General features: G+C 34.9%; 2 protein-coding genes across 2 annotated transcripts; one reads left to right on the top strand and one right to left on the bottom strand.

The window, feature by feature from the left end:
* Positions 1-29,037: 29,037 nt before the first annotated feature.
* LOC104905669 (uncharacterized) lies at positions 29,038-31,657 on the bottom strand. Its single transcript, XM_010694270.1, has 2 exons — positions 31,337-31,657; positions 29,038-29,127 (listed from the first exon to the last, which is right to left on the bottom strand). The coding sequence occupies exons 1-2, from the start codon at positions 31,655-31,657 to the stop codon at positions 29,038-29,040; spliced, it is 411 nt and encodes a 136-aa protein (XP_010692572.1).
* Positions 31,658-59,120: 27,463 nt separating this feature from the next.
* Positions 59,121-59,908, top strand: LOC125493660 (uncharacterized). The gene is made up of 2 exons (XM_048637141.1): positions 59,121-59,198; positions 59,282-59,908. Exons 1-2 carry the CDS (start codon positions 59,121-59,123, stop codon positions 59,906-59,908), a joined length of 705 nt encoding a protein of 234 aa, XP_048493098.1.
* Positions 59,909-72,089: the final 12,181 nt, after the last annotated feature.

Genomic DNA, 72,089 nt, shown 5'->3' with positions numbered 1-72,089 from the left:
TTTAAAGGAACCGCAACAATAGTCTTATGAAATGAATGGCGATATTAAAATAATATTTTTTTATAGTGAAAGTATTGTATCAGACGGTCTGACCGAAACTTTCGGTCGGACAACAACTACGAAACCAACAACAACAAGAGCGGAGGAGAGGGAAGCTCCGACAAAAGAGACAGCAAGAACATCAACAACAGCAGCGACGAACCAACAACAACAACATGGTGGCTTGCGAGCAGCACCACGCATCACACACAACAGCGAGGAAAAAAATGGAGCAACACTAGCTGCAAAGAGAAGCTCCCGCGAGAGTGAGACACTAGCGAGCTTAAAGGAACGACGGCGAGGCAGGAGCACATGCGAGAGAGAATTCGAGGGGTCTGGGTTGCGGGTTTTCACGAGAAAGGTAGATGCATATAAGTTTTAGTTTCATTTAGATGTATTTAAGTTTCAGTTAGTTTCTCTTTGAGTTTCATTTAGATGTATTTGAGTTTTAGTTAAAAATATATAAAAACCAACTGAAATCAAATTAAAACTAATTGAAACAAAAATAGAGCTTAATGAAACTAGAATAAAGCTAAATGAAACAAATAGAGCTAAATGAAACCAGAATAGAGCTAAATGAAACAAAAATAGAGCTAAATGAAACCAGAATAGAGCTAAATGAAACCAAAATAGAGCTAAATGAAAGAATTAATGTGTCAATTGAAAATTGCATGAAGCGATCTGACCATATATTATGGTCAGACGCGTCTGACATAATACATTCTCTTTTTTATATTATTTTAATATATTGCTGCGATTCTTGCCAGAAACCGCAGCAATATGTCTGGTCAAAAAGTAAAGATTTTTTTGATAAATTTTCCGTCGAAAGCATATTGTTGCGGTTTATTGCCGAAACCGCAACAATATGGTTATTTTATGTTTTTCCTTTTCTTTTTACGTGATATATTGTTGCGTATGGGTAAAACTGCAGCAATATCACCGCAATAATAAGCAATTATTCTTCTAGTGGGTCTAACCTGGTTCAGGCAGTTTTCATATTTCTACGTGTTTCTAAGTTTTTGGGGCTTATAACTCATTTTTGAGTAAAACCGGTAAAAGATCCAATTTGAAGCTTGCAAACTAGATTTTGAACTCATTTTATTAAAATATTTAGATCAGCTCAATCATGAGGATGTCAGCCAAAACTCACAAAAAATATCAATCACAATAAATTTTTTTATTTTTTTTTATCGAAAACAGAGCGGTATGACAATCCATTGTGATGCATGACTTCAAGGACGTTTGTCCTATTATGAATCGTTCATCACTGAATCCTAATAGAAATGAGGTGTCTACATGTGTAAATATTTGTTGGGTTAATCTGAATTTTTTGAGTAATGGTGTTATGCTCGATGCCCTTAATTATACTCATGTAGTGTTGCTCCCTAAGAAGAATAATCCTAACAATATGAAGGACCGAAGACTTATTAGTTTGTGTAACGTCTCATTTTTTTTAACGTCCTCGCTAATCGTTTGAAGGTTTTTTTTTTTTGATCCATATGAGCCACGAAGGCAGTACAAAGTACAAAGAAGGGGAGGGGGGATTCGAACCTGTGACCTATCGTTCACAGCACCTCAATCTTAACCACTAGGCCAAGACATCCTTGGTGCTAATCGTTTGAAGGTGATTCTACTTATAAGTATTAGTGACTCCTAAAGTGCTTTTGTGCATGGTGGATTGATTTCGTACAATATTTTGATGGCTTTCGAGATGTTTAATCATATGAATAGCCGGAGTGCAAAAAAGATAAGTACCATGATAGTAAAACTGGACATGAGCAAAGTGTATGATCGTATTGAATGGGAATGAGGGTTGTGATGGATCAATTGGGGTTTCCTACTCGTTGGACTGATCGTATCATGACTAGTGTTTCCACGTTGTCATATTCTTTCCTAATTAATGGGAAGCGTACGGATGTTCTCCACCCTCATCGTGGACTTTTTCAAGGGGATCTGCTTTCTTTGTACTTATTCCTTTTATGTGCTACAAGACTTGGTTCTATGATAGACAAAGCCCAGGACCTTTTACACTAAGTTTCTATTGCTAGGGGAGCTCCCGAGGTTACTTACTTATTTTTTTGATGATGATGGTATTTACCCATGCAAATGATCGAGAAGCGACTATAATTTCAAACATTCTGAAGGAGTACGAAGATCATTTGGGCCGATAAGTTGACCTTGAGAAATGGGAGGTTTCTTTCAACAAAAATTTGGGTGAGCAAATTTGGAGCTCTACCACGGCTATTCTAGGCATCAGGGAAGGTTGGTGGCATGATAACTACTTAGGATTACCTACTATCATTGGGTGGTCGAAAAGAGTAAGTTTTTTTTTATATTTAAGATAAAATTTAGAAGAAGTGCCGAGGACGGAAAAAGAAGCTCCCGTATTGGGCGGGTAGGAATCTCTTATTAAATCAGTGTCGCAATCAGTCCCTAACTATGTTATGAGCTGCTGTATACTTCCCATGACCTTTTGGCAAGAAATTGTGCTTATTCTAAACAGATTTGGGTGGGGATCTATGGAGAGTATTAGGGATCTACACTGGAAGTCGTGAGCACATTTGTGTAAATTGAAAGAAGATGGAGGCCTTGGGTCTTGTAACCATGAGTATTTAATGATGCTTTGTTAGTGAAACAATTATGGAGGTTCCATACTCATCTAGATGCCCTTCTAGCACGGTCATTGAAGGCCAAATATTACCCGAATCATTCAGTGTGAGAAGCTTCAGTTCCGCATTGTCCTAACTACGCATGGAGGAGTATTGTAGGGCCACTCTCTTTGTTGGAGAAGTGTACGAGGTGGAGGGTTGGACATAGGGTTTCAATTAAAATCTAGCAAGATAGATGGTTAGAAGGCGTGTTTTTATTTCGCCTGCATGTATTTGACTAAAGATTTTATTGAAAACGTTTTTGAAGTTGCCCATGAGATTTAAAGTAAGACTCATAAACCTACTTGGATATTGGGAAATCGTAAGGACAAATTAGGGACTTATCCAATCTAGATTTTTCCGCCCTAACTCCATAGATGGTCCATGAACCATATATTGAGTTCGGGGGTGAGCGTACAAAGACGGCCAGGAGCCACATTCGCTCATTGATGGCCTCTACTTAGTATCAATTCATGTCAATTTTTATGCAGAAGAATAACCCAATAACCACTATAAGAAATGTTATCAAAGAGGGTAATTTATTTGAATAAAATAGGGCAACTAGTTGATTGCCTTATTTAATAGTATCAAGGAAGACAAAAATATTTCCCCCTTTTTGATATTAACTAAGAAGACAATTATATTGTTTTGCCCTCTTTGCTATCACTTAAGAAAACAATTTCAAAATTGCCCTGTTTGATACCAACTAAGAAGACAATTTTTCAATTTTGCCCTCTTTGATATTAACCTAAAACAACAATTTAAAGTTTCGCCCTTTTTAATATTAACCTAAAACAACAATTTAAAGTTTAGCCCTCTTAAATACCTAAAACAACAATTTTAACTCTTTTGCCCTCTTTAATAATGAAGGAAAAAAAAACAAAAAAGGATTAAAATGACAAACTGTAGTCGATTTCCCGCAAACAACACAATGTTCTTTCGAAAAAAAGTGTTCTACAAAATCTTCAATCTCACTAACATGTTCTACAAAATCTTCAATCTCCGGTGATTTTGGCAGAAATCTTTGATCATAATCTTCAATGGAACATTGAAAGGGACCAGTTCTCCCTATCAATTCATCTTCACTACAAGTTTTAGGGATTAGACGTTTCTCGCCTTCGAATTCAGTTTTTCAAGCTTTCGAATTCGAATTTCGCAGATTTTCTTAGCAATTTCCCAATTCGATCGCATCTTCAGGTAAATCATTCAATTTCGCTTTTTGAATTAGATGTATGGATGATTGTTTCAGCATTTTTGTCAATTAGGGTTGCTTAACTTTTTCCACAAAATCAGACGAATTTAATTAGGTCTAGTGATTTGATAATGATTTTTATGAATTGAGTTCCTTGATTAAGCAACTGAGATGTTACAACAATCTTCTACAAACATAGTGTATCGTACTGCAGACATATATACTAAGTGATTTGATAATTAGGTCTAGTGATTTGTTCCCTGCAATGTGTTAGAAGCTTTGTTCACCTTTCAGATGCCATAGGAAAGAAATCATAAATATTCATCTTCAAAGAGCAAATGTCTGAACCTCCCTAGACCCTGCCTTAGCTGGATTATACTAAGTGGTTGCTGTTCCAAGTTGCAATTCTCTCTTTCTAGCTACATACTTCTTGTAAAACAACTTTTTGACAAATTATGGTGATTGTGGTTGAAAGTGTTTGACGAGATTCAGTCCAAATAGCGAGAAATAGGAGATTTAATTATGTTTGTTTTGATAAATGCTTGGTTTGTAGAATGTTGGAGTTTAGAAAAGTTAAACATTGGACTCTAGAATGCTTCCTGTTTGGCCTAAGGTGAAGTTGACTGAATGGACTGCCTGTATGGCTGTACGCAGTCGAGCAATTAGAATATGTGACTTTTTACTCTCATGGTCATCCCTTTGCCTCACTCCCTGTGCTGCCCCCCAAAGAAAAGAAAAAGGTAACACTTATGGTAATGTAAAAATGTGGCAGACGTAATAAGCATTGAATCTCTGCTTACTATGCTTTATACAGTATGTAATTATACCAAATATTTAATAGAGCAACTGTCTAAATGTTTTGACTATCTGCATTGTTCAGATAATGGAGGTGTTTCGGTTTATGATTGTTGGTGCTATTTGATTGGCTTTTGGATTTTTTATGCTATATGTTTTTAATATTTTTTTTGTTAAGTTATTTCAGTTATTTTTTAGGAATTATCATGGATAATGATAGAAGTTGGATGCACATCCAAGGGTTTAATGGAAGGAAACAAGGAGATTACAAGAAAGGTGTTAAAGAGTTTTTGGACTTTGCATTTAGGGACACCGCTCCTAATTCTGGGGTAAAGTTAAGGTGTCCTTGCTTGAATTGTCGAAATTATTTTGATCAAGATCGAGAAACTATGCGGGCTCATCTTTTTCGAGTCGGAATAGATCCTGATTACAATCCATGGATTTTTCATGGAGAGGAACAATCCTTTGAAGTCACGGATGAAGAGATGTCCGAAGAGGAAGGTGTTGACTTTGAGGATGAAGATCCCCTTGTGTCTGATGACTTAGCTTCTTTGGTGCGTGAGGCCACAAATGTAGTTGTAGAACCTCAAGTTTCAGATGATAGGGATAGGGGTGATGATGAACTCCCTGACAAGTTTCACAAATTGATGAAAGATGCACAAGAAGAGCTTTATCCAGGGTGTAAGACATTCTCAAGATTAGAGTTCATTGTAACTCTTTTGCAACTTAAGGTGAGTGGTCGTTGGAGTGATAAGTCATTTAATGGGTTGCTTAATGCATTGCGCAAGGCCTTTAACTATGATGTGAGCTTCCCTAAGAGTTCATATGAAGCAAAAAAGTACATAAAAGATCTTGGATTGAACTATGTGAAGATTCATGCTTGTGTGAACCATTGTATTCTTTATAGAAAAGACTATGCTAACATTGAAATTCTGATAGTGTGTGCCATTAGCTTCCAGGAAGCTGTTTTACAAAGATTGTAAACCTCTTCTAGCAAAAATCATAACAAGACTCAAAGCTTGGGATGCAAATAAACTTTCTTTTGAAGGTAGAGCTCAATAAGTTCCTTATATTCTTTAGGGGATCCAGTTATACTAGTGTCAGATCTTTGTTCTTCCTAAAGAGCTCCTAAGAGTAATCCAGTCTGCTTGTAGAATTTATTTGTGGATTGGCCTTGATTCTAATTCTAGGAAAAATCTTATTTTTTGGGATACTCTCTGTAATAAGAAGGTTTGTGGTGCTTTAAATTTTAAAGAGATTATAATCTAGAACAAAGCAGCTATAGCTAAACTCTTTTGGGCTTTAGCCAATAAATAATATAGATTGTGGATAAGGTGGATTCATGCTTATTACATTAAGCATGTTGATATTTGGACCATGAATATTCCTCAAAGAGTTTCATGGCCAATGCAGAAGATTTTGGAAGTAAGAAATCTGGTTACTAATGCTGCAACTTGTCAATAATATGTGCTTAATGATAAACTTTCAATTAAAAAGATTTGTTGGAGCTTAGAAGGAGATGTTCCTAAGGTTTCTTGGAGAAGAATTGTGTTTAAGAGTAAAGCTACACCAAAAGCCATCTTCCTTACATAGATATGCTGCATGGAAGGCTTGCTGCCAAGTCAAGATTAGTCCAATAGGGTACACGTGTAGATCATATATGTGTTATATGCTTAACGCTTGTTTTGAGAGTATTCATGTTTCTTCTTTCCCTCTTGCTTCACGGAACCTGATTTCACTTGTTGCTTGTAGTATAGAAGTGTCACTCATGTTTGGTCAGGGAATTTGTTTGGCTGCATCCTATTGTGTGTGACATTCATGCTTCTTTTCTGGGTCCCTCATTTTATCATCTTGCGATTGTTTAATCTTTTACTAATACATTAATGATATTTAATTATTTTCATTGGATCATCGAAGGCATAAATATGGTAGTTTTGATGATGAGGGTGAAGCAAAGTTCAACGAATTTAAAAAATTACACGAGAAAGAAATTCAAGAGAATGGCATTGATAATCTTTCCATAGACGAGGCTTACATGAAGGTGCTTGGACATTGTTCGGGGTATGCCCGGGGTCTTGGTAAAGGACATCCAGTGGTGGACAAGGGTGGGAAGAAAGGTAAAGCAGAATTGGAGGCTGAGATTCAACAACTAAGAGGTAATAACAATGCAATGCAAGCTGAAATAGATTTTCTAAAAGCTGAAAGTCAGAGAAAGGAAAATGAGGCTAAAGAAAGAGAGGAAAGACTGGAAAAGAAGATTGAGGTCATTATGACTTCACTTGGACTTTGATCAGGTAATGTCTTCTCCATTCTAATAACAGTAGAATAGAAGCACATAATCAGATGAAGTCATAATATTTTAAGAAAGGACTATTAAGTTATCTAAGTTGTAAAAAACTTTGGGGCAACGCTTTTTCAATTTTATCTTTGTTCTCTTCTATTTCTGTGTGTGTGTGTTCCTTCCATTAAATCAGTGATCAATTTCATGCCTCGTATGTTTTTTCTTTCTTTTTGCATAGAGAAAGAGAGAAAGACACATTCGAATGCGAATGTGAATGAAACTCTTCAACTGTTGTTGATTCATCATCGACAAATTCTAAGGACACTACTGAAATTAAGTGAAGTCTGCCATATATATTAAGGAACACACACACAGATGAAGTCTCATGATCTTGAGCTTTCTGTGGGTTTTATGGGGCTTTTCCCTACTATGGTTTGCTACCCCTTAATAACGTAGTACTACTTCATTTATTCTATTTTATTTTTAATTTATTTATTTAAATACAATATATTATTATATTATTGAGGTTATATATATTTTGATGAAACTTAGTGTTAGGGTCAAGTCCATCATCATATTATATGAAAAGGCCTAAGGGTAACCATGAATGTGGTAACAGTAAAGTATATTTACTGATCATGGTGAACATGGCAATTTATATGGTAACAGTAAAGTTATCTCTTTTTTTTTTTGTCGAAGAAAGGACTAATTAAGTTATTTTAAGATTTATCAAGTCAAGATTGTTTTTAAGGTTGCATTTGGTTGTAGTTGGTTTTTAGTTTCCTTAATGGTTAATTTGTTATACATTCAATTTTGATGTTCTTTGTTGATTGGATTGAGTCTTAATTGTGATTTTCCTTTTTTAGGGCATTTATGAAGATAATAAGTTATGGAGCAAGAAAGGACCCTCATTTCTATCAAATTCAAGCCACTTCTTCCATGTTCAGTACATAATTGTTATGGTTTTCACTTCAAGTGATCCTTATTGTGTTGCTTTTAACGGTGGGAGTGAGGAAACCTTTGAAGAGAGTGTTGAGCTAGGATCAAAATTTTTGTGGACATATCTCAAGTAAACATTATGTGAATATGATTTTGTTTAAACTTTTATAAGCCAGTCTAGTAGGAGGCTACTATATCTGTTGAGGATTTTGTTAAAATTTTAGTAAATCAATATAGTAATATCTTTTCCCTTATTATGTAGATTGTACAAGGTTTATCTCTCAATTTATATTAGATTGATCTTTGATGCATAATGGTTTTGATATGATGACTAGCAGGGCAATACTTCATGATTGCCTTGCTTGACAAAGTATAAAGAAGACAATATCTTATTTTTGCCCTGCTTGACAAAGAACAAAGAGGGCAATATCTTATTTTTGCCCTGCTTGTTGCAGACCAAATAAGACAATTGTGTTTGTCTTCCTTGATTTCGAGCAAAGAGGGCAAAAGTATTGCCCTTTCTGATGATCATAGAGGGCAACTTTATTCGCCTTGGTTGATGAAGCAAAGAGGGCAAATTTTTTTGCCCTTTTCGTATTGGATCAAAGAGGGCAAAAATATGAGATTTGCCCTTTAAACCTAATACAACGGGGCTACAAGGGCAACGGAAGGGCAATTTTAAAATTGCCCTCGTAACCTATGAAGGCAAATTTTGTATCAAAGAGGCCAATTTTAATTGCCCTCCTTGAAGCTATTTGTTGTAGTGAACATTTTCATGTACCCTAAAACTAATTTAGTCTAGGTTGGTTCAGCAAAAACATAAAAGACTAGTTTTCAGTGGTATCTTATTATGCGAACAAATTACAGGGAACCTATCAGGTTGTTGAAATTATCTGATTAGTATTAGAATAATTCTTAGGTCTTTGATTAGTCAAAATAAACATGTGGGTGATGAAAGCATTGAAATAGAACAATCATATTAATTATATATATATATATATATATATATATATGTATATATATATATATATATATAATATATATATATATATATATATATATATATATAAAGGAAAGAAAGGGTTAGAATGTACAAAAAGAACATTTCTATATTAAAGATCTACATCTTGAAAATATAGTTAGTCATTCGATGCAAAAATAAAGTATTTATTCAAGTATCCTTAGGATTATACCGTGGCTTGGTCTGAAAGATTGACAACCTTTGGGACGAGCAATCGTGAACCCCAAAGATCGAAACATGTATGTATGAAAGTATGTGGTTTGTGTTTGTTTTTGAAAAGTATAAAGTATGAGTTTTTAGAGAGGTTTAAGTATATTCGTAAGTGTTGAAGTTGTAAAGTTTAAGTACTGAAGTATGAAAATCCGTTTGAAAACTGTGGGAAATCAAGACCAACTTAAAGGAAAAAGGAAAAAGGAAAAAGGATTATGCCAAGGGTATGACTGTGTGACGCATGGTGCTACATGTCAGGTGCAGATTGGTGTGCAAGACACATTTGGACAATGGTGCACTAGGCGGACCACCTTGCTTTTTGACACGCTTTGACAACTCTTTCATAAAACACATTTTGACGATTTTCTTTTATCTTTTAAGTCTGAGAATCCGATTTTAATTATGAAAATATATTTTAAAATATATATTTATTAAAATAAAATAATTAATTATCATGAATAATTAATTATTGGGAATTTTCAAAGGTTTTGGGCTGAAAAGTTTATTTATAGGCTCAAAATGCAAATAATTATCAAGAATAATTAATTGGGCTTCAAGATAGGACTTTAACACTAGTTTTAACACTTTTATAAATAGTTTTGGATGATTTTTCGGACTGCTCTCCCCTTGTGTCGAACCAATCAAGACCGTTGTATGTTTCATCATCAAATCCTGAAATGGGGAGACATGATTATATGTCTAGGGAAGTCCCCACTAGGACTGAGGTTCAGGAAATTAAAAGTCAGAGTATTTATTGTCTGGACGGAGAACGATTCTAAATGTTCTGGAGTTTAGAACTGATCTATATACGTTGGTCTCTACAAAACAAAGTTAGTATGGAGGATGATAGCTGTAAGCAATTTGATACTTGCTGAAGAAGATGTTAGCATATAGGTACAAATAACTCAAATAAGGAAGATATTAATTGATGGAATAATGCAAACTTAGACTGTCTAAGGATGCATGAGATGACACGTCATGCAAGGTTAGGGTTATGCAAGACTAGGATGTATGAAATGCAATGCGAGGTCAGGATTTTCGAATAGATTGAATGATATTCGACAACCGTTTCTAGTAAATAATCAGGGTCCGCATATTATAATTTTTCGGTAGTTTGATTTGATTTGTAGGAACCACCACATATATAAGAAGCCCTCACTTTAGGTAAGCTTGTCTTGATTTAGGCATTTTGAACCTTGTTTGAAATGTACTTAATCTGTCTTGAGCGTTTAGAGTTTTCATCGAGGAATCTTCTTTGGGAAGTGATTTAGACAATGTCAAATATCGCCAGAGACCATGAAATTGCCGGAAGTCCTTCAGGTAAAAGGAGAGTTTGGATTGAAAAATAAAAGTCTAAATTTGTGACTCAAATGAATGTAGGTGGGAACGGCTTTGACGATGCTAGGTTCACACTCGAGTCTATGTCGTGATCTAGAAAGAATATGCTTCTAAATTCTATAAAGTCAAATCATTAGATCTTGATTTATATTAGGGAAATTCGATTCGATACAATCACACTTTGGACTTTTTCATTTGGTACCAAAATTATATTTTGGATTCTACATGGTACCACTATAGTTTAAACTTATTCTCTACTGTAACATTACGTTACGTAACACATTAGTTATAGGTTAAATAGGGTGAGTAGTTAGCCTTGTTTACGTTCCTTGTGAAGCAACAATAGTTCAACTAAGTTTTGGGAGTCATTTTGACTCTTATGGTTCGAAATTAAAGTCGAAATTGGAGAAAACAACTTGAATCTTGTTTTAAGTGTCAGCCTACTTCTTTATTAACCAAAATAAACCTTAAATTTAGTCGTTAAGGATAAAAATGACTCCCAAAACCTTAATTATGCAAAATTAGACAAACCCTTAATCATATTTTACCCCCAAACTAATATTTTGTTGAACATACTGTTACGGTAGAGGATAAGTCCAAACTACAATGGTACCATATATAATCCAAAACATCAATTGGGTACCAAATGGAACATCACAAACTACTGTGATACCAAGTGGAATTTCCTTTATTTATTTTATTGAATCGATCGGACCTCGAGATGAGGATTATTATATATCCTTGCGGAATCAGACTATTCGTAGTTTTGGATCTAATTCAATCTAGCGGGCTTAGACATGCCTTTAAAAAGGAGTTAGGGTTAATGAAAGGTTAAAATAGTTTGAGGTTTAGATGAAGGGATTTGAATGAGGGGCAGAATTTGTGTGCAAGCCCCCCGGCTTGACTTTTTATATATTTGCCTTTGGCTTTTTCTTTTTTTCCTGTGCATTTCCTTTTGCTTACACTTTAAGGTTTTCACTTTTTTTTTTTAAATTTTTTTCCTGGCACTGATATATTTTTTAATGTAGTAAGACTTGTACACACATTATTGTTTATGGGTATTGGAATGTTTGAAGGTTATTTATGTAGATTTGATTTTGAAAGGTTATTTAGTTAATGGAGATGATGGTTTATGGATGATGGAGGGAAGAGTCCAATAACTCCTGATCAAAAGTATGTCCATATTTATTTTTCATTTTCCTTTATTTCTAGATTTTTTAGATTTTTTTATTAGTCAAAGTCATTAGGTGATTTAAGTTTTATTATAGAATTAGAAGCATAAATAAATTGATGGAAGGCTAATAAAAATGAAAATGTGATTATTTTATTGATTAAAAATAAATAGAACAAGACCTATTAAAAAGAAAGTTCTAAATGACATAGACTCAACAAGAAAGACATGAGGAGGTATTGAATAGATTAATTGCTCGAGTTTTTCGAATCTCACATCTGTCTTGGACTTGATTGGAGGTGGTGGTGAAGTGTCGCTCTGTTCTTCTTCTTCTTTAGTTATTAGTTTCTCTCTGAGTGCCTTGATCTCTTTATCGTGTTCCTCAAGACGAGATTCCATCAGTTGTAGCTGAGCCATCATCAGTTGTAGCTGAGCCATGATGGCACCGAGCTGTTCATTAGTGTCCTCCATTCCAGATGATGATTCAGAAGAAGTCTCGGAGGATTCGTCTGAAAAAGTGAGGAATGCATTTGACGAGTCGGAGAGTAGGCCAACCTTGTTGCCTCTCTGTTGTACGTTCCAAAGTTATAATTTCACGATCAATCCTGAACAAAAATCAAATGGACCTCATAAATATTAAAAAATAATGTTTTTGAAATGTGATGTATTTAATCTACTAATCAAATTCAGGTAGGTCGAGTCTTAGGCCTCGATCATCCTCTCTTGGTGGTTGTCTATGCCTTGGATGGTTAGCCTCGTCATCAGAACTAGCTTCATGGTTGCTAGTACGTGCACTCGTAACAGGACTAGGAGAGTTTGTACGCCTATTGTCATGCATGCCATGTTGCATCATGCGCATCAACTCGTCCATGCATGTGGTTAGGTCCTCCAGTTGCCTATCCCTACGTATGTTTTGGGCTTGTTCAAAGGTTATCCCTCTAGGGACTCAACGTTCTCCACGCTCTCTTCCACCTTGATCGTTGTTCATGCTGCAGCCAATCAGAATTTTGCTTGGACGAGCAAAAACTTGGGGTCCAAGTAATGAAGAACAACGTGTGTTTGATCGAGTTCTTGAACGTTTTTGTGGATCTTGGATGATTTTCTTTCACCACTTGAAAACTAATAATGATGTCGTTTGATGAAACTTTGTGAAAATTCAAGAATCTTGGAAAAAAGATTTGATCTTTAAGTGTTTCTTGAAGATCAAACTACTCCCCCTTAGAGGAAAAAAAATTTCAAGCAATAGTAAGAATTTGGATGACTGCTCGAATTTCTTTAATGGATGTTACCAAAGCTCTGATACCATATGATGTATTTAATCTACAAAGATAAAAAAACAAGTGCCGAAGTTGTGTAATCAAATCAATATTGTTCGAACCAGTTAAAGAAACAAAGAACAAGATAGTTTTTAGATTATTTAATGATAAAGGCAAAGCGACCACAAGGAATAAATCTAAGGGTTTTGAATGTATAAAGGCAAAGCCACCAACAATCATGAGAATTGTGTAAACACACTCAAGTTGAAAACTCACGAAAATCTTATTAGTCACTTTATTAAAATTCGAACTACATATGTTATATTTATACTAATTCTAACATGCTAATCCTAGTGGGAAACACCTATACTAATCCTAATAGGCTTAGGACAAATCCCTAAGTCCTAGACTCTCTAGACTTCTTGAATCATGTAAAATCAATCGTTTTAAGAACGTAGGCAAAACCATGATTCCTAATACAAACAAAACTAGGAAAGCAATAAGGATATGAGTCCTAACAGAACTAGAACTCTCATAGGCATGCTCATATCACACGCCTACTCTATACTACTTAAGTTGGTTAGCAAGCATGCTACCACCTTAGTAGTCATCCCCATGAAGAGTCCTCCATGTACATCAATTGAGTCAAGGTCTACTGAAACATTCTTATGTACAAGAGCTAGTAAACTTGCATCAACTACTCCTGTATCAAAATGAGAAATAGAAATGATTAGAAATGGGAGTGATGAGAAGTTGAAGAATACCTCGCCAGCTAGGTCAGGTTTTTGATGACGGTTCAGCTGGGAAGTCATAGCCTTCGCCAACTTCTTGGTCAGAGAGGTCAACTCCTTAAGAGTTGCTCGGGTTTTGGATCTACTTCTAGGTCTACTGGCCATTTCTTCCTGGGTAAAACAAACTACTTATTAAGTTATCCTACTAAATTTGTAATTCAAACAACAATCATGATTCTTAATATGATTGACAAATTGCACATAACATAAAAAGAACAAACTAGAATTTTATTTATTAATCCTTGAAAAGGAATGCTGACATTTATAATGAGTAGTAGACTAATTAAAGAACTACTAATTATTAAAGCTACTAAAAATTGCTAATCTAACATTTTCCTAAAAAAAATTAATTTATTAGTAAATAAAATAAGATGGATCATGATCTTTTGCTTCATCAGTGGCTTGGCATCTAAACCATTCATCATCAGGACATAGGGTGATATTCCGGAGATGATGAATGACTACCCTCTGTGCTTGGCAGGTTGCTTTGAATATTGGAGGGTTCAGGACTAGTAGTAGGTTCATGGTAAGGATGGCTTGGAGTTTGATATGCATTCATCATATCTTGTGCTTCTTGTTGCTCTTTCCACAATTCCGCATATCGGAGTTCAATTATAAAATAAGGTACGGTAGCTAGTAGATTCCTTCTTGGTAATGATCCCTCATGTTGGGCATCCCATCTAATAAATTCATCATATTGTAAAACTTATTGTATAGCCAATGGTATGGTTTTCAATGTAGGGTAAGTGTTCTAGAAGTAGAGCAATTGTTGGTCCATGATAATAAAACTGTGGTATCCTTGCTGTATTAAAAAGTTTGCATACTTCAGAATAGCACGCACAGAATCAGTCATGGTTATTTCTGCATCTCTTTTTAATAGAATGCGTACGAAAAAAGGACTATGACTTGCCATAATAAATATGTGGTAAAAAAAAATTACAATTAGTAAGTACCATACGTATATTGTCATAAAGACAATTAAATCTCCTTCCTTATGAAAATTAATAATATTTTCATACTTTGCTAGACAGAATGTCATACAACTATTCATAAGAACAATAATCTAATTGTAAATAAGGAAACAAAAACAAATTTCAAACTATTTGTGTTTTCGAAAAAAATTTAAGTATATATGTATATAATAAGTTTTTATTTCGAATACTAGGTTTTTCGTGTACAGAAAAATTAATCGATGGAGTTCCAAGGAAAGAGAGGTGCGGCACAAACGACCAACTAAATACCAAGTGTTTCCTTAGCCATAAGTTTCCTCAGAAAAATAAAGCCACACTTATTCCTTTCTTCAAAATATATAAATTGGCAAATATTTATACTTGGAAATATAACTTTTTAAGCAGGATAGAAAAAAAATCATGCAAAAAAAATGCAAAAAATTTATGCACTAAAATGCGAAACTCTAACTTATATGTCCTTCCTAAATCTACCCAAACTCTCATTAATAAACCTAAAGGCTCTTGATAGCACTTTGTAACACCCCCAAATTTCTCTCTATTTTTGACGAATATATTTGAATATAAAACACTTGAGAAACTTACGTGATAACGTTAAAGGCTAAAAATACTAACTACACTAATTTAACAATGCAGTGGAATTAATTAAAATAACTTCTCTTTATTGATTAATAAAAATTATTGTTTCTACTATGACAAAGGGAAATATAAAAATAATAACTACTAAACTAATCTATGTATTACTCCTCACTAGCTCCCCCATACGAAGTATATATGCATCAATCAACCTGTAAAATCTAGTTACCAAAAGAGTCATCACAGGGACAAAGCCATAAAACAACAAACAAAATGCATGTCCGTAAAAATACTGAGTACATGTATATGCGGAAATTTAAATACTTTATTAAACATTCAAAATATTCATATAAAACTTCCTTGGATACTTGTAATAACTTATATAATATAAAGTATATAATTTTAATAAAAACTCATTTTCCTTGCCTAAGTACCTATCCTAAAGTGTGCACACCCCCAAGTTTATTATTCCTTAGTCCTTACTGAGTCTATTACGAGGGGAACTGCCTTGTCCACAAGACTTATACAAAAAGTACATGGGTAAAATATAATAGTTACCGTTCTTGTTAGTAATTAACAAGCAGTTGCCTCTTTTATAATTGTGATCATAAAAAATCATATAACTAATAAAAATCCTTTAAAATTAATAATGATAATAATACTTGTAACTTTAGCCAAATCGTGGCATGTAATATGCAGCTTGCTTACGAAAAATTAAATCAATTCGCTAGTTTCCCATACTCGATTATAAGAAGGGTGAAGAATTAACAAGTCAACTAAAAAGGTAATCTTACACCTAATATGTTGCACTAACATACTATACTACTGATGCATGGTAATTTATGTCAAAGGGACGAGATATGCACTAGCATCTTTTCGTGATTCAACTTTACAACAATAATATGCTCTATAACAAAACGAATAGGTGTAAAGCTTAGATTTATAAGAACCGTATAAACGTAACGTCAGTTTAGTTAGACTATTATCAAAATTAATAACATGTTCATTGTAATAAATTTAACATACTCATGCAATTCTATAATATTCATAATAAAACTCATAAAGTTCATAATGAAACTCATAAAAATATGTATTTCAATAAACCTAGAAACATGATACTACACATGTCAAACATTTATTAAAGATTTACATATACACGCACCTTGAATAATAATAACTACTAGGGAGCAGAGAGAGTTTAAACTTGAGAAAAGAGATTTATTTCTCAAATTTGGTGTAAAGAAGATGATGAGTAGAGACTCCTATTTATACTAGTTGACACGTATAATCGGAATAGGATTAGGAAACTAAAAGATTTGTAATTAGTGATGCTTGCTTAGGTTGTTTGGGGGTCCAACCTAGTTGGTTCGCCATGGCCTTTGCTAAGCTTGGTTGTTTGTTTCCTGTTTGAAAGTTCAATATATATTACTGATTTAGCAAAAAAAAAAAGGAAACTAAAAGATGGATTTTTGAGAAAAGATAATTAATTTTAGCTAGGATACACTATCTTTTTATGATCATATAGCTAGAATAGAGGAATATTCCATAAGATTAATAGTCTAGATGCTAATTAACCAAAAGATAAAATAAAAAAAAAAACAAAGTGACCCACTTGGATACAAACTCAATGGCGTGAGTTTGCACCTTTATGGTTTTAAAGATTTTGTTTTATATGAATCTTTTGTAAATCCTTTTTGAATTTTTCTTTTTAAACATTTTTAATTTTATTAACCAATTACTTGGATTAGATTTGTGAACTTAGGCCCAATATATAATTTGGGCTAGAATTTATTTGAAAAACTCATAATATAATATAAAGGCCTATTTAAAACCTTTTATAATTAATAAAAAGCCCTTTTTAGTATATAAAACCTTTTAAGAATAATAACTAATAACTTACTAAAAATACGGAGTATTGCAAAGATCTCTGCATACCAAATATCAATATAACCAGTAATCAATATCCAAATAAAATTCCAGCAACTTTAAAATATCTGAAACACTCTATAAATGTGTTTAAAATCATTTTTAATCATTGAAACTTTAACTATCAATGTCTCCTAATATAGTACTACCATACTAGTCATTAAAAACTCCCAAAAATCAATACTTTGACAATTAAAACTCCATCATAAGCATACTAATAAAAATTCCACCAGCTTATAATATATTTAAAAACGTTTACAACATACTTAAACATAATCATAAATATTAGAGTACTCAATTTTCATAAACTATATTATAGTATTACAGTTTCCAACTCATAAAATCCTAAAAATCCATGCTTTGTGCTCAAAAACCTTACTTAAACAAAATTAAAAAAATCTAAAATTTAATTACTTTACTATACAAATTATATAATCCAAAATTAATATTTAAATCATCAAAACTACAAACGTTAATCATGAAAATATTAAATCATTCCTTAAACCATAAACTTAATATTAAATAAGGAAGAGAAGTAAACCAACCAGAAGAGAGACGGGAGACACGCGACACGAGGGGGATGTCGGCTGCCGGCGTTGGTTGCAGCTGTCCTCAGTGGTTGTGTAGTGGTGGTCGGCTGATGAACACCCGAAGAGGAGAGAGAGAAAACCGAGAGTGAGAAAGGAGAGGAGAGGCGTGGGAAAGAGAGAGAGAAGAGAAAATTAGAGTGTGTTTTTGTGTGGCAAAATTATTTAATCGAGGGGTATTTATAGATTCCCCCATTAGGGGTAAAATACTAATTTGGGCATAATAAAAGTTTTGGGCTCCTCTTTCCAATAATTAAATTCTTTTGTACTTCCTCTCGAATAGTAAATTATATAATAACTTTCAAAGTATGACTAAATAAGATATTTAATTACTAAAAATTTTAAATAATCCTTTGACTTTGAAATAGTCAACACTTCAAGAACTTAATTATTATTTAAATACTTAAAATATATATAAATATAAATTAAAATATATTTATAAATTTCATAAAATTGTGGGGACTACAAGTGGCCCACTTTCTTGGGCTAAAATGAGGGTAATTTGGGAAAATTTAGTAGACTATTATGTAAGGGGTCAATATAGCAAAGGTATTGTATTATTTAAAATAAAGCAATTGGATGAATATTTACTTTTTGGGGAATGTAGCATCTACTATGACAATTCTGAATAAGGAAACTCTAACATTTTTTTTTTTAAAATGGATGAAGTATATATATTGTATTGATAGAGTAATAGTTGGCTTTGAAACTATCAAAGCTTCGTTGTCCATTAAATTTGAGTTCTAACTACACATTCTAGTGGTACAGATTTAGTATTCCTATGTTTATCTAGGATTCAACTAAGATCAATCTTAATCAACCAAGGTGTCAAAATATTTGAATTGTTTTTTCAAAGGGTAATAATGGGCCATGATAGTTTATTTTGTTGTTTCCATATTGTTATGTGGACATTGCATTAGTCTTGTTGTCCATTACAATTTCAATCTAAACTATAAATTGTAGGGGTTCAAATTTAATATTATTGTGTTTAACTAAGGTTCAACTACAATTTCCAAATTTCTAACTTATATGTTATACTAAACTTATATATTGACAGAGTGATAGTGAAAAACTAATTTTTGTCATCTACAATGTTTTGTTTGGGCATTGTCAAAATATGGTTGCGGTAAACTCGTTTAAGATATATATTAGAAGGATATGACCAACTCAGGGTAAGGTGATGTCGAAAATACAACACTGACCACAACTATTATGCGAAATGATACGGGTAAATGATTGTTATCTTCTACCTAAGGCAAGTCGTAGAACACCATTATAGTAAGTAAACTGAACACCAAGCTCGACCTAGGCACCGGTCATTTCAGGTTCGGTTGTGGTTATGCTACACAAACACTTAGCTAATTTCAATTTCACAAACTCTAATTTCCTTCAAATTAAATCGAAAAATGAGGACCCTGATTGTCCATATATTACCATGTTCTTCGTTAGGCATTGAGGAAGACGTTAATGGAATTTAAATCATATGTGCTAATTTTTTATAAAGTAATATTTTGTATGCCCTAAGGTCAAATTTCATATGTAATAATTTGTAAAGCACAAATTCGTATATTATAAGGTCTAATTCTGTTATTTATAATTTGACAAAAAATTATAAATATTAAAAGGTATAATGTCGTATATTTTATTGTAGTATAAATGTATAAGTTCATAAATCATATATACCAAATACAATAAATAAAGAAAATAATTTAATAAATATAATTTTGGAAGTTATCCATTAACTACCTAAAATAAATATGCAAAAAAATCAGAAGATACCTAAACTAACATGGTACAGTCATGAATTCACCTAATGCTGATGTAGACGAATTCGTGGTTGACATTACTTTCTTTTGTGGCCTTTTTCAAACAAGGCTGTTGTAAACTTTTAGTAATGCGCCATACTATTAGCCAAAGAGATAGATGTTGGTTTACTGAATTGGTTTAGTCCTAAATGGTTTTTTTGGCTGCTTATAGCCAGGTTGTTTTATTCCCACTCTTTGAAGTTTTTTTTTTTTGGGTTTTCTACGTAGTGCCCTTGTGTTTAACGAAATTCTACATTGTACCCAACTATTTTGAACTCTCCACATTGTAACCTTTAACATTCAAAACGTCATACAAAATACCCTTACCAATAGAAAATCCTACTCCAAGCCTGACTTAGCCTTCAATTTCTCCTATTATATCCCAAACCTCAGTCAATTAACAAGGCTAAAAAATCCTACTATATGCCCATAGAGCAAGAAACTACCAAAATTGATTATTTGATATCATGTATAAGGGTATTATGTGTAATGTTTCGAAAGCTTACGGGTTTAACGTGGAAATAAATATGCTATCATGATAAGAGTAGAAAATATTTTTTTTGGAGAAAGGGTATTCTTTTATGTATTATAAAAGTTCTTTGATCATTCATCACAATATTGATACACGAGGGAGTTAACAATATTATTAATTTTTGAGCTTAGAGTTCTTCAGAGAGGTTTGTGATGTAGGGGGTTCTGGGTATGTAGCTAAAATTTGTTGATTGGTAAGTGATAGTTTTGGTGATACTTTCACACGCTGGTTGTTAAGGGTTTGTTGGTGCAAAATCAGTTGGTTGACTTTGCAAGCAAGTCAATGCACATCTAAAAGTTTGATATTGAATGCCACATGAGTCTTAGTCCTTGGGGGTTAACGGTTTTAATTTGATAAAACTTGCTAACGTACTTTGTTGTAATCTAATTGGTTACACTACAATGCCCAATAAATTCAGGCGAAAAGCAATAAATATAACAAGATGCAATAATTAATTTACTAATTAGAGCTAAATATTCCCATTCACATCACTAACTTTTAGAATAAGTTTTACAACACATATGAGGATAATCCAGGTTGGAAAATTAGAGGTAAAACACGAAGATTATTACCTCCATGAGTTCTTACTTCAACTGGAGAATGAACAAACTCGTTTCTAGTACATGTTCTAGATCTACAAAACTAAAGTATAGCCCAAGAAGGGGGTTGGCTAGACTAAGGATAGGCTATGCTAGGAATATAATTTGCAAGTTATCGTGTGTTGTGTTTGTTATCTTTTGCTTGATGATCTTCCTTGTATTTATAAACCCATATGCTACATAACTTCCACGCATCTTTGGAGGGAAATGATTTGAATGATCTTTAATTCCAATCATACCTGCTTTTTAGCGCTGAAATGCACACGTTCTTGGATATGTAACTTGTTTCATGATAGTTCCTTTGACTACTAATGCCATTGACCTGGCTTGACTTCCATCTCTTGAAAACCTTTATTGAACTTGACTTCTGTTGGATTTCTTTCATGGGCTTTTACATTATAATTGAGCCTTTAAATAAAGATTAAACCTTTTGAGGTCTAATACAATGTACCATAATAAATGTTTATTAAGCATCTAAAATTGCCCTTGTGATTTGTGGAGTGATGGGCTCAGAACCAACAAATTATTAGCAGAGATATACTTTCAATGGTTATAGCCAATATCATCTAGCAATATTCTGAATGTGACTTCTTCCATAGTTCTAAGGTGGTCGACATATATTTCTTTAGGATGGCTGAACTTGGTTGAGATAAACAATCTTTCATGTGTTCCTTCACCCTTACTTCTTTCTAGCCATTGTGAAATTCATTAAGAAAGTTTGTTTAGGACGTGATCCTATAGGATAATTTTGTAATAACCAATAAGGATCTACATCATAGATCATTCGATCATGCCATATTTGGCACACACATTTGTATTGTTCTATGTCTCTTGAAGATGATCCATCCACCATTCTATAAACCTTTACACTTTTTGTAGTCCCTTTGATAATAAGCTTTCTTAGATATCTCCAAGGTATATTAGGTTGCCAAATTTCTTCTATCATGGTTTTACCCCATGATTTGCAAACCAGAAGAGAGGTAACCTGATTATCCTTCTCAAGTTTGAGAAATATCTACTTTTGCATGAGATCTATATTGGACCCTATTTGAAAGGCTTTAGATCAACTTGTATGTTTTATATCCTGTTGCATGATAGGATTATCTCTAAAATATTTTTCAATAGAAGAAATCCATTTAGTGGATTCAATCTTCATAAATTCACCCTCATCTCCAGATATGACATTCAATGCCTTACGATGATTTGGGCATTTTAATGGGTATGGCATATATTTTAGGGCAGATTGATGAAACATGGATAGACAAGTATAATCCATTTTGAGTCCCCAAATCTTATATATATATATATATATATATATATATATATATATATATATATATATATATATATATATATATATATATATATATATATATATATATATATATATATATATATATATATATATATATATATATATATATATATACATAGGGACTATGATGTTTGCTGGTCCACTAAAATTTTCCTAACTGTTCAATTCATGGGGTCATTTTTTTTAGGACTGAAAACGTAAATAGACACGTATTTGTTTTCACTTCATTTTTGACGAAATAAAAATAATAAAATAATTAAAGATGCATTTAAGAAAACTACCATTGGAAGTAGTTTCATAATATGCATATTATGATTTATCTATATGTAGATAAATTCATTGATTACATCTTAATTAACTAAATGCGTCTAGAGATAATATTTGAAATTTTTTCCTACATACAATTTCTACCATGGCATGATATTCTTCAGCTTCTAATTCTCGCCCTACAACACTTATGGTGACTCCAAAGTAGTAGCCCTCTTCAGGGGAGTTATTGAATCTGGCTTTGAAGATAAGCCTATGGTAGTTGCTATCCCAAGCATACCTCCGGTGAATCAATGTTAGATATATCCATGAGAATAAGTTCTCTTGGGTCCACAATTTTCAGAGCCGACATAAGAACTTAAAGTGCACTGTCTTCCACTCAGCTTCATCTTGACTTTCTTCCATCCTCACCACTTTGAGGGCGGATTGAGTGCAAGAGAGAACTAGGCATTTTGGGTATGCCCAATTCATAGTTTGAGGCCTAGGGAAATTAAAGATAGTGATAACCTCTTTTCCCCATCTTTTGTAGACTGTTAGCAGTTGATCTTGTGATCTTTTTGCTAGCCTGGGCCACACATGCTTCGACAAAAGATTAACGTTGGCACCAATTATGGTAGCGCTTAATTCTGCCAGCGCCAAGTCTTCTGGCTCCATAGTAGGTTCTTCGCCAAACACCCTCATCATTTTTTCTTCCCATTTCAACTTTTCAATTGTGATGAAGACCTTTTATACTTCATTTATATTGTTGAAAGCAAAATGGTGATTGAAGCAGTCATCATCAAATAAACCCAGCTGTTATTTTTGCATAGGCCTCGTTGTTCATTTTGATTTTATGAAATGAAAATGAAATGATTAATTGCTATTGCCAAATTCCTTTCAATAACCGGTCCATTTTCTCAACGGTTATTTTTATAATGACTTCGAGGATCAGTAAGTAATTGAATACTTTAACCCTTTTTTTGAGAAGTTTATAAGTCTTTCTATTTTAAAGTTATCAATTTGTTAATAATATTATATTTGGACCTTTGGGCCTAGAGTTCGCTTCCTTGATTTATCATTCATTTTGTGAACAACAATTAATACGCGTAATTTGGTACGATATGGAAGAAAAGTGGAATTATAATCATAGAACTATTTCATTTAATCGAAACAATATTCTATAGTAATAAGATATCTTTAAACAAAAAGGAAATTTTATTAATTCTCAAAATTAAATACATAGTTTCCTAAGGAAATAAACTACGTATTACAGATATGACTACGGACTACTAAAATGTTTCACCCTACTACTTAATGTATCAAGTTTGAAGGTGGGAAAAACTGATGATGATTTGTGGTTCTTCATGCTCATCCACGTCAGGTCATCATCATCTGAATAATCTTCATCTAGAGGCATTGGAACCCCCATCTCTAGCAAGTGTTCTTGCCATAGAAGGCATGTACACTTATGTTGTTAGAGCTTTTTGAAGCTCGTATTCTCATCCACCTGGATTACTCTGTATTTCCTGGTGAACAACCCTCAACTACTCTCATAGATGATGGATCTTGCAATACATTCTCCCCTTGCCTTACAGATTGTTAGGAGTTTGAGTAGTACCCCCTTTTCCAGCCATGGCCAGACGTTTGACATCTATGTCATTTCCCATAAGTGCAGCGATTGAACCTCTTTCCTCCATATCCCTTTGTTGGATTTTTGAATCCTTCCCTAAGAATTTTGTGATTTTGGACTACCACTTCTTTTTTTATTCTTCTTTGAATTCATCCCAATCTTATTAGAGGATGTCCATATTGAACTTGTGCCTCCAGCACTCGCTAGGGAAATTTTGTGGAGGAACAACTTGTTGGTTGGCCATCTCTTAAGAATTCTTTTGGGATTTTTGTAATTTGGAAAGCAAGGATTTTAAGAATGAAATATTTTCAAAGTAACACAATATATTTATAATACATTATGGTAACCGTTATCCCTATCTTTAAGGATAAATGAAGCGTCACTTGCTATCATTTTCGATAAAAATAACACGTCATTTTAATCATTTTTAACTTCCCCAGATTTTAGCCCTTAATGGGTGATCATGGGTGAATTGGGCTTACCCACTAACTCCTTATATGTCATAACGTTTTTCTAGAGTTCAACCATTTAATGGTGTGTGCAAGTTGAATAGTCCATCATTACTTTTTGGAAGTAATTTTACGTCTATTACTTTAATAATGATTAATAGTTTTTAGTATCCCAAGAGACACTTTATGTAAAACTTAACCATTTTTCTCTTTAGCATGCATTATTTGATTTGATGACTCTTTTTTGAACAACTTAATTTACGGTTTAATTTTGATTGGACATAAATAAATAAATAATGCAATAAAAATTTAGATAATTTGTTAAAAAAAAGAAATTCATATTTCATTAACAAAAATTAGGATTACAACCTAAAGTTGATTTTTTTTTAAAAAAAAATTCAACATATTTAGAAATTCTAATCCTAAATATTAGGCCTAATCCTAATTTTTAAGGGACGTAGGCTTCAAGGCATCTGAGTCAGCCTTAGAGTCGCTGGCATTGGCACCTCCATGAGGAGGGCTATAGTCATCGCCATAAGAGAAGTTGTATTCATCTTCTGAGAAGAAGCCTCCCTGAACCCGACTCCTTTGGGCAGGAGTTTCATCTCCATCTTCCTCATCATTTGCATCCTAATATTCATCCTCATCATCTCCGTGAGAATTGTCTGACGGGGAAGAAGAATCTTCTCTCTCTTCTTCTTCCTGTTCCTCCACTTTTTCCTCTTACTCCTATGGATTTTTAGGAGGAGGGATGAAAGGTTGAGGCTGATCAACTTCTCGGGGGTTCATTTCAGCAACTCCTGTGATACAGGATTCTGTAGAAGGTTGTGGAGCCTCCATTTGGGTTTGGAGATGAGTGTTTTTTGAGAGAGTTTGGGAAGATGGGAAATTTTTTTCTTCAGGGGGTGTTTTGGGGAGATGGGTGTGATATTAAGATTAATACCGTGATCCCTTTTTATAAGGGATTTTACCGTCTTCTGAAAACATCTGAAAACCAAAAGTTACTCACCTTTGTAAATGGGCTTTAATATAATACGCCCTTTATGATGGGCTTCCAAGTCGCTACCATTAAAACAGGTTTCTTGTGATAACTTTAATACTTTTACGTTTTAATTTGTTAAAACTTGATATTAATATGGCCCAGTTAAAAGATGGCCCAAAATAAGTATGACACGGACTACACATGTGCTTCATTTTGGTTTTCTTCTGCATTAATATCCTTTTCAAGGATTTTAGGAAAATTTACAATCTTTCAGACCAATTTAATTTTTTTCTTTACAAATTCACAAACATTACCAAACTTCAATGCACCATGTGTGATGAAAGAACTCACCGTGAAAATGAAATTTGTGAGGCACTGATTACAAAGGCTGCTATCATTATGCAATCTGAAGCAACTCGTCAATTATGCAACGCCATTAGGGTGAACATTGGGAAATATAAGTCCCAAGTATTCTGGTATGTGAATAAGCGCACTGATTTTCCTGATACACCTTCGGAGGAGAAAATTGCCGCCATTGAACTTGGCTTTCCTTTTAAAATGCAAAGCCAGAAACGCCAACTTATTTTGGAGCAGTGTTATCCATTATTTGATCATATCATTTTAGAAGATACTAAACTTAGAACGCTTCCATTTACTTCAAGGTCTACCTTCCATTTACATTGGCCTTTATCCAGCAAACCTTTTGAAGGTTGGATTTCATGAGTGGACGCAAGAGCATGGTTTCTGCGCATGCAACCTTTTCATGACAAATGGACCAAGAACAAGATATTGCCTTTCTTGAGACTAGCTTCTTAAGAAACTATTCCTGGATCTAAATCCACTTCCTTGCTGGCTTGTTGGGATCCTTTCATCAACTGTTTCTTGTTCCGATGGGGACCAATGACTGTAACATTGGCTGATATTGCCTTTATTCTTGGGACTTCTCCAAGGGATAAATATGGGATTGACCTCCCCATCTTCCACCATGTGAAGGATTATAACCAGCTATACGATTAGTGTTTATCAATCTTTCGCCAAATCGCTAGTCCTTGTACTAGTGGTAGCAAGTGTGGCTTTCAAAGATTTGTTGATTTCTTTACCAATAAGGATCCTAGTGAAGCAGTAACTCCCTAAGAGGAGGTATTATTCCTCACTTTTGCGCTCTCCAAATTGAGGATGTCCAGATTTAGAGGAGTTGTAACATTATGGCTATCTCTAGCTATTGTATTAGGACAACTTTATAAATGTCTCTTTAGGAGTAAAGAATCCTGCAAAGGTTTTGAAATTCCTACCTATGAGTCCCCTATATTCTCTCCTGATTAGGGATTTGGACCCTTGTGGATCTTGATTTGTTGGGCCACATATATCTTCATACTTTGATGGTGATCAACCCTCCTTCTACTTATGAAGTATCTAATGGTTCAGAGGAAATGAACCTTTCTTTTGATCCTCTTTCATTCCTCTCCAAACTTGTAGATTGTAGCTATTATGGTGAAGTCAGCTTCAATCTTGTATCTACAGTTGAGGTTTAGCATCCAAGTTTACTCTTCTCGTATTTCTTGGTTTTTACAGACAAACCTGAGATTTGGAATATCTTCCTAGGTAAACAGGTTGTTTCTATTGAAAAGGACTCTTGGCGCATTTATGCAATGATTATTTGGCTACAATCCGTAGACATTCACTCTAGTTCCTTAAAGAGTGGGAACTTTTGGAGTAGTGTCCTTATGTCCAGGGATTTGATAGCAACTGCACCTGCATACTTTGGCTTTAAAGCCTATAACCCACAATTGGTAACTAGACAATTTAAATTGATCCAAATGTTAGTTATGCCTTATTTCCTGACCCACAATGATCCTTGGATGTCAAGGGGTAGTTTTGAGGAACGCAAAGCCCTTCGAAGCAACATTATCGATCTTACCCTTATGTCCACAACTCCTTGGAAATAGGTCACAAAAACGGTTGGAAGCTTTCAAATATGGTGGGGATCATGTGTTCCCAGTTGATCAACAATGTCCTGATGCTTTGGCGCACTTTGAGGATCAACTCTTTTTCGGATGTAAGTGATTTCTTTCCTTAGTTATTTGTAACTTTAAAGAGGGATGCATATTACTTATTCTTCCTTATGCCTTGTGTTGCTTTTTAGCAAAAGCTGGCAAGAAGAAGCTGAAAGTCGCTAATGGAACAAAAGTGGACTCTAGATTTGGTAGAATATATTGAACCATTATAGGCCAACGGATTCCCCCTCTTGTTCCTTCAGAAGATGAGGATGATGCCGCCTATGATCAAGGAATTTCCTATGGGGATGTCCAAGCTGTGGAGGACATTCAAACCATGGGAACCATGAAGCAGAATGATCCTTTCAAGAGAGCTGCAAGGAATATAGATTATAACTACCTCTTTGCCTTCAAGGCGCTCCATCCTAGGAGTTAATGGAGCAACCTGAATTTGTTCAGTAAGCTACCAAAAAAAGAGATCATAGTTTTCTTTCTGCTCCCAATCCTTGAGGCATTCCTATAAGAAACGTCCTAAGCTAGAAACATCTTCTGAGGTTCCAACATTATGGCATCTCTTCCGAAGACCACATCTCTAGTCTTTCCCAAAATCAAACTTCAGGGAGTTAAAGCAAGTATGAATACCTTCTTCCACTTTGCTCTATCAGAAGTTCTATTTTTGGAAAATTAACATGTTTTTTTTTTCAGGTTCTTCTATCTTGAAAGAGTTTAAGAACCTTAGAGATCCTTCTTTGAGAAGTCATCATCTCTTGACTCCGCCAATCAACCTTTAGTAGATATTATTCCTACAACAATTGATCCAGGATTAACTCTAGAAGATGGTCCTGCTGGTGAACCCATCAGCAATCTTCCCACTTCCTTAATGAGCAATGCTGCCCCCGGTCAGAGTCAATGGTTTTCCCTACATTGGAAGGACATGGTGCCCCCTAGTTGCAAGAAGCTATGCATCTTAATGTGGAGCTTGCTGAAGAAGACTTACTTCATCAGTTTAATGAAGACCCCTAGGAGTCAACTCCCTTAGATGTTGAATTTCCAAGCTCTCTTATCACTCCAACAATTGTCATAGCGAACGCCTCTATTGTTAGAGGTGAGGTTCCATAGGATGTCATCCCTTTAAAGGTTACACCTTTGAAAAGCAATCCTGAGCTTTCGACCACTTGTGTATCTAAAGGATCATCATCAACTTCAAAATCCTCTTCTGGGACCGGTTTCCCTTTTTTTCCTCGTGAATTCATTTTAGAATTCCTCTATATGAATCCATATCCTCTTAAAACCAAACATCACTCTCTTGCTAACTTCGCTTCTTTACTTTATGATGTAGAGGGAAGCACTCAAGAAGCAAGTGTGATGAAAGAGTTTGATGAGGAAAAGAGATTAATGTGAATATGTCTATCATTGTAAGGAATCAACCTACTTCTAGTAGTACTTATTATTCCTCCAATGGTGAGTCTTCTGAGCATATGAACAGGAAGACAAGAATGGGACCTCTACTTGACCCTTAAAGAAAATCTGTATGATCAGAGTTCTCGGCAGATTCTCAAGCAGATTTTGGAATCCCTGATTTCTTAAGGTTTTAAGTATTGGATACCATGCCTTGATTATATTAAAGAATTCCATCTTCTCCAACAATGTAATGTTGAAACAATTGTTCAATCTCTTAAATTCTCAGCTGAAAAGCTTCAAGAAGAGGAAGCTTCTTTGGAAGCTCAAGTCAAGTCCTTTAAAAGCTTCAGTACACAGATCCAAGACTCTTTGAGTTCTTATGATCAGAAGCTGAAGTCTCTTTCTTAGGAAAGGCAATCTCTATAGAATCACTTGGCTGAGATTAATAGAGACTATATCAATATCATAAATGAGAAGTCTTCACTTCAAAACTCCATTGATATTGAAAATAAAAGCTACACCAAGGGCGCATCGAGCTTGCCAATTTGAGGCAAGAGATGTGCAAGGAAATGGTTGCACAACAAAGCTTGATACTCCAAAAGGAGAAACTCTGTAATGCTTGGTTAGCCATTAAGAACCTTAGTTCAGCTGTTAGACAATGTTGGAAAATTTAATATGTATAACATTATTTTTTAATGTTGTAATCTCAATAATCCCTGGATGTTTGAAATAATTCTAGATGTTTTTGTTGAAACACAGGATCATGTTGTTCCCATATAGATGGATGATATTTCTTTAGAAATTTACCATTCAAGGCTCTATATTTTATATTGACATCTATATCTTTTAATAGGTATGCCTTTTCGGACATTTTCTTATGAATGATAAAGGAACCTTGCCACTTAAGTGACCATTTCTCTAACTGGGTATCTTTGTAAGCTGCTTCTAGCAAAAACATTTTCCAGACTTTATCATTCTTCTGGAATTCTTTAGGCACTAATTTTTTGTTTTAGGCCTTATAAACCTTTTCTTTTGGATTCTCATTTTGGCTAAAGCTTATACCTTAGCTTCTAGAGCATCCATAACTTCAATATTCATTGCTTGTGAATAATCATCTCATGATAATCCCATTTGTTGGGATACCATAGATGATCTTACGTTCACTTCAGTAGGGATTACTGGAGTATGTCCATAAACTAAGTTAAAAGAAGTAACTCATGTTGCTTCCCTTTTAGAGGTCATGTAGGCCCATATGGCATATATCAACAATTCATCCCATTTTCTTGGATTATTATCTATCATCTTTGAGATCACTTTCATTATGATCTTATTGGTAGCCTCAGCTTGACCACTTTCCTGAGCATAGCAAGGTGTTGAATTTAACTTAGTAATCCCAAATTGATTAAGATAGTCCAACAACTCAAGGTTTCTGAATATTGTGGCTTAATCAAAGGTTATAGTTTATGGAATCCCAAATCTTTTAAAGATTTTTTCCTCCAAGAAATTTATTACAACCCGAGTATTGATCTTATTAAAAGCCTGAGCCTTCACCCATTTGGTGAAGTAATCAGTCACCATTAGGATGTATGAATTCTTCTTAGAGTATCTAGGATTAATTTCTCCTATGACATCTTCTGCCCATCCTCTGAAAGGCCAAGGTTTAAGAATGTATTTCAGTTTTGAGGTTGGAGACCTACTGATGGGTCCAAACTTCTGACATCATTTACAACCTTTGGCATAATCTATACAATCATAGTAGGCCAACAGAAACCATGTTCGTGCAACAACCATCTCATTTTCAAGTCGTTTTGATGAGCACCACATAACCCATGGTGAATTTCTGCAATGAGAGTTAGAGCCTCTTCAACATCCATACACTTCAAAAGTAACCGTTCTGACTCTAATAGGCACTTTTTTCCAGTTGAGTTCCGGAGATAGTGAATAATTTCTTCCCTATAGTCCTTTTCCTCCCTTAATATTGAAACTATATAGACTTCCAATATGTTTTCTAATATTTCTTGATCAGTTGCATTAAGAGGATATTTTTTCCTAGAGAATGATATGCTCATTTTGTGAAGGTATCTCTTCTCTAGCATAAGCTATTTGGGATAACTGATCTACTATTTTGTTTTCTTTTCTAGGAATATGTATGAAAGTAATTTTCTTGAATTTTTTAGACAATTCTTGTTCTCTCTTTCCACACTCCTATGATACTGTTGATATACATTTAAATTGCTCAGTCACTTGATAAATGACAAACTGGGAATCTCCATATATCTTTGCTCTCTTGGCCCCCAGCTCTAATAACAATTCCAACCCAATCAACAAAGCATCATATTCTGCTCTATTTTTGGTGCATGGACCCTTTAGGGTCACTGCTAACTTGGTTAGAATTATATATTCCAACTTCTATTGTTTCTCTAATATACATCAAAGAACAGAACCCATGGAAGGATGTCCTCATTAATAATTCCAGATTAACATCAAGGATTGCTGGCTAAGAAGTCAACTAGAGCTTGACATTTTACTGCCTTTTGTGGCACGTATATCAGGTCGAATTGGAGTAAGTGTAGACTCCACTTGCTTAACCTACCTTTTATGGAAGGTTAGGATATCATATACTTTATGACATCTGTTGGAGATACCACTTCTACTGTAAAGGCCATGAAATACTGTATGAGCTTAGCTGATGCATCATATAAGCACAAACACCATTTTTCTGGCATGTTATACCTTTTCTCGGCATGATGCAAGATTCTACTTGGATAAAAAATTGTCTGCTCATGTCCCTTCTCATTTTCTTGAGTAAGGAGTCTACTAATGGAATCTTCATAGGCAGATAGGTACAACCTTAATGGTTTTCCATTTCGCCTTAGAGGGATCAATACAAGAGGACTTGCCAAATCTTGCTTGATTTGATCAAAAGCCCTTTTGATGCTCCTCATTCCATTTGAATTACCATTCATGTTTCAATCTTAATAGAGGTGAAAACTTTTTTTGTTTTCCCAGCTAGATTGGCCATGAATCTCCTAACATAATTGACCTGTCCAAGGAATCTTTCCAGTACCTTCTTAATAGAATTAGCCTTATTTTGGTTAATCTCCATTCTATTTTTATGGATGAGAAATCCTAAGAAGTTACGAGTACATCATCCACGTAGACTTCCATGATCTTACCAATCATGTCCCTAAAGATTGCGTCCATTGCTCGTTGGTATGTAGCGCTAACGTTTTTTTAAACCAAATGGCATGACCACATATTCAAATAAGCCTAATGATTTTGGACATCTAAAGGTTGTTTTATTACAGTCCTCTTATGCAACCCTTAATTGGTGGTATCCTGCATATCCATCCATAGAAGATATGTATTCATATCTTGACGATGCATCTATTAAGAGATCAGCTACGGGCATGGAATATTGATGTTTAGGTGTTACTTTATTTAGATCCCTAAAGTCAATGCAGATTCGTATCTTGCCATTTATCTTAACTACTGGGACTATATTAGAAATCCAGTCAGCATATTAGCAAAGGCCTTATGAACTTTGCCTTAAGGAGTTTGTTTATTTCCTCTTGTATAGACTCTATCAGTTCTCACGCTAGTCTTCTAGGACTTTGTGTCACAAGCTTATATCCCTCTTTGATAGGTAATTCATGTTCCACTAGTTTCTTATCAATATCAGGCATTTCATGATGTTCCCAAGCAAAATAATCCTTAAATTCTTTTAGAATTTATATTATTTCATGTGTTTTATTGGTTAGTGAGAAGCTTACTTATCTAAGTAAAACGTGGGTTTTCATCGTCCCTCAAATTTATTTCTTCTAGTGGATCATGAAATTCCTGTTTAATATCCTCACTTTTAGCCCATACTTTCTCATCCTCTTCTACTAGAGATTCAGACTCGTTTAAAGTTGAGCAACATGCATTAGAGTTTATAAGAAAATCCTCTTGGTATTTTCTAGAAACTAAATCCTTCATAAATTGATCAACAATAGGGATAAACCCATTATAATATTCTTCTTGGTCTACAGACATAATAAACTAAGAAAAATATAGTCTAACTCTATAAACTAACTAGAACTAGTGGTTGATCATAGCTTGACGCTTATTGAACATATTCATATTTTTATTGAATGTCTTCAACTTATGGGACGTCCTCGATTTCTTCAATGAGAATTGCACTTGAGTCTAGTATCTCTTGGTGAGTTTGTGACTCAAGTTGGATAGTGGGAACTGACTTTAGAGATTCCTTAATAAAAACATAATCGAGAGATGTGATTAGGCAGACTTTCTCATCTGCTTGTACCATTTTATAGGTGTCACCATTCCACGGGATTAAAACCTTATGGAGTTATGATGAAATAGCATAATTATGATGTAACCAATCCTTTCCTAGTATGGCATTATAGGTAATACCACTTTCCACTATGAAGAAACCAGTAAAAGTAGTTTTAGTTCCTACCCTTATGTTTAAAATAGTCTCCTTTCACCCTTTCTGATAGAGCGGAAAAACCAGTTATGTTGATTTATATGTTACGCAAATCTTTTCTAATCTTTCCTAACTTCCTAAATACAAAGAGTGGCATGCCCACCTTACACTACATGTTCTGGCTCTCACCAATTTCTGTTTGAGACTTAGTCATCAGTGGGTCTCCATCCAGCAAGAGGTTACTGTCTGACACAAGTAAATCCAAATCTTCATACCCAAACTCTGAATCATAGTCCTCATTAGCACCATTCCCCAGAGTCTCTTTCATAAGAGAATCATCTCCTTGAGGCTGTTGGTCATCCTTCTTTATAGATGATGAATCAAGCTGTTTTTCTTCTAGAGGTAACAACCTTGTAATACCATCTTGTAGAGCTTCCTCATCAATCTTGATGTTTGTTATAAGGGACTCCTACACGTTTCGAGTGCTAAGTTAAGCCCTAGCTGCAGCAACCTTGACACTAAGCTCTTTCATTCTTGATGACCTACTTTATGTAGGTTTTGAACATCTTGCAGTGGCGATACCCTCACCACTAACTTAAGTCGTGTATATCCTTGGTTCCCATGGGAATTTTCCCTTCTTTTCAGAATCTTAGGTACAGGAGTTTGACTTGACTCGCTCTCTTTTCCTTTTGAGGAAGGGTATGATCCAGGGTTATCATTTTTCCTTGGTCAATGACTTCTAGACCTTTTCCGGAAGGGACGACGCTGGTAAGCAGGTACATAAGCAAGATCATTTTGGATGATCTGAGTTCTAACCATTTCAAAGGTTAGTTTGTCTAAACACGATGAGCACATCCCACCTCTTAAATCCTTTAACCCCTCTATTGCCCTGGTTTGCAATGGGAATTTTTGAGCGCCTCTTTGTAGGTCTTAGCTCTTTCCTCAAGCATCGCCAGGCTTGGAGTTGATTTAGAACTGACAGGAACCTTAACTATATGGCGAAGTTGGCCTTATAGGCTTCTAGCTCCATGGCATGCTGTTCCATTTCTAAGACAACCACTCTTTTGAGACTTAGTTGTCTAGTTAGGAACCCTTTGAATACTTGGCATTGGTTTGTTGTATATAACCCATTCATATGCCATCTGCACATATCTTCCAAACTTTCTTCATTGGCTATTTTTGGCATAACCAATATTCCTTCATAAAGAAATCTGTTGAAGATTTGGTTTCCTATTTCGGAATCTTGAGATGCCTGTAAAGTGATAGTAAAAACAATATTAATTTCTACCATACCACAGAATAATTCGAATGGTTCTTCCATTCCAGCTACATTAACATCTTCATCACCAGGAAACATGATATTTTTCTTCTCAATTTCATCTTGGATTTTATTTTTAAAACAATGCATTCAGAAGTATCATGAGTTACTGCATCATGCCATTTACAGTAAATTTTACCCTTAACTTCATCAGCAGTTCTTACTCTACCCTTCCTACCAGTTTTATCTTTTTGTTAGATAATAACAACCAAAGATATCACTAGATTTCTTAGCATCAAAGGTATATATTCTCTTTTCCCCAGATTTCAAATCCTTTGGCGCCAGAAATTCTTTCTTCTCAAGAGGAGAACGCTTATAAGGTACTCCTTGAATGATATTAGCCACGTCCACTACCTGTGCAGTTTTAAAATGGAAAGGCTCCTCATTCCGAGCGAAGAAACTTTAGTGTCTTGCTGCACTTTCAGCTTGTAGGTTTGTCTCATATCTTAAATTCAATTCTGCTAACTCAACAAAATCGCCAAAGGCATGACTATTAAACCTTTTTCGAAATTGAATTAATATTCATTCTTGAGCCATTTGTACAAACTCTCTTTCAGGGATGCTAACATGACACCTGATCTTAGCCATTTCAAATCTAGATAGGTAGTCTACTATAAACTCTGCTAACTTTTATTGGATTCTGGCTAAGTCACTTAGAGCCACTCGACATTCAGTGCGTGCAAAATGATTTTTAAATTGCACTTACATGTCTTGCTAGGAGTGAATAGAATTTGGTGGTAAATTTGTGTACCACTAAAAAATTGTCTTAGTTAGAGACATGGAAAACATTCTCAATTTTCAGAAATCGTTGTCAACTGCTTCCTAACACTGACAATTGAACCTAAGTAAATGTTCCTCAACAAATACTCTATCATTGCATGAGAATAAAGTAAAGTCAGGTATCTTAAAGGTTCTAGGAAATGGATTGGCTCTATCAATTCATTCGAGGTAAGGCTTTTGACCTATTTGCCTCCAACCTTTCCTAGAGTTATCTCCTACTATTCTTTGGACTAATGCTTCAACTTGTGTTGCCAAAGGGTCCTGATTTCTCCCTGGATATCCCATATTCCCATTCACTACCTCCTGTTTGATCATACACAGGACTAGGGTTAGGCATGAAAGGTTGATTTTGATAAACTCCAATAGGGACATCCTGGCGATGCATATAGTTAGGATTAGTTGCTCCTTCTGGTAAGGGCCAGTTGCTTGGGCAAATGGAGCTTGGGTTTGCCCATAGCCTGGAGTATTCCCATAATGAGACGTGCCAACCATTGGTGGTTGGTAAGGCATATAAGCATAAGGTGTAGAAGGTTTCCCAACCATATTTGGTTTATTAAGAGGCACCTATGCATGAGGTGAATCGTTGTTGTTTGCAACAAAAGTACCTTGCTTCTATCCTCCTTGTGATGGTCCACATTGGTGTGTGTTGTCACCAAAATGTCCAGCACCCATATAACATGAAGGTTGGTGATATCCTGATGCCTGGTGCCAGCCTGGCTCCACACCCGCTGCGATTTCAACACTTCTCCTAAGGTTTCCATGATTAACCTCTCCAAGGCTCAAGGGAATTACCCTTGTTTGGCACTCATGGGAGGAAGTGTGTGGATCAATTGAGACCAATCGATCTCTAGTTTAAGGATGGGAAAAATGTACCCTTGGTGGGTAACCTACTAGAAGATATGGTGTTATGCCACGATCTCCTTGTGTTCTATTTAGTAGGACTTCTTCTAAGGCCTTAACCAACTTCTCGTTTAACTGATATTGTTTTTCGACTAGTGGCTCTAAGCGAGTAACTAGTAGCGAGAGATGTCGACATTGCCGTGAATGTTGCACTCATAATATCATTGATATCAACAAGTTTTCGATCAATTTGCCTGGAGTTGATCTGTAATATCCTAAAAAATTAAATGTGTTTAAGTAGATAATTAATTATAATAAGTAGTTAAAATATTTTATATTTTATCATTAACTAATTGATAAATTATAAAATTTCAACTTAAAAATTACCAACTAAAAACTGTTAATACGTAGGTGACCATAATTTATATTTTACGATTTCATAAATTAAACAAGAAGGATAGCTTTGTTGTTAAATCAATAAAGCGCAAAAATATCCACATTTCACTAAAAATTTACAAGGCTACGTGAAGGGGATGGAGAGTAGAACAATTTTCTGATTTTTTGTTACAAAAATAAAAAGGAAAAAGGAGTATGTTAGTCGAGTACAAACACTTAAGCAACTACAAGGGGGTGGTGAATTGTAGTTGGGGAGATTTTCTATATTTTGCGAAAATAAAAATAATTTATCTAAGAAAGAGATAAATGCATAAACTAGAAAGAAATAAGAACACGGGAATGTTTACAAGGAAAACTTCCTAGGGCCAATAGGAAGAAAAACCTTGACCACTAGAGATTTGACTCAATTCTCTGTAATAAACTTTAGGCCAAAAGACTCTCTTTTGTACAACCTAAACTCGGACCTTCTCTGTTCCTCTAGGAACTTGTTCCCTGTCAACTTGTTCCCCTTGAACAATTGACTTTCTCTCTTGACTTCACTCGAAGTCTTATCTCTTTCTCTCTTTTCTTTCTCTTTCTCTTTTTCTCTCAAAATGATTACAGATTTTGATTCGCTCAACCCAATCTCTCATAGACTGAGTAATATTGAAAGAAGAGTAAAACCGAATATACTTTCACAATTTACAAATTATGAAAGCATAATGTTTAAGATTGTTACACAAAACTATTTGTAGAAGACAATCTTTCCCATGATCTTCTCCACGAATATAGTGGAGCTGAATTTCAGCCTCACTCCTTCCACGTTCTAGCCGTTGCAAAAATCCGTTGGAAGTTATGCGGTTGGTTTCCGAAACATCAGCCATTATCAGACGCTCAGCCATTATCACACGCACATTATTAGGTGGGTTGTTGTGGGTAGTTGTGGTTCCTAGAATCTAAGAACTACTTCAACCCTCCTCTTTAGGCGCGGTTAGTTTGTTGCTTTTGAAGGCTCCTTCTCAAGTAACCGTTTTAAATAGCTGCGCACAAACTAACTTGCAAGAGTATTATGGAATCACATAATTTCACAATATATACGTCCATAATATAAACTATTTGTAACAAACACAAATAAAGTTAGTAACTTAATTTTTGATTAACCTCCTAATGAATTCTCCATAAGTTATTAAACATAATATTTGTGATATCTAAAAGATAATAAACCTAAGAGAAAATAACAAATCTAGATTATGAAATAAATAAAACAAAAACGAATAAATCTAATAACAAGAACTTAATCTAATAACATACGAAAACTAAATTAACCAAACTTAATTATTTGTCATCATCAAAATAGTGAAACAACAATATTCCCCCTTATTGATGATGGCAAATAATTGGGAACATGGATGAGAAAAACATGCATAGGAACTAAGATAAAAAAAAATTATACCAACAATATCTCTTCCCCCTTTTGTCATTATCAAAACTAAGTGATGAACCTGCAGCACTAGAGAGTCAACAGTCTAGGCATCAAGCAAGTAGCTCAAACACGTATCTTATAATATTAGCCATCCAAGCACAAACAATAAGCAAATAGAAAGCAGCAATATGGACAGCATAGTATAATCAATATCCAGAGCTCAAGAGTAAAACAGAAAAGAAAAAGAAATTAAAGAGCTTCATGTGTCACAAACAGAACACATAAAGAGAGAACAAAAAAGAGATTGTTTAACAATAATTACAGCCACAAAAAAAATTGTCCAATTTTTCAAAGTTAAAAGAAATTAGGGCTTAGGGCGCTTAAAGAGAGTGGAGACCACAAAATCAATTTTGGAGACAACACCATCAACTTTGTTCCTGATCCCCGTATCAGCATTCTCAATGGCCATCAGTTGTTGTTGCTACTGAGAATCCAGAGCAAAGACAGTAGTCTCTATGACATTGATCCTAGTGTGCAGGAGCGACATAGAGTCTTGAATTTCCCGGAGCATTTTGTTGAGCCCAGTAGTAGATAACGAAGGAAAATCAACAATGATGGAAGGAACTGGATCCGAGTCTAGGTGAATAAACACAGCTTCACCTTGATCCTGCTCCTTCAGAGACTTGGACCCAGCAATCCTTTGACTCATCCTCACAGACCCGCTAGGAACTCCCTCTTCCCCCAGCTTCCTCTTACCACCCACTTCCACCTTAACAGGCGTTTCCTCCCTCTCAAAGTACAGCTTCCCATTAACCAACCTTAAGCTAAGTCTTGATAGTGTGTCCTTGGTCAGGTAATTTTCGGTTCAAGACAGAAGGAGGGACTGGCAGACAATTTAACTTTGTAATTTTTGAAGATGGTAGAGAGAAGATTCCCATAGCCAACTTTTGTAATATGCGAAATGCAGTGAGAGAGATGGGAAATAATCAAAGAAGGGAGGTTGATTTTGATGTTCTTGGCAAGGCGGTACATAATGGAGAGATCCATTAGACTAGTCTGGGTTCTTTTTGAGGAATGAGGTAAGATAAAACGCCACACAAATTGGAATAATAGTTTATGAAAGGGGGGCAGTTCTTTTTGATCTAAAGATAATGCATTCAGATTTCCGTTAAAGAAAGCAAGAAGTTTATCATTGGAGACTCAATCGATGTTAAGTTTGGCCCTACCCTTAACATACTCCTTATAACCCTCAATTGGAACATCAAACCACTCCCCCAACTTTTTCTCAGTTAAAAAGTAACAACACAACCATTAACAACACTCACACAGACTCCCTTGGTGATATTAAAACTTGAACAAAAATCTTTTCATTTCTTTTTCATATAAACCCTCATCTAAACTAATAACTTTCCACCATTTTTGAAACTTTAAAATATTCAGCAGTTCCGTACACTTAGACTTTTTGCACCATGCAACATCAATATAGAAGCCCACAAGAAATTGGGATGATTTTGTTTTCTTACCTCTCTTTGTAGGAACAGTAATTTCCTTTTCTTGTTCACTTTCAGCTTCATTTTCACCTTCTTCTTTTTTTGGAGAGAGAGAAACAGGAGCAGAGGATTCAGCTTTTGACCCAGTTGAAGCTTCTTTTTCTTGGATGATTCTTGAGCGCTAATTTCGTCAAGAGATGGTGTTTTCTCTCTGGGAAAATTTTCGTGATCACCGGTACTTTTACTGTGAGAAGACATGGTGAAAGGGTTTTGGAGGGGGTTGAAGATGAGAGATAGAGAGAGATAATTGATGTGAGAGTGGAAGTTGTGAGGGGTCAGTGATGTGATGGGTTGGGTTAAAATAAGCAATGATGATCTGTGAAAGTAAATAAAGGCTAGGTTGAGTGAAACGGTTTATGGGTTTTGGAAGATTTAATGAATTTCTTCTTTTAACTCAGATTAACGAACTTGTAATTGTGGCAATAAATCATGTCAATGCATTTATTTACAAAATTGAGGTGTGAAAAGAAAAAAAATAATCAAGGAAATTTGGAGGAAAAATTAAGAAAAGAGAAAGATAAAATACTCTTGCATATGATAAAATTTGTCCATAATGTACAAACTACGTACGTACCAAATATGTGCAAGGACAATAAGGGTAATATTCAAAGACAAATGTGAGTCCTTATACTTGACCCTAGGTGTATGAAATTTATTCATGAAAGTTGCAGGCATACTTAGTAAGAAACAATTCTTGGGGAATTAGTATCATTTGTACATTCAAACAATTCTTATCATTCCTAGTTCCAAGCGTATCTTTTCAAACCTGTCCCTAGATAGAGGTTTAGTCAATATGTCAGCTATTTGATTTTCAGTTGGACAAAAATCAACTTTGACTAATCCCTTTTCTACATTGTCTTTTAGGAAATGATGACGAATGTGAATATGCTTGACTCTAGAGTGATGAACTGGATCCTTGGAAATGCATATGGCACTAGTATTATCACAGAGTATAGGAACACACTTAAATTTTGTGCCAAAGTCACGATCCTGTTGTTTGATCCATAATACATGAGAACAGCATGCAGCAGCTGCCACATATTCAGCTTCGGCTGTTGAAAGAGCAACAATGTTTTGCCTCTTTGAACTCCAAGAAACTAAGCTTGATCCTAGGAACTGGCAATACCTGAAGTGCTTTTACGATTCACCAAGTCTCCAGCATAGTCAGCATCAGAGTAGCTAACTAGATCAAAGATGTCACTTCGAGGATAGAAAACAAAGATCATTACTTCCTTTCAAATATCTAAGGATCCTTTTGACGCTGTCAAATGAGATTCCTTAGGATTTGATTGGAATCTAGCACATAAACCAACACTAAAGGAAATATCAGGCCTACTAGCAGTTAGATAAAGTAAGGAACCAATCATACCTCTATAGAGTTTCTGATCTAGGACTTACCACTTTGGATCCTCATCTAACCTTGTTCCTGTTCCTATTGGAGTATGGTTGGTTTTTGCTTGATCCAGCCATATTTTTTCAATAACTCCTTCATATTTTTGTTGATGGATCATTGTTCCTCTTTCAGTTTGCTTGATTTGCAAGCCGAGAAAGAAGTTTAATTTTCCCATCATGCTCATTTCAAATTCACTACACATTAACTCAACAAAGTCCTTACAAAGAGATTCGTTAGTTGCACCAAAAATTATATCATCCACATAAATCTGAACACTAGAATGTCTGTTCCTTTGGATCTAAGGAACAGGTATCTATCAACTTTTCCTCGTATAAAATCATTAGAAAGTAAGAATTTTGAGAGTCTTTCATACCATGATCTAGGAGCTTGCTTTAAGCCCATAAAGAGCTTTATCTAGCTTATAGACATGGTTAGGAAGATCAGGGTTTTCAAATCCAGGAGGTTGTTCCACATAGACGTCTTCTATTAAATACCCATTTAAAAAGGCACATTTGACGTCCATTTGGTACAACCTAAAACCCATGAATGCAGCAAAGGCAATCAAAATTCTTATTGCTTCTATTCTAGCTACAGGAGCAAAGGTTTCATCGAAGTCAATACCTTCTTGTTGATTGTACCCTTTGCTACGAGTCTGGCTTTATTCCTTATGACTGTTCCATGCTCGTCCAGCTTGTTCCTGAAGACCCATTTTGCCCAATCACCTTTTGGTTTTTAGGCTTGGTCTCAAGATGCCAGACCTTGTTCCTCTGGAACTCATTTAGTTCCTCTTGCATGGCATTTATCCAGTCAGACTCCAGAAGGGCATCATTGTGATCTCGTGGTTCTGTCATAGACAAAAAGGCTTGGAAAGCACAAAATTTTTCAGTTAGGTCTCGTTTGAGTTCCCTTTTCTATCACTTACGATTAAATCCAAGGATGGATTTCAAGTGTTTTCATGGTCTTTGTTCAAATCTCCTTATCTCTGCTCCTCCAGCTTGAGGATCTTCATTTGTTTCATTTTTTGGATGAATTTCTTCTGCCTGTTCCTCCTGTATAACAGGATCAGGAACAATTATCTCTTCTTCAGGAATATGCTTTTTGTCAGTACCTGCAGGTGTTAGTTCCTCATCAAGGTTCACTGACTCTTCAGAACGAGTCAGTCCAATTTCAAAGTCATTTTCATGACTGAGTTCCTGCAGTGAGTTAGTTTCATCAAAAAAAATATGGACACTTTCCTCAACACACATTGTTCTTTTGTTGTAAACTCTATATGCTTTACTATTTAAAGCATATCCAATAAAAACAGCCTCATCACTTCTAGCATCAAACTTTCCTAAATTGTCTTTACCATTGTTATGTACAAAACATTTACAACCAAAGATTCTAAAGTATGAGATATTGGGTTTTCTTACTTTGAGTAGCTCATAAGGGGTCTTCAGGACAATATGGGTCTCAGCATGACTCTATTATATATAGCACCGCGTGTTTACTGCTTCAGCCCAGAAATTCTTCGGAAGATTGCTGCTATTATCATTGTTCTTGCCATGTCCTCCAAAGTGGATTCTTCCTTCCACCACGCCATTTTGTTGTGGAGTCCTAGGAGCTGAGAAGTTGTAGTCAAGTCCTTCATTACTGCAAAACTCATCAAATTTGGAGTTTTCAAACTCCTAGGAGCTGAGAAGTGCTTAATTTTAAAACCACTTATTCTTTGTGTTGTTTTGGCAAAGTTTACGAATTCATCAAATGTCTCGTCTTTGCTATGAAGAAAAATAACCCAAGTGTATCTTGAAAAATCATCAACTATAACAAGTACATATCTCTTACCAGATCGCTTTGGATTCGAACAGGGCCACATAAGTCCATATGAATCAATTCAAGAGGACTTTGTGTGCTTACCATCTTCTTTGGTTTGAACGAGGATCTAACTTGTTTTCCTTTTGCACATGGTCCACAAATTCATGATTTGAGACTTTGATTGTTGGTAGCCAACAACTAAGTCCTTACCACTTAGCTTTGGAGCAAAGTCATACTTGCGTGACCAGATCTTTTATGCCAAACAAGTGGTTCATTGTTGACGGCACTTAAACAAGTTAGGTTGTTCCTAGGAACAAGGTTTAGGTCAACAACATAAGGTTTCCCTTCCTAGTTCCTTCTAGAATCTTGGTACATGTTCCTGTATTACTTACTACACAACACTCATCAGTAAAGTTCACACTGTTCCCTTTATCACAAAATTAAGAAATACTAAGTAGATTGTGTTTCAAAGCCTCGACCAAAAATACATTACCTATGGAATGTGACTTAGACTTTCCTACCTTACCTATAGCTAAAATATTACCTATAAGATTGTCTTCGAAAGTCATAGTTCCTCCATCATAGGCTGAAAGCGAGAGAAATTTCTTTTTATCTCCTGTCATATGTTTAGAACAACCGCTATCGAGGTACCACAGGTTATTCCCCCTCCATTTAGCCTGTATCCAAAGCAATCAGTCAGTGGTAGGAACCCAGTCTGACTTGGGTTCCTCTATTGGGCTTGTATTTCTCTTAACTTTCCACACTTGCTTAATTAAGCGAGTGCTCATCTCAATATGTTCTTCTCTAGAGGACAGTCAGACACTAAGTGACCACTGTTCCCACAGTAAGAGCATACTCGGCTGCTAGGCAAGTCTTCTTCATCGTCTGTCTTTGCAATGAGACACAAATGAGATGTTTCCTCTTCAGGTTATTCCTGCTCCTCGTCTGTATCCGATTCTCCCCAGGCAGCAACCATGGCCCTTCTCATATCAACTTTTGAGAAAGGTTTTCGTGTTTCCTTTCCTTTCTCCTTATATTTCCCTTTACTTTTGTCATTTTTCCAAAGAGGACATTCCTTATGAAGTGGTCAGGACTTCAACATTTATGTCAGCTTAGCTTCCCTGGCTTTTTCAAGTTTTTTCCTTTGTAATTCTTGTTGAATAATTTCTTGAATCTTTTCACGATCAATGTGCCTCTTCATCATCAGTTTCTGAATCCTCTTGTTCATCAGACTTGAGAGCCAAAGCTTTAGGTCTACTAGAGTCAACTTCATGAGTTCCTAGATGTATTTCATGAGTCAACAAGGAACCGGAAAGTTGCTCGATATTGAATGTAGTAAAATCTTTTGTTTCAAGCAAAGCAGTGACCTTTGCCATCCATTTTCATCCTGAGGTAGACTTCGTAGTACTTTTCGTACTTGTTCCTCTGGAGTGATGACCTTCCCTAGGGATTCAAGCTCATTTATTATGTTGCAGAACTTTGTGAGCTTTTGTTGGACATACTCCTTAGGCTTCATTTGAAATAGCTCATATTTATGCATGAGCATATCAATTTTTGATCTCTTGACTTCGTTTGTTCCTTCGTGAGTAACTTGAAAAAGTTCCCACACTTGCTTGGTCGATTTGCATCGCATGATTCGATTGTGTTATGGGACCAAGGCCACAGTGGAGAATCTTTTTGGCCAAGTTGTTCATCTCCATCTTATCGAAGTCATCTTTGTCATATTTGGAAAGTGGTTTGGGGATGTCTTCACCTTATTCATTTTTCTCTGTGACTTCGAAGTCACCAATCTCTATCACTCTCCAAACTTGATAATTTTCACCTTAATGAAAAGTTCCATACGATTTTTCCAGTATGGATAATACTTGCCATTAAACATAGGTGGACGCTGAGTTGAGTAACCTTCTTCCAATCTTTCTCCCGATGTGTTCATCATTTCCAGGAACTAGCTCCTCAGTGTTAACTGATTTTGGAGGAACCAGGCTCTGATACCAATTGTTAGTCGAGTACAACACTTAAGCAACTACAAGAGGGGGTGAATTGTAGTTGGGAGTTTTCTAACTTTTTGCGGAAAATAAAAATAATTAATCTAAGAAATAGATAAATGCATAACTAGAAAGAAATAAGAACACGGGAATTTTTACAAGGAAAACTTCCTAGGCCCAATAGGAAGAAAAACCTTGACCTCTAGGGATTTTGACTCAATTCGCTTTAATAAACTTTAGGCCAAAGATCAACTCTTAACTTTGAAGACTTTTTGTACAACCTAAACTCGGACCTTCTCTGTTCCTCTAGGAACTTGTTCCCAATCAACTTGTTCCTCCTGAACAATTGACTTTCTCTCTTGACTTCACTAGAAGTCATTTCTCTTTATCTCTTTTCTTTCTCTTTCTTTTTTCTCAAAATGATTACAAATTTTGATTCGCTCAACCCAATCCCTAATACACTGAGTAATAACGAAAGAAGAGTAAAACCGAATATACTTTTACAAAAATATTAAAATAAAAATTATGAAAGTATAATGTTTAAGATTCTTACACAAAACTATTTATAGAAGACAATCTTTCCCATGATCTTCTCCACGAACATAGTGGAGCTGAATTTCAGCCTCACTCCTTCCACGTTCTAGCCGTTGCAAAAATCCATTGGAAGTTATGCGGTTGGTTTCCGAAACATCAGCCATTATCTCACACTCAGCCATTATCACACGCCACATTAGTAGGTGGGTTGTTGTGGTTCCTAAAATCTAGGAACTACTTCAACCCTCTTCTTTAGGTGCGGTTAGTTTGTTGCTTTTGAAGGCTCCTTCTCAAGTAACCGTTTTAAATAGCTGTGCACAAACGAACTTCGAAGAGTATTATGGAATCACATAATTTCAGAATATATACGTCCATAATATAAACTATTTGTAACAAACACAAATAAAGTTAATAACTTAATTTTTGATTAACCTCCTAATCAATTCTCCATAAGTTATTAAACATAATATTTGTGTAATATTTGTGATATCTGAAAGATAATAAACCTAAGAGAAAATAACAAATCTAGATTATAAAATAAATAAAACAAAAACGAAAAAATCTAATAACAAGAAATTAATCTAATAACATACGGAAACTAAATTAACCAAAGTTAATTATTTGTCATCATCAAAATAGTGAAACAATAGAGTAAAAGTCTTCCAAGTCAACTACAGTGTAAACTTCTATCTTCTTCCTTACTCTTCCATGGCACTTGACAAACATGCCAACATTCTCCATTCTTTTTCTCTACCAAAAACTACCATCCAATTCATCTCCTTGCTCAAGTCAACAATGCAGAAATATTTACTTCAAGTTCTTCTTCCCAACTACTGATTTGGTTCTCTTAATTCCACTATAAGTGGCCATGAAATCCCTCACCAAAAACACAAAAAATTTACAAAATCACTGAAAAACGTGACCCAAAGGATCCTTAAAAAGAAAACCCATTCTCCTCTCTCTCTCCTCTGTTTCGGGTCCCTCACCACCACCTCCACCGTATGCCACTTGCGTACCCAACACCAGGATAGCTTGCCCATGCTGCCGTCAACATCCGGCCACGTACACACTCGCTAAAGCTCCGCTAGATGCACACTTAATTGCGTTATCTCTCTTCCTCACACTGTCCTTCTCGCTCCTCCTTCGTGCCCAGCAGCACCACGCCAGCCTGAGACACCTACACCACCATTGCTACTGACTACTGCCGACCACCGGAGCTGGAACCCGAAGCCACTTTGCCCTTGTCTTTCTTGCTCTTAGTAGCAGAGGTTGAAACGTTCCTTCTTTTTAAAACAGAAATTCTGATTTACTAATTTTCTATTTCAAGCCTAAGTTTAATTCCTTGCTAGTTAGTATTTGTTCTGGGCCAAGGACTATTGACTTAGAACTTAAAGCTAGGTGTTATAAATTTGATTTGTTATGTGTTGGGCTAAAAGATTAATTGGACTTGTTATGAGTTTATTAAAGGATTGATTTAGTTAGTTTCAATTAAACCACTTAACTTGATTCCTAAAAACTTTTTTTGGCCTATAATTCCTAATGACTAAGTTACTGGAGTTGATTAAAACTAATTCGATAAGCTTGTTATTTTTAGTATGAGCAAAAGTCATTATTACCTAACTAATACTTAAGTTCACTTATAATACGTAGTTAGCTTGATTTTATTAAATTTATGTGATTACATAATATTATAATAACGTTGATGGTTCTAGTATAGCAATAAACTTAGTTAATTAATAATAGACGATTAATTAATGGTTAACAATAAACCCTTATAATAATAATACACTTTTGAATGGTTATATAATATGTATTGATATAATTGTAAATATAATGTTTCGATAATTCTAAAAGTTATAACTAAAGGAGCTATTCACCTATTTAGTTGATTAAAGAGTCACCTTGAGAAGTTGTTAATGACTAAGATAATAATGACCTTTATTGAGATCTTTATGATAAAATAATGAACGTTATGACTATAATAAGCTCAAACTAATATTTAGGCTTAAAAGCTAAATAATGAAACATTCATTTAAAAAATTATTCTTGAATTGATTAAAGAAAATAAAGGATATTATAAACCTTCCCCCGGCTATCAAGGTTGTTAAGCACTAATTCTGTCTACTGCTAACACCCGCATTCGCCTTCAAAGTATGTTTTAGGATCATGATTAATATTATGTTTTATATATGGATTGCGGGAAATGAAATGTTTTATGATGGTTATGATGATATGATGCTATGAAATGATAATGATGATGTTATGGATGAAATGAAAGAATATAACTATTCACGATGAATATGATATGCTAAAAATAAATGAAACATGATTAATTCAAGTGAAAGACGGTTCTTGGCAAGTATCTCGTTATCTTGAGTCGTGGACGTACCTCCCGTTTAGTGAGGGCTAATGTCCTCGGGCGGCACCGAACACTTCTATATTCTGGGCATTAACGCCACCTCCCATTTAGTGAGGGCTAATGTCCTCGGGCGGCACCGAACACTTCTATATTCTGGGCATTAACGCCACCTCCCATTTAGTGAGGGCTATGATCCTCGGGTGGTTGCCTCCAGTTTATAATGTTACTATGGTCTGTGAGACATTCCTTCTATTGTACTAGCCAAGTTACCAAATAATATGAATTATGATGATGAACGTGATAAGGAAGATAATGTACCATGATATGATATGTTTGTGAAATAGTTTTACTTATTCTCTCCTCCCTATTTATAAATAAAATGAGTTGAAATGAATTTACGTTGTTAGAGTAGTATGCTACTGAGCTTCGGCTCACGACGTTTTATTTTATGTTTTAATTAGGTACCGATGGTGATAACGGGATGACATAGCATTGAGGATTAATATAATATCTAGACTTATGTAGACTTTCATGATTTTAATTTATGTTAATGTTAGGCTCTGATTAGTAACTAAGTTTCTATTAATCGAAACTAATGTTGGATCCATATTATATTTCACGTTGTAATAAGTTTAAGTTTATGAATTTATGTTGCCTTGTATTTCCTAATGGAAAGTACGACAGTGACGCACCGACTGTCTAGGTTCCGCTGCTAATAATTAATTAATAAACTTAATAATATTGATTAGAGGTCGGAGCGTTACATGATCTCCTTATTCTCTTCGCTTATCCTTTGGAGGATATTTGTGAAGACTCTGGCTGACTCATGGGCTAGAGTTCTATAGTTAGAATCAAATTGTTGTCTTTGACTCTCTCTGACCTCCAATAATAACTGTTTTGCTATTACTGTTAATTTTCCGTACAATTAATGTACAAGTCCACGACCATTACTACTTGGTGATTGAACCTCACTTTGGGGAGTTTCTCCATTTTGCTCTTCCAGGAAATGATGAATTGGTTCATCACTATTCTCTGGCACCCTAGTCTCTGATGGGATTGAATAAGTAGTTTCCATGTTTTGAGAACTTGATTCACCTCGAGCAACTTCCCTAGTCCTTCGAGAACGTGTATCCAACATTTTATAAAAATAACAATAGCTGTTTTAGACAGTTAAATTATAAAAATTATGAAAAAGAAATTTTGCATTTTGATTATGAATCTTTTCTCCTGCCACTGTGGTCGCCAAAAAATTTGTTGGTGCAAAATCAGTTGGTTGACTTTGCAAACAAGTCAATGCACATCCAATAGTTTGATATTAAATGCCACATGATTCTTAGTCCATAGGGGTTACCAGTTTTAATCTGATAAAATCTTGCTAACGTACTATATTAAATCTAATTGGCTGGTTACACTACAACGCCTAATAAATTTAGGCGAAAAGCGATAAATAGAACAAGATGCAATAATTAATCTATTAGGTAGAGCCAAATATTCTCAATCACATCACAAACTTTTAGAATAAGTTTTACAACACATATGATAATAATCCACGTTGGACAATTAAAGGGAATACACGAAGATTATTTCCTTCATGAGTTCTTCCTTCAAGTGGAGAATGAACTAACTCATCGCTAGTACATGTTCTAGATCTACAGAACTAAACTATAACCCCATAAGGGGGTTGGCTATGCTAAGGCTAGGCTACGCTAGAAAAGTAATTTGCAAGTTGTCGTGTGTTGTGTTTGTTATGTTTTGCTTGATGATCTTCCATGTATTCATAACATATGCTACGTAACTTCCACGCATCTTTGGAGGGAAATGATTTGAATGATCTTTGATTCAAATCATAACTGCTTTCTGGCGCTGAAATGCACACGTTCTTGCACATGTAGCGTGTTTCATTATCGTTCCATTAACTGCTCATGTCATTGAGCTTGTTTGACTTCCATCTCCTAAAAACCTTGATTGACTTTGACTTCTGTTAACTTTCTTTCATGGCCTTTACATTATGATTGGGCCTTTATATTAAAATAAAGATTAAACCTTTTGAGGTCTAATATAATGTACCATAATAAATATTTATAAAGCATCAAAAAATTATAGTAATAGGGTTCTTCTATGTTCAATATATGTTTGCATGGTCATTGTCTCGTGTCTTCTACATATTTTATATTACTTTTTGCTAATTGATTCTGCAATCTTTACAAATGAAGCCAACCGACCTCCAGCAGTCTGGAGAAAATCACTTTTTTATGAATGAAGAGAATGTGTCTTGAAAGCTGACCCTTTTCGAAGGATATGAATCCTCTGTAATTAGTATTGTCTAAGATCAAGAATCGGAAAATCAAGTGTTTGACAATTTGGTTAAAACATAAAACATTATCTTAAACTAAATCGAAAGACTTTTGAGGATGCTCGTAAATATGAGAGTTCTTAGGAAAAATAACTCATCATGTTAAGATGGGACTAGTTATTCTACATAAAAGATCGGTAAAATACTGATTCTGCATTACCATCTCCTCTGATGTGATCTTGTATAGCCCAATAAAGTTAGCCCAATAAAGTTCTTAAAGAGCCTTTTTCCTAAACAATTGTAGATAGAGTGTGAAATCAAATAGATCAAATATGAAATGGATATGCATGGATTAGCAAAGCATAGTACATGAACCCACCTGGGAAGCAGATGGGTAGGGTAAGCATAGGTTGGATGTAAACGTAGTAGTATGTACTATACTACTAGTTGGACACTGTCTACAACAAGGATAGTACACTGGCTCGTCGTCCATTGATTGATGTTTTTCCAGTTCACACAAGAAAAGGGGGCCAACAGTGATATGAAAGAAAGAAAAGGGATTTTTTTTTTCTTCTGCATGATCCAAGCGTGGGCAGCCACAATGATCACAACGCCAATCAACGGTAATCATCTCATCATGGAGAGTCATGGTCCTTTTTTTAGAGAAAACCTGACTTTCTACAATCCGACTTGCGTGGACCCGGTTCACACTAAAAATAGTGTGGACCAGGCCCAGGCACGTGACCCTATATTATTTTAACATACACTATATCACTTTAACATACACTATATCATTGTAACACACACTATATCACTTTAACATACACTATATCATTGTAACATATATTATATCATTTTAACACACACTATATCACTTTAACATACACTATATCATTTTAACATACACTATATCACTTTAACATACACTATATCACTTTAACATACACTATATCACTGTAACATACACTATATCATTTTAACATACACTATATTATTTTAACATACACTATATCATTTTAACATATACACTATATCATTTTAATATACACTATATCATTTTAACATACACAATATCATATCAATATACACTATCATAAACTCACGTGATATGGATCGGGTGCACACTAATTAGTGTGCACCGGGTTCATATTAGTTTTTTTAGACTTTCTATGAGTCTTAGATTTTATTCTACGAAGATTCATATGTTTCTTCATCTCACCAATTTTCTAACTTTCCCCTTTAGATATGTCTTAAATAGTTAAGAATTACCCCTAAAGATAAGATTAAATTAATTGTTGAAATTATCTAGTTGAGAAAAAGTGAGAAAAGGAGTTGGCATGAAGAGAAAAGGAGCAACTACTGACATATATAGTGGTTTAACCTATAATTCTTTATCTTTTGTGTTTGTTGTTAGCGCTATCAGTTTGGTTGAAAATCGATAGTTAAACTGCAAATTGATGAGCAACTAAACTGAATAAACTGAATTGAATTGATACAAAACTAGAAAATTAAAAACCGATAAGTCAATCAGATTAAAGTAAATTGCAATTAACTAAACCGAAACTCGATTGAAGCTCAACTGAAAAAAAAAAAAACTAAATTGAAATTAGCTGTATGAAAAACCGGTCTAAACTAAACTTAACTAAAAAGGAACTGAATTTAACTGAAAGCTATTTCAAATTATTTTTAAACTGAATCAAACTGTTTTAACCGAGTTGAATCAAATTGTTTTTAACTTGACTGTATAAAATTGAAGAAAATTGTTATAAACTGAATCGAATCAAACTAATTAAAATAGTATTAAACCATATAGAATAAAATTATCTCAAGCTGAACTGTTTCAAAATGTAATAACTAATTTCATAATTTATTTTAATTTACCTAAATTATTGGCGTATAATAACATGATAGCTTAATAACTAGATAAAGATAAAAACACATGATTTCAATTTTCAACTATGATTTGTATTTAAAGTTGAAATATCAATAGTCGAAATTCAATAAATAAGATACTTGTGTATTTTAATAAAGAAAAATACTTGTAGAGTTGCAAGGAGTTACGATTATTCATAAACTCATATACTATAGTATTTTGGCCTCCTTTTATTAGACTAAATAAAATACTAAAGATGTTCTACATTTTTCAACCAAAATCTTTTTAGAGCCAGGCCCAGTCCTTCCCTTAAAAGATCCGCTCCTGGATACACATCATTATATTTAAACAAACTTCTTATTTTTACAAAAATAAACAAAGCAAAAGATAATTGACATTAACAAATAAAATTGAGTGGCACTGACAATGATACAGATTATTGGGACATAATATTTATTTTTTATAAAATTAATACTAAACTTAACAAAGGTTAGGTTCAATACGTATTTTAGCAATTCATTGCACCCATAAAATTACGTGAGAACAAGTTCTCGCGGGGGAAAAGAAAGGAGATGTCAAATTGGTGAAACTCCAAGATTCGAAAGAAAACCAAAGTACTTCAGATGTCTCTGTGTTCGATTCTCATGAAATCACCCAAAGATTAGATCAGTACCTATAAACTGCATTGAAGTCCCATGCATGAAGCTTAGTGCATTTCATTTAATTAAAACTCCAATTTTCTTTTCATTTTTTCTTCATTATTCTGGTTTTTTCTCTCTCCTCTAATTTGTTGAATTTGTTTCGTTCCTTGGACAAAGTTATTGCACCGGTGATTGCCTTCACTAGATGGGTGTTATATAGTGGATGGGTTGTTGAAAATTTTGAGACTAGGTTTTGCAGGGGTTTATCCCGCGTCCAAGATGGAAGATGATGTTTCACAAAAAAAGATGGAAGACATTGGATTTTTTTGCATCCAATGGATGAAAATGCCAATCCGTGTGTTATGTTTAGGGCTGTTCAAAGTGCGGTCTGGACCGCACCAAACCGCAACCCAAACCGTTTTTTCGCGGTTTGGGTTAGTTTGCGGTTTTAAAATTGCGGTTTGGGTTATGATTTCAAGCAAACCGCGGTTTGCGGTTTGGGTTGGGTTTTAATTCTTGTAAACCAAAACCGCACCGCAAACCGCAATGTTACATGTTTTTAAAAAAAATAAAATTAAATACGCTTATGAAGGTGACATACAAGTATAAAATTGAAAAAAGAAGTTTGAGGTAAAAAACTTTAACACTTTTGATAAATCATTATATATGTTTAATTATGAATTCAACTTCATATCTATTTGGACTCTTATTAACAATTTTTTTTTATCTTAGATTACAAAAGTAATGTCGCAGAGGAAAAAATGGTTAAACCGCAACCCAAACCACACCAAACCGTTTTGCGCGGTTTGGGTTGGGTTGGGTTGGTTTGGGAAAAATTGCGGTGCGGTTTGGGTTGGAAAATTTTCAAACCGTATATTTGCGGTTTGGGTTGGGTTACATCCCAAACCGCACCAACCCAAACCGCGAACACCCCTAGTTATGTTATGACTTGATCTGTGTGGTGTATTAAGTGTATACTTCATTATCTTACGGTTGATAGAGCAACTGAGTGAATCTTGCGGATTGCTCCTTAGGTGGGCAAGGAGTATATTATGATTGGTTTCATTATTTCTTCTATATATATTTTGTTATCTTTCTTACAAAATTACATAAGTTACTCAATAAATATAATTATGTTTATTATTAATAATATTAGTATTAGTATTGGTATTATAATTATTCAATAACAACTTGTTTTAATTCAATTATATCTTTTGAGTTTTGAAATAAATTTAACTTATAAACGATTGACTTAAAAGCAGTGTTGTGTTATTTTATAGTACTATTAAATAAATCTAATTGATAGATGCATTGATCTCATAGATAACAACTTGGTGCAATTGAATTAGATGTTTTTAGTTTCGAAATGAATCCAACTTAAAGATCGATTAACTTAAGTAGAGTATTGTTACGTTCTCACATTGAATCATTCATTTAATCAAATAACAACATGTTTTAACTCAAGTACATGTTTTGAGTTTCAATATGAATATAGATTAATGAAGATTAACTTAACTTGAGTATTGTTACCTTAAACAAGGTTATTGATACATTTATATTGTCCATCAACATCATAACTATTCACAAACTTTTATATCAATCATAATGCTTATGATAATAGAGTCAGTTATCTAAACCAAGGAATTGATCGATACTCATTATTATTCTCGTTTGTTATACTATTAGAACATATCAAGAGCCGTATACATATTCATTTATATATTATAGTGGTTTTACGCAGTTAACTAATAGAATACAATACACTAACGGTCCGTTTGGTAGTTGTTCATAAATGATGGTAATGGGAATGTATTTGTGTGTAAATTTGTGAAAAATATCATTATCCATTCCCATGGTAATGCTAATTTATCCTAAAGTGTCCACTTTCCTTCTTGAATTTTCATTCCTATCTAATACCACCTTGTAGGTGGTAATGAGTGGTAATGAAAATTGCTTCCCCTTGGAGACAAAAACACAAGTTTAAGGGTGAGATTGCTTGCCCATGGAGAATTTAAGGGGGTTTTCCTAATAAAATTACACATAAAATTCATTCCCATTACCGCGATTTATTAACGACTACCAAACGGGCTGTAAAGGCTATGAAGTTGACTAGTCCAAATACCAATGACTAGTTAGTACCGAACTACCAATTAACAACTAACAAAGTAACAAGTTAGTGAAGTTATTGAATAGTGATTAACACAAAACAACAATCAACTTGTGAATTTAGGAAAAAATCGAACAAATTAGAATTATAGCAAGAATCGAAACCGAACGAGTTGATTAGAGTCTGAGTCATTTCACACCTGTTTGTGCTTTGATCGTTAATTTATCAATCAGTAATCAGTATTCTTCAATTATAAGTTGCTTAAGTTCAAACAAATTATAAACTGCATACTTTTAATGCTTCACGATTTTTAATTCCATAAGTTCATACTCCATTACTTCATATCTCGCAGTCTCGGTGTCTTCATCTTCATACATCATAATCTAAATTCATATTCTCATTTTCTTCATTTATAATTCTTTACTTTAACTCATCTTTAATAGTTTTACTCTTTTTGTTGTTATATATATAGTGATCCAATGAGAGTGAGTAAGTCACTAACTAACTAAATGGTTAAGTTTAGTGACTCTAATAGTCTAGTGATTAATCATTGTGGAGTATGAACTTATAGATTATGATTGTTAATTGTTAGGGTTCTGTGTTCACAAAGAAGTGAAGAACAAACGTATTTTATATCGGTTATCGAATGTCGAAAATCTATAATCCTAATTTGATAAATTTATTTGTGAACATCTTAGGGCCACAATAATTTTTTTTTTCCTTTTTACATTTACCCCTAGGATGAACCAATTTGAGCCTCATAATTGCCTTTTTGATAACCTTACATCATATGCCTTAGAGCCTTTTTTTTTTAGGTTTTGTCTTGAAGGTGGATCAATTGGTATGCCCTATGAGTAATTTGAAACTTGAAAAAAAAAAAAAGACATCGATTCTTGAAAACAAAAAGGAATTTGAAGAAAAAAAAGAAAGGAGATGAATTTGAGAAAAAGAAACAAAATGGGGAAGAATGAAGAAAATATATCTATACATATAATCCCCAAGTATGTGCACTATCTCCTCAATGTAAGTTTCAATGTTCATACAAGTTCCTTTGTTTTTGGTTAAAAGAAAGTAATTGTGAGATAAGAAAAGGGCAAGCTTATATGGAGTTTGGTGGATATAAGATTGGATTGAACCCGACATTCGGAATCTGTAGTGGGATTAAGTTTTCTTTTCTTTTTGAGCACCACATTCCCAAAATACATCATCCAACCCCATTTAACCAAGCCTACCCTTTTATAGAACTCATGACTTCCGTGTTGCATCCTAACAGTATAAGTGGAGAAAGTCAATTTGCAAATCTAAAGAAGACAGTTACGTGGAGTTGATGTGCTTTATTGCATTTAGGATGGGTGATTCTTATTCTAACCTCTTAAACACATGAGTAGCTTCTTTGTTTTGTTTTACACAACTAGAGTGAGAAGCTGTTATTGTACAACTGAGTCAAGTTTGGGGGAGATGTGTGGTAAGACGGGTTGATCACTGAGGTTGCTAAGTCTTGTTTGCATGGAAAATTGATTTGTGCTTGTTGGTTTGTAACGCATAAGTGATTTCGAAAGAAAATGAATTTTGTTTCTCATGACTATCTTGTTTTGCTATTCGGTTTGAGAATTCGTCATCTGGCTTTGTAGGTATGCCTTTTGAAAACCTTCACGAGACCTTACTCGTCCACTAGGGTAGCCTTGGGGTTTAAAGGGCTTGTTGCACGTGCTAAGTGCAATCGTGATTCCTACGACAGTGAGTATAGGTTTTACTGCTTCCTTAGAATAGTTTTTCCCTTTTTTTAGTTTCTTTCTCTGAGGACGAGCAAAGGTTAAGTGTGGGGGAATTTGATAACACGTTTATATACTCATTTTTATGTGATATATTTGTGTGTGTTCACCATATTTTCCCCATATATTTAATCTCTTAGAGCTATTATTCTTTACTTTTCGCTATTGCTCTTCTCGGGTGTATTTGTTTTGTTTTTGTAGGATTATGGCGTTTATCAGAGTTGATTGGGATTTGCACGAAAGCTTGGATGATTGCGGAGCATTCAGATCGATTGATAGCTTTATCCTGCGATGATTTTGAAGATATATTGCGATATGGCTTTGGTAACCATTAATTACCATGCCTAAGGAGCTACAAAATGGACTTTTGATAGCAAGAGAACAAAAAAAACAGCATAAACCGCCACCCTTTGGCGGTCCTTTCAAGCTTACCGCAAGGCCATATTTCCTCAAGACTTTGTGTTTTAGCTTTAGAGTGTTTTAGGAGTCCAAATCCTAGCTTTGGCGGTCCTTTCAAGCTTACCGCAAGGCCATATTTCAATATTACGTAATCTTAGCTTTAGAGTGTTTTAGGAGTCCAAATCCTAGTCAAACTCCTTGTATTTGGATAGATATAAATAGGTTTTGGATAGAATTTGAAAAGGAGATTCTTTTAGAGAGAGAAATCACGTTTGTTTTCCTCTTGGACGCTTCTTGACGTTTTCATCAACGCTCCACGTTTTTCATTGTTTCTTCATTATTTCCTCAAGACTTTGTTTCCGACATTCAAGTTTGGAATTTCATCAATTAATTCAAGTATTATTTTCTCTTCTCTATTCTATTTATTATTATTGTTAATCATGCTTTCTTTTAATATTTATTTTGTTTATTCAATCATCATGTGTGAGTAGTTTTCTATTCTAGCTAGGGTTAGGTTGAACCTTAACATGAATTGATGCTTGTTTAATTCCCAATTCCCAAACTTTGATTAATTTATGATTCATTTATTTTAGGGTTGGTTTTAATTATCAATTTATGACTAGAAATACTATACTTTGAATGTGATTATTTTTGCAACGAAAGTTGAATCTTAATCGAATCTAGAACCCTAATTTAAGATAAAGGAAATCATCACGAAAGTAGTTGATGGAATTTATTAGGATGTTAGGATGCTATGTCTAAAGTCCTTAATTTGCATGACTCCATGAAAATAGGCATGATTACATTGTTAGGGAAGCTATTGATTGATCGAAAGAAATCCTTAGTATTATTACGGCGCGTCTATCCTATGAGTTATTTATTAGTTAATTAAGGAAAAAGGGATTATTTGTGGCATTAATTCGTGTTAGTGGGGATACTTAAACCTAGATGTCTTTAGTCTTTACTTCACTCTTGATAGTTTCATTTGCTTTAGTTATTTAGATTAGTTCATCACCACTTATTTTGATTACTTGCTTAGTATTAATTAGAGTCAATTTATCTACTTTGAATCGGTTAGTCTCTTGGGATTCGACCCTTATTTGCCCGACTACATTAGTTAGGAGGAATAGTTAGGTTATTTTTGTTAGGTACGCGACACGCCTTTCAGTTACAATGTAAAGTTGAGAGTTTTGGATGATATATTCTAGAAAAAGATTTGTTCAGATTTTTGGGATGTTATCAAGAGGTGAACTAGGGGACGGGGTTTGAGGTAAGGTGATAAAGGAATACAATTGGAGCATTGAACTTGATCTTTCGTCAGCCGCCTTTTCTTTTCTCTTAGTTTAAACATGCATCAATGAATTAGTCCCCTACCTCCCCTATCTCCATATATTTAATTTGGTTTTCCTAATATTTTTTGTCCGCTAATATATGCTATAATAATCAAGCTCTCTTGCACTGCAAGCTTGTTGATTTGATTTGGTGTCCATGTTTCCTTCACCAAGCATTCGCCAACATGACACAATTTTGTTGAAACAATTAGGTGGAATTAAACTCTTGTGTTGAATAGGTAGGTTGAATTGTAAATAGCTTTTACCTCCACCTCTTTCAAGCATGCTTTAGTTCTTTTGTATTCTACCTACTGACTCTCTTCCACCATTTCATGGTGTGACTCATAAAGAGAAGGCTTGGACTTCTTCTTCGTTTTTGTAAATTGTTATTAAGATTCTTTTCCTCCACTCTTCCAGGTATTCTGTTTGTCCTCCAAATCTTGCTGAGTAGGTCTGTTAACTAATCAATCCCATTCTTCCCTTAAGCATCTACAAAGTTTTGCGATTCAATCTTCCACATTTTCGATCACCCTTCATCTGTTTAAGGCTGAAATGATTATGAATGATAGAAAAATGAAAGACCTTTTGCATTTCTTATGGGGGGGGGGGGAATAATGACATTGTATGTATTTATGAATTTCAATGTTGGATCTTTCTTTCTAACTCTATCTCGCGGGTTTTTCCAGTTCATCACTGGTAGCCATTGGTAGACCTCGAGGGTCGAAGAATTCGAAAGCAGCAAGCAAGGGGAAGGGGGAAGGTGCGTATTCCTGCATCATCAGAGGCAAAGAAAACTCACTCCATGGATGAAATTCTTGGTGCGCAAATCTTGAATGTTCAGAGTGATCTGATGAAGCAAGCAAAGAAGAAGGTGAGATGTTATCGCCCAAATGCTCCTTAATTGCATTGAAAAAACAATCTGAGGAGAAGAATTTGTTTTCTAAATGGTTGAATGTTATTAATAGTGGGGTTAAATCTCCAAATACTGTTAACAATCATGAAATTTCTGTTGGGACGGTTAAATTGAATATTGATGCTCATAAGGAGGTTCCATGGAATTCGAAAATTGAGGGCAATAATTGTGCAAGTCATGGTGGAAAAAGCTCTATAAACAACTTGAATTGATCTGTTAATATGCCTGTAATTGAATTAGAGGATGTTCAAGATGAAATTCACTTTTGGCAAAATTTGGTTGTTTGCTATATTTTGGGGGCGAGCCCACCGCATAACGTAATGGAGGGTTTTTTACGGAGAATTTGGGGTATGTCTGGTCTTGATATGATCTCTATTCTTGGGAATGGTGTGTATATGGTGAGATTTACAAATCAGGATGATCAGGAGAGAGTTTTGGCGATGGATGCCTATTTTTTGATGGTAAACCTGTCATTCTTCAGCCATGGAAGCCCGATATTAATTGGAATGTTAAAACTGTTGATAAGGTTCCGATTTGGGTGGAATTGAAGGGGTTGGATTTGAAATGTTGGGGTGGTAAAAGCTTGAGCAATATTGTGAGCAGTATTGGTAAATTTGTGAGGGTAGACAAGATCACACAAGAGAAATCTAATCTTCTTTTTGCAAGAGTGTTAGTTGAAGTTCAAACTGATCAAGAGTTCCCGGAGATGGTCCAAATCTTGAATGAGAAAGGGATTGTGATTGATCAAAAGGTGTTTTATGCTTGGAAACCCATTAACTGTACTAGTTGTAATGGATATGGGCATAGTCATGAGCAGTGTTTTAATCCTAAGAAGCAGAAAAAGGTGTGGACAGTGAAGACTAACTCTGGGAAGCCTTGTCCTACTCAATCAAGGCCAATACAACATGATGTGAAGGAGGCAGGGACACAATTATCTGGGGAAGAGCAGGAACATCAGGCTACGGTGGATATCCCACACATGAACAACAGCTTTGCAGTTTTGACTGAGGCTTCTACAGAAGAACTATCTATGAAGTTGAGCAACATGGGGGGGAAAGAAATGAGGAATGAGATGCAGGAGTTGGAGACCCCTGAAGGACATGGATAACATAATGGTCTGGAACACCAGGGAGGTTGAATAGGGGTAATAAACAACTAGAAGTGAAGAGATTCATTTCAACTCATAAGATTGCTCTATTTGGCCTCTTGGAAACCAAGGTTAAGATTCCTAAGATGGGGAATCTTTACCAAAACCTATGTTCTGGATGGTGCTTCACTACTAACAGCAGTGTTGTAGATAAAGGGAGGATTGTGATAGGATGGATCCCTTGGGCTTTTAATATTTATATTGAGATGATGACTGCTCAAATGGTGCATTTGAAGGTTGATCCAGCAGGACCTAACCATCGGTTCTACTGTACTTTTGTGTATGGTTCAAATGATAAACATGAAAGAAGGGAGTTGTGGAATTCTCTTGTGAAAGTGAATACTGACCAGCCTTGGATGATTCTTGGGATTTTAATGTGGTCTTAAATTTAGATGAACGCATTGGATCCCCTGTTAGAATGATTGAGGTGAGTGAGTTTAGAGAATGTGTTGCTCAGTGTAGGGTGGTGGACATTAAGCAGGCTGGTAGATATTTTACATGGACTAACAAATAAGAGGAGGAGAGTCCTGTCTTCTCCAAATTGGATAGGGTAATGGCTAATGCTGAGTGGTTAGCTAAGTATGAGAATGTTGTCATTACTTTTCTCCCTAAAGGATAGTATGATCATTGCACTGGTTTGCTTTGTGTTCATTAAGATGTGGGGGGGGGGGGTAAAAAGCCTTTTAGGTTTTTTAATATGTGGGTGAATGGTGATGGATTCTTGCATATAGTGAAAGATGTCTGGCAGAGACAAGTGAGTGGATGTTTAATGTTTCAAGTCACTCAGACACTCGGAATGCTTAAAGTGGGGTTAAAAAAGTTGAACCAGAATGGGTTTTTTGATATCCAAGCCCAGGCTTTGCAAGCTTATAATCATATGATTATTGCTCAAAACCAAACTCATATACATATGAGGGATGCTGCTGTCATTGCTGCTGAAAAGCTTGCCACTGAGCATTATAAGTAGGCACAGGGGAGATACTTAAGTTTTCTAAAACAGGAGACTAAGGAAAGGTGGATTGATAAAGGTGATGATAATACTAAATTGTTCCATCAATCCATTAAAGCAAGAAGGCAGGTGAATATGGTGTATGCAATTCAGGATAGAAATGGTGTGTGGCAAACTGAAGATCAATTAGTCCAAGACTCTTTTGTTGGATTCTATCAGGGGTTACTGGGAGAAAAGTTGGAGAACATATGTGCTATTAAGAGTCAAATTATTGCTAAAGGGGTTGTGTTATCTGCTGAGCAACAACTGCTTCTGAATTGTAATTTCACAAGGGGGGATGTGAAGAGGGTTATGCATTCTATACCAAATGACAAAGCACCTGGTATGGATGGGTTTAACAGTTTCTTTTTCAAGCAGAGTTGGGGGATTGTGGGAGATGAGGTAGCTGATGCAGTGTTAGATTTTCTTCACTCTGGGAAATTACTCAAGACAGTTAATGTCACTTCAATTACCCTGGTACCTAAAGTCAAAAGTCCTACTAATGTTAGTGACTTTAGACCTATATCATGTTGTTCAATGATATACAAATGTATCACTAAACTTATCTGTGAGAAGCTTAAACTGGTATTGCTTGGTTTAATCTCTTACAATCAGGGAGCCTTTGTTGAAAACAAGGAGCATCTTGCACAATGTTTTGTTATGCCAGGATGTTGTTAAAATGTACAAAGCTAAGCAGAAGCAGAAGTGTTGCCTTATGAAGATTGACATCCAAAAAGCGTATGGCACAGTTAGTTGGGAATTCCTGGAGGAAATCTTACTTAGTTTAGGATTCCCCACCTTCTCCTTGATGATTAATGGATGTATTACTAGTTTTTTCAATTCCATGAGAGGGATTTGACAGGGTGACCATATGTCCCTTCTATTATTTGTACTGTGCATGGAGTACTTCTCCAGGGTTATGCTATATGTTGGGAAACAACTTGGCTTTAGCTTTCATCCTAGGTGCAAATCCTTACCTATCAATCACCTATGTTTTGCAGACGATGTAATTTTGTTCTATAAAGGTGATTATAGATCTGTTCACCTGATGTTGCAAGGTACTCAGCTGTTTGCTGCTACTTCTGGGCTCAAAGCAAACCCCAAAAAGTCATAATTCTAGAATTGTGGGTTATCAAACCAGGAGAATGCAAGAATCCAGAATAGCTCAGGTTTTAAACAAGGAAATTTACCTTTTAGGTACCTGGGGGTCCCAATTAGTACCAATAAGTTGAATGCTGCTGAGTGTGAAAAGTTGATTGAGAAAATGGTGTTAAGAATTAGAGTGTGGAGCACATAAAACATCTCCTTTGCTGGGAGAAGACAATTGGTTAATGCTTTAATGTTAAGCATTAATGTCAATTGGTCACAAATTTTTATTCTCCCTAAAGGTGTCTTGAAGAAGATAAATTCAATTTGCAGGGCCTTCCTATGGACTGGCACTTGCAACAGCCCCAAACCTGGGTATGTTAGTTGGACTGAGGTCTGCAAGCCTACATCATATGGTGGTTTGGGTTTTAGAAGCTTGGTGTCTTGGAATTGCTATTATTGGAAAGTTGGTTTGGGATATCTCCATGAAAGCTGATAATCTATGGGTAAAATAGGATCCATGATAGATATATTAAGGAGCATAATTGGCTTACTTTTACTGCACCTAGTACTGCTAGTTGGGCAATCAAATATATCTGCAAAGCTAAACAAGTGATTACCAGTGTGTGGTAGTGACCAGTTCACAAAACCTAGCTTCGGTACAGCAGAAACATATAAGATGATGCAAGGTCCAGGTGAGAAAATACGATGGTGTCAGGCTGTTTGGAACCACCACAATGTTCCAAAGCACAGCTTTGTTGGGTGGTCGGTTATGAGGAATAAGCTACATACAAGAAGTAAACTGGCAGCCCTGGGCATTTGTGGTACTAATACCTGTATGTTATGTGAGAATGCAGTGGCACATCATAACCACTTGTTTTTTCAGTGTGACTACAGCAAGCAATGCATCACCAAGGTCAAAACTTGGCTTGGAGTAAAGGCTAGGACTTGCAACTTACCTCAGCTTGATGGCTGGATTCAGAGAAGATACAGGGGTGGCAAATTCAGATGGAAGGTTGTAGTAGCTGGTATTCTAGCTACTGTATATAAGCTCTGGGAAAAGAGAAATAATGCCTTATGGAACTATAATATACATACTATAGAGAAAGTTGTAAAAGAGATTCAATATAGTGTCAAACATAGAGTTAAGTCTAGACTTCCTAGGCGAATTTTGGATGAAGATATCCAGTGGTTGTATAGTTTGTAGAGTTACTGGTGTATATGGGTTTGTTGTGGTTGTTGCTGCAGTATTGTTTGTATTTGGTTGATGAGCTTAATAATATCACTTACTTACCAAAAAAACAAATAATGACATTGTGGTTTGAAATTCTGATTTTTCTAAAATTTAAACTGGATGGTTTTATGCTTTTGTGCTCTTACTTTATATCAAAGTAGTGGGTGCATGATGATTCTTGATGATTTGAGGGTAAGATCCTTTGAAGAGAAGGGCATCTGTGAAAAAAATAATAAGGGCTCGAGAATAGTTATCTTTTAATTGAAACAAAACTTGTTCAGTAGAAATTTTTCATAGTGTTAGCACATAAATGTGATGGTTGTACTAAGGCATGTGCATATTAGTATACACAACTCTTAACTCTAAACTTGGTATTTGGACGATATATATGTTTTTACCGAACTCATTCCTGAAATAGTTGCTTGTAAATGTGTTTAGCAGCTAGAAGTAGTGCCACCTAGACTAAGAAGTACTTGATTGTGTTGGAATTCTTATTTTCATGATCAACATTCTCTTATGCTTACAATAATAAACATTATGATCGAATTGTTCTACCTCTTCTCATATATGTTTTGCCTTTTATTCCTTGTCACTGTTCGGTTTATGGAAAATTTGTCATCATGCTCACTCATCTTTTGCAAGCAATCTCAATCAGTGCCTTTTGTATCCAAAAAAAAAAAGAGATGGGAGGATAATGTAATTCTTAGGCTTCTCTACTTCGTAAACATAATTCACAAGCATCTCTATAATATTTTTGTTGAAGATTTCATCTTAACATTTTTTTTATTACAGGATCAAGAGAATCAAAATGACGAATTGGAGTAGCAACACATGACATCAAGGCCGCTAGGAAAATTGATGCATATGGCGAGATGATAACAGAAGGAGTACAAATATATGACTATTAGATATAGTTTTAGATTACCATATGAGTACATTCTTGTTGGATGGTTCTGATTTTAGATTGAACGTATATTATTTTTTATTAGTTTATTATCTATGAAAGTAGCACTAATAGGTGTAAAAAATTCTATAGTTATTATAATATAATTTTCAATTCATATATTAATTTTAATTCATATATATGTATATATATATATACATATTTCCTAATAAAGAAAAGTGTTACTTAATCACCCAGAAGGTGCTATAGAATATGACAAGAAAGTCCTAATAACACAAGAGATGCTACTTAAAATGGTAAAAGTGATACGTAATGTTAAATGAAGTGTTACTATAGGTTATGGTAACACTACAATATGTTACTAATAATATGAAAAGTGTTACATAATAAATTTGAAGTAACACTTTTAAAGTGAACAATAGGTATTAAAAGTGTTACATAAACGAATCTAAAGTAACATTATTTGTTTAAGTGTTCCTATAGGCAATCAAAAGTGTTAGCTAATAGCATAAATAACATGGGCAGATGTAACACCCAAAAAAGTGTTACCTATTATCTAATGTTACACTTTAAACACTTCAGGTAACACCTTTTGGGTGTTACTTAAAGCTAATTATGTAGTAGTAATTGAACTAGAACTGAACTGGTTAACTGAATTGACACCACTACTTATTGTGGATAGTTCTATAAAAAGTAGAATTTTTAAATTGCACTTCCTCTGTTTCTTTTTAACGATTACATTTTGTATTTCTACACTATTTATAAATTCATATTTGATTGTAATTTATTATTAATGGGTAAGGATAAATATAGTAATGTAAAATAAATTGTTTGATTCGTTTCGATATGTAGTTTTAGGAATATCAACTTTTAATAATTTTCACAAATACAAATTTAGAAATTAGTGTTCCTTTTCTATTCAGTAATTATATGGCACTTTCCTTTGGGTTGATTATGAGAAAGACTATAAAGATTATTGTTGCATTTTTTTTTTTGCATGAAATCTACATATATTTTCAACTTAATATGTAACTTTCCAATCATGTATTCTTTTTTCTCTCACCTATGTACATCTCTGTTTCATCAAACTAAAAAATTTGTTGCAAGAAAGAACTTTGATCTCGAAAAAATTATATGCAATTTTAGTTAAGAAAAGAATAATGTACATTATATCCTTTTATTTAAACAAACTTTTTATCAGGGTCCTTTTGGTATGGAACTCACGTGTTGAAATTATACAATTGACACATATAATGTCTTGTTAGCCTTTGATGTATTTTTTTTTTTTTTTTATGTAATATTTTCATTGCATTTGTAAATCAAACTCAATCATGAAACTTGGAATTGTGATCGTTTGGTTTACATGGGAAGTCGAAAATTCCCTGAAATCACAAATTAAAGGAAATAATTCAAAAATCAAATTCATATATGGGAATTTGGGAAAAGTATTTGGTTAACCGACAAGACGACAATAAATGAAGTAAATTCTTATTGAAATTTCTGCTATCTAAATGATCCTTGCTAAGCGCCTCAATTCATTTTATGGAAAGTTAAATTGTTTAGGAAGTTATACTTCCTCAATTTTTCCAAATTTTTACTAACCAAACAGCTAACTCTACCACCAAGAGTTGGCTCAAGTGGTGAGGAACTTGATGTCACTTAAGGGAGGTCTCAAGTTCGAGCCTCATCGTACGTAAAATATGTAGAAACTCTTGTTTAGAAACTCACACACCAAAACCAGGTGTGCGATGCGGGTCGGACTCGGATGTAGTTGAAACAAAACTCCGGTAAATAGGGTGGGCAACCAAAAAAACAACTAACTGTTTTTCAATTTCTAAAAAATCCTACTTCTTATGCTCTTTTAATATCAAGGAAACAAAACTCTCAAAATTAATGGTTATAAAAACATTTCTTGAAAGAAAATGACGTTGTCAATAAGTTAATAATTTATTGATTAATTAGGATCCAATACCAGTAGTATACCACGGTTCAAATGGTTGGTCCCGTCATCTAGATATATTTGCTCAAGTATAAAGATGTCCCACCATTCCCTTCAAAATAAAATAAAGATGTCCCACCATAATAACCAACATAATTAATCCCACATTCCATATTCCACAATCCACAATCCACAATCCACAATCCACATTTCATATTCATATTTTTCCCTTAGCAATCATCTGTTCATTCTTTTAGCATCTTATGTTCCTAAGACTTTGGTCTCTCTCTCTCTCATAACTTTTCCCTTTTAGATACAAGGTAGAGTTTTAATTCCATACGGTCATGTTTACTTTTTAGTTCTACAATTTCACCCTTTGCTTCCTCTTTTTCTGTTAGAATTCTAAATCATATATTACCACACCACGTGATGTACATGTGCCGTATCAATCTTTATAACATTCAAGTGTTAGAGGTAATTTCTTTATGTAGTTTGAGTTTTTTCTCTTCAAGAGATTTATGTAGTAAAGGTGATTTGTTTCTTTTCTATATACAAGACTTACGTCTTTACCATAGTAAAGCGGCATAATACATGATCTCATGACTCATATGATCCAATCTCAAGTGACAATCTTTGTGGTCATTTTCTTACACCTGCTACCAAAGTGAGTGAGCGCAAGAGTCTCTATGTTGGATAGGTTGCTTTTTTTTTTCCTAATTTTATCAGCCAAGTAGTCAACTATCTTGGTTAGTTAGATACTAGAGCAAATATAGGCTGATATAAAATACTAATGATAAATAGCTTGTAATAATATAAAAAACACTGAAGATATAATTTATTACCATTTAAGTACAGTAATTTAGTGTTTGGTTCAAACAAAAAAAAAATGAAAAATGAAAATGAATAGCAAACGTTACTAACAAGTAATAGATTTTACTACGGGAGAGGGAGGGGAAGGTAAAAATAGGGAAAATCCATTATCACTAATTATGTTAGAGGAAAAAACAGTAGAACAAGGGTCACAAAGACGAAAACAATGAACTGTGAATCATCCAACCGTGTAATCACTTCTCAATAGAAGTATTTCGACTCTAAACTTCGGGTTGCACGGAATCTCTCTCGAGATACAGAGAAGAAAGACAAAGTTCTTCCTCCCTCAGAACAATGTTAATTAGGAACAAATGTGATGAAGATTTTGTGATGATGCTACTTTTGTGCTTTTGTTGTGAGAGAGTTTTTCTAACGATCTATGAACATGAGAGGAGTCTCATATATATAAATTAAGGAGCCATACCATGCCCCAAGATATCAAAAGGAAACTAACCGCTAAAGGCAACAACCATCACTTCATGAGGATGGATTAGCCGCGCCTCCACACTAGAGCTTACGCTCCATCTTGGAGCGGACGCTCCCCTTCCCTTTCATCAATCTCTGAATTCCTTGCCAATCTTGAGCGAGCGCTCTATCATTGATGTGCCGCTCCAAAATGAATGTCTCTATTATCCTACATTGTTTAAGGTGTCACATCTAAACCAAACAAAGTAAATCAACGTAACATTAATATAATCCTACAAATGTTTTAAATCTCCAACAAAGCAATGGCAATGATTGATGAGGGGTTGAGAAGTTGGATAGAGTACTTGCTAACAAGGCATGGCAAGGTATTTACCAATCAATTTATGTTTCACTTCATGAATGAGGGTGGTTCCGATCACTCCCATGCTCTACTCAGTTTTTGTTTTTTGCCTAAATGTTATTGTATATTTATTATTGTTTTTCCTAGTCTTGGTTGGTTGTAGTTGGACTAATATCAATTGTGATATATTGTTTGCCAGCTCTTGGTTTGAGGATTCCAACTTAGTTGGTTTTCTAGGCCTTGAGCTTGGCTAGGTTGTAATAATGGTTTGATGATACTTATATAATCTTATTTGATGAGCAAAAAATATTAAAGCATTCAACATAGAAAGGAACAAATGTTTGCATGAATTAAAACAAACAAAAATTGATTAATTATAGGATCACATCCAATATATCTAACAACCAACAAAATAACAGCATTGAAATTCCACAGGTGTCCTATAGGTCGTGAGTCCTCCCTGCGTTGTCATAGTTTTAGGGTCAGTTCCCCCTCCCCATTCCCCCTAGTTCTCAGTGATTGAAGTTAGGATTAGGTTTCCCCTTCTCCGCTCTCCCGTTCGTTTTTCAAAAGTGGTAAGTTTTAGGTTCCCCTCCCCGTTCCCCTGCTCTGTTTTGAGCATTAATGTTAGTGTTCCCTTCCCCGTCCCCTCTAGTGTTAGTTTTCAGTTCGTTGGTTCATTCAGGACTCTATCGGTGGCCCGTGAAGATATCATGCATTTTCTGTCGTTTCTATGGTGCTGGTTTTGGTGTGGTATTATGTCTTTGTTGTTGTCGTCGTATTTTGGGTATCTTGTTTATGTTCTTTCTTTTCGTTTTAATTTAGGGTTATACAGGTTTAGTTATGCAACTATAGGGGGTGAAGTATTGGGTAAGATTAGAGGTGATGATCTTTTAATTCCTGTTGTGGTTAGATCTTCTAGGTTTGAGATTGCATGGACGGGTCTTTGGATCCGTCGATTGGGTGATTTGCTTCAACATAAGTGTAACACCCCGAAATTTCTCTGAAATTTTCGCTTATTAATTATTATTATCTGATGTGATAAATTATATTTCTACTAAATTATTTTTGGAAAGCATATATATTTATGTATATATATATTTTTACACCTACATTATTTTAATTGACTTGGTGCAGAGTTTATAATGTACGTCTTATTTATGTGGCATTGTGTTAGTCGTATAATATAGTTGTCTGCACTGTTTTTATGAAACGGATAATGTAGTACTTTTGCGTGTGCCGAGTGTATAATGTGATAGTATAATACGTGTATATTTATATTACGTTGGTAATAATAATTTTTAGTTTGGAAAACATATACTTATACATATTATTTTTGAACGTTTTACTTGGTGCCGGAAAACGTACATTGTACTAGTGTTAGCCTTCGTACATTATGTTAATTGTTTAGGGAGGTCCGAAAATTCTGATATTAGCCATGTTATATGAAGAGTTTGGACAGATTTTTAAGTTCCTCTTGTAACGCTGCGATAACCAAAGGTCATCTCTTCATCTACCCTTCTTAATGCCTTTTCAATCATCATCCTTTCACCTTCTTTTCGGAAAATAAAAATCAGAAAAACTCTTCCTTGTTACTCCTCATTTCACACGCCACTTTCAAAGAAAAAGGAGGGGAAAAGCTTTTGTTCTTCATCCATATTTCTCAGACAAAAATCAGATTTTTGTTACTTGTTTTCGAGCCATATTTGCATCGGTTTCAAGCGCGTGTTGAGTTCGTTGCGATTGTGTTCATAGGAGGCGAAGGTGGTGATATCTCACAAGACTTCTAGAGTACTTGGAATCTTTCTATTGTGAATCTTCCCAAGAAAAAAGTAACTAGCGTTTTTTTCTAGTTCGGTAGAGTATAGATATTGAACTTAGGTTGTTAGAAATGCGTTAGAGAATGTAGTATCATGATAGGAAGAACTTAGAAGATTGTATGGTTAAAGTTTCAAGTTGTTATTGTTGTTGTTTTGTGATGATTTGTTATTGTCGTTGATGTGGTTGGTGTTGGAGATTGTTGTTGTTGTTATTATCGTTGTTGTTGGTGTTTGGGGTTTGTTGTTGTTATTATCGTTGTGGTTGGTGTTTGGGGTTGGTTGTTGTTGTTATTACCGTTGTTGTTGGTGTTTGGGGTTGGTTGTTGTTGTTATTATCGTTGTTGTTGGTGTTTGGGCTTGGTTGTTGTTGTGATTATGTTGTTGTTTTTATCGTCATTGTTGTTGATGGAGTTGTTATGGTTGTTGTTGTTGGTGAGTCATGGACGATACAAGGGAGTTTGGTGTAAGTATGGGTGTAAAGGGAGGCTAAAGTAGAAGGGGATGGCTGGAGCAAGCCTCGGAGGGGTCGTGGGCGAGCGATCGAAGCTCGCAGGCCACGGTAGAGGGCTGCTGGCGACTCGCGAGCCTCGTCGCGACCCGCGAGCCTCGTCGCACCTCGCGACGGGTGGTCTGCCCCTGGGTCGTGATGTGGTGTTTTTATTTCTTTTTTTGGTTTACAGCTTGTGTGTCTTTGCTTGGTTGGTCTTAGGTAAGTATGCTAAGGATGTTTGAGTAGTTTTTGGGTGGTTTAAGTATTACGTTAAGGATATGTGTCCTTGTGTGATGGGTAACCTTGTTTGAGTCTTGAAACGTACCGGTTGTTTGTGTTGGCTATGCAGACTCATGTTGGAACCTTGATGGTAAGATCGGTTGAGTTACGCTCATAACTTGTTCATATTGATGGTTGCATTTGATTGATGTGTGCTTGTCATTGCACGTTGTTGGATAGAGTAACTCTAGGAACGGTATGGTTCTAGAGGTCTTCATTAGGAAATCTTATGAACGGTATGGTTCAAGGAGTTTGAGTTGAATTTCTAAGGGCGGTATGACCTGGAAATTTATGCTTGTTAACCTAAGGGCGGTATGGTCCTAGGATTTGGTTACTTAACCTTGGGCGGTATGGTCCATTGGTTACTACGGGTGGTATGATCCGTAGATTATAGCTATTCGAAAAGGGCGGTATGGTTCCTCGAGTATGCAACGTAGGCCTTGGGCGGTATGGTCCAATGAGTCTACTCACAGGCGGTATGGTCTGTTATGTTTGAGCTCGTTGACCGCATTTGTTGCATTTGTTGCATCGTTGACCGCATTTGTTGCATGGTTGTCGTTCGTATCTATATGGTGAGTTTGGTGTTTGGTATTATGATTTCTGACGTTGTTTCTAATTATTTAAGCTCTTATCTGTTTCTATTTGAGCTGGGAGAACTGCTAGTTACTCCCCACTGATTGTGGAAATTGTTGTATCTTTGTGCAGATGGTGACGCTGTTTAGAGTGGTTCTAGTCTGGATCGGGGGGGTGTGTGTTCCCCGTGTGAGCAAAGAAAGGGAGCTTGTCATAGTGGATGAGTATTTCAAATCTGGACTTAGGATTAGATACTTAGTTGGTTTAAGTAGCTAATTCTAGTTTTGACTTATGTATTGGAACTATGGATTTCAGTTCTCATAGTTTTGTTTACTCTATGATTTTGAGGTTTACTTTGGTGGTCGTATGACTCTTGAGACTTATTGGAGATGAGGGTATGGGACCTCATTTTCCCTTTTGATTATATGTATTGGAGTTGACTTTTACCTATGATGGTTATTCTATTTTAGTTTTTGTTCTACTCCTTAGGGTGGCATCTCCGTCTCTTTAAATTTTCGCTGCCTTTATCTATAACTTCTCCTTATCTTAAGGCTATGTCTTCTTGGTTTTGGACGGGATGTTACAATAAGTCACCCAAATTTCTTGGTTACTTTCACCAGTAGAATCCCAGGAAGGTGTTTATGTTCAAGAACCTTGGGATTTTGTGGCTAGTAGACTTTGGGAGCTACTAGTTGAGTTGCGGCAATCTACTTTTGAAGATCGTTTTGGTGTTGTCCTTCAACAGGTTTCCCCTCATTCCAGGTCTGTTGCATCAAGACCTTTGTCCCACATCTTCTTACCATCGCTCGAGATTAGTCTAAGTTGGTCTGAATATGTAATAGTTTGTTTTTATTTCATCGAGTCTGTAAGAGCAAATGAAGCTCTTCTAGTTTCCTTGGCTTTGTCTTCTTTTAGTTGTACTAGTATTAGGTTGTACTTTCATTTTAATTAATGCAAATTTTCTCGATGTCAAAAAAAAAGAAATTCCACATATTTCAGTACAAACAATAAAAAGTAAAAGTATTTAAAACATAAATAAATTTTGGACCACCCAATGGAATAATATTACCAGATTGAGTGAGTATTATCTAAAAAAAATTATGTCATATTTGATGTTATTTAATTCTTAGTTATTACTTAATCTTGTCACTTTCAGCTTCTTCTATACAACTATTAGTATCTTTTTCTTTCTA

Source organism: Beta vulgaris, chromosome 1 (genome assembly GCF_026745355.1).
Source record: "Beta vulgaris subsp. vulgaris cultivar EL10 chromosome 1, EL10.2, whole genome shotgun sequence".
NCBI classification, from domain to species: domain Eukaryota; kingdom Viridiplantae; phylum Streptophyta; class Magnoliopsida; order Caryophyllales; family Amaranthaceae; genus Beta; species Beta vulgaris.
This window is presented reverse-complemented; position numbering and strand designations above follow the sequence as displayed.

Bases quoted from the DNA above. Each gene is read 5' to 3' on its own strand.
- LOC125493660 (XM_048637141.1), top strand. From the start codon at position 59,121: ATGGAGGGTTTTTTACGGAGAATTTGGGGTATGTCTGGTCTTGATATG. The intron at 59,199-59,281 runs GTGAGATTTACA...GTCATTCTTCAG, and splicing joins TTGGGAATGGTGTGTATATG to CCATGGAAGCCCGATATTAA.
- LOC104905669 (XM_010694270.1), bottom strand. From the start codon at position 31,657: ATGAATGGTAATTCAAATGGAATGAGGAGCATCAAAAGGGCTTTTGAT. The intron at 29,128-31,336 runs GTATCTCCAACA...TATTAATCTCAG, and splicing joins TGGCCTTTACAGTAGAAGTG to CCAAGTGATTCTATAGAGAT.